Genomic DNA, 72,089 nt, shown 5'->3' with positions numbered 1-72,089 from the left:
TTCCACCATGATGTATCCTTACCTAGTGGTGCACCGCCTTTAGACTCACCCAATACCTCCTTAGCTACTTTTCTCATACCACCCGCTATCTTATTCCACATTGATTCTGAATCCTCCTCGAGACACCAATCAACTTCCTTAACTACCTGCTCTACAAACATTCCTTGTTTAGCTCCTTTCAGTGCCCACCACTTAATTCTAGGATCTATCCTATGTCTATCCCTTTTGCAGCATTGTCTAATTCTAAGATCTAAAATTAAGACTCTATGTTGTGTAGCTACACTTTCTCCTGGTATAACCTTACAATCGATGCAACAACCCCTATCTCTCTTTCTAAGTAGGAAAAAATCTATCTGACTCGTATTAACCCCACTTTTAAATGTTACTAGGTGAGACTCCCTCTTCCTAAACCAAGTGTTTGCTAAGATCATATCATAGGACAAACAAAAATCTAAAATCCTTTCTCCACTTTCATTTCTTTCTCCTATACCATAGCCTCCATGGATATTCTCAAATCCATCCCTACTAATGCCTACATGTCCATTAAGGTCACCGCCGATGAAAAGCTTTTCTCCATAAGATGTCTCTTGTACTACTTCATCTAAATCTTCCCAAAATTGATGCTTAATGGAATCATCTAAACCTACTTGAGGTGCATAAACACTAATAATATTAATAATATCCGTACCTAATACTAATTTAATAAGTAAAATTCTATCACCCTTCCTACGGACCTCAACTACATTATCTATAAACTGACGACTCATAACAATCCCTACTCCATTCCTATTCCTATTTATTCCTGTATACCAAATCTTATATCCCCAAGGTTCTATCACTTTAGCTTTCTCACCTACCCATTTGGTCTCTTGAAGACATAAAATATCAATCTTTCTCCTACACATAACATCTACTAACTCTACCAACTTACCAGTTAAAGACCCTATGTTCCAAGTGGCTAACCTAATTTTATGGTCTTGGACTAACTTCTTTACCCCCACCCGTCCAACAAAGTGAGGGAACCCTTGCCTATTTGACACCACACCCGGGCGCCGGTGTGACGCGTCGCTTCTGGGCGACGACCTAGCAACCCTTGCACATTTATCACTGCCTCCGGGCCTAGAGAGTACAGTGCGTCGCTCAGTAGGGAACGCCCCAACGAAATTCTCATATTGGTTCATTTTCATAGGATATGACAGTTTTTATGCTGGCTGTCACAGGCCTACCGCAACCCTCCTCCTTTATCCGAGCTTGGGACCGGCAGTGTATAACTACACATGCGGAGTTTCAAACATGGTCATAATTATTGAGAAAAAATATTTTCTAGTCATTTGTTTACACAAGATAGTAGAAAACCTTTTTTTTTCTGGTGGATCTAACTGTACAAATGTGAGCTTCATTAATTTGTTTAGTTGTTTGGATCATGTGTTTGCAATATGTAAATAGTTTTCCCAAGGGCTCCGAAAATCAAACCATGGACGGAAATTTCATTAATAAAAAATTCATATACCAAAAAAACATGATCCAATGTGTGAACTCTACACAACAAACCATGCCGAACACACCTATAAGGTCAGATTGAATACAACTTGAACCTGACTTTTCAACTAGCTTGTGCTGATTGTAGACGGTAGTAAATATATATCTTTATTTAAAAGAAATATGAATAGAAAAGGTCATTTCTAAACACATCCACACAGGGTTGGGAGATTGATTTTAGATCAACCATATCTATTAATCAGTTTTTTTTTTTGTTCTTTTTTAGCATGGAGAAACTACCACTTTGGTTTGGACATCAGTTACATGCCGAGAGGTGTCACGTTGATGTGAACCTGAGTCAGTGTCCACAGTGTAAAACTTCATGAGTAATTCTCCCTGCCCTCTAGTGATAGTTTTACATTCTGAAAATGACCGTATTGTATGTAAAAAATGACTTGTTTTAAAAAAACTATTTTAAAAAATCCCTCGATGTCCAAAATCTCAAATTTTTGGTTGCAAAAGGACCTTTTTACTCTTCACACATGCAAATTTTCTTCAGATATGTGAACTTTTCTCTCAAATATCTAAACATGCAAATTTTCTCCTTTATGATTTTCCTCCCAAATATGCAACTTTCCTCCCACACATTTGTGAATTTCATCTCAAATATCGGAATATGTGAATGCCCTCCCAAATATGTGAATTTTTTTTTCTCAAAATATGCAAATGGCGTATTGTATTTTATGATTTTCCTCAAATATGTGCTTTTGAAGCAGAGCTAAAAGCATTGCACTTTTGAAGCATCACTAAAGGCCCATTGCACTTTTGAAGCATCACTAAAGGCCCATTACGCTTTTGAAGCATCGCTAAAGGCTTTAGCAATACTTCTAAAGTGTTACTAAAGGCTTTAGTGACACTTTTAAAGTGTCGCTTGTGCTTTTGAAGTGTAATTTTTTTCAACAAACTCTTTTTTATTAAAAATTGTATAAGGTGCACATGCAGGAGGACTTTCGCAAATGTGGAAGCAGGCAGGAGGACATTCACAAATGTGAGAAAAAATTTACATATTTGAGAGGAAATTCACAAATACGAGCAAAAATTCACATATTTGAATATTTGAGAAGGAAGTTCGCATATCTGGAGGAAATTCATATGTGCTAAAGGTGGAAAAGTCCTTTTACAACAAAAAAGTTTCAGTTTTGGACATTAGGCAAAATTTCAAAATTATAGAGTTTTTTCTAAAACATGTCATTTTTGCCCTACAATACAGTGATTTTTTGTTTTATATTTAGCTTAGGTCTTGCGATAAAGGACACAAACCCTGCGTATCCACGGTTTGTGACAAAACATCACTGTATGGACAACATCTATGCCACCAAGATGTCCTAGTGGCATGTAGATGAGCTTGAGGGAGCCCAAAGGGGTTCTCTATCAAGTATTTCCTACCACCATGATGTGTGGTGATTATTGAAAAAGTACCACAAGTGGTGATTTTCAATATCACCTTATCCCAATCGAGGTGTCCACTTATTTGAAGAGAACTTCAAGCACACTTTCTCAGTGAGAGAGAGAGAGATTTGTCATCTTAGATTGACGGTTCTGATCTTGTGTTTGTTCTACCCTTTGATTTGACATGGGTCTTGATGCTAGATCAGAGCCTCGGATCAAAGACAATCAAGCGCATCCTTTAAGATAGAATGAGATCTTATTTGCTTTTTACCCCTAGATCAATGGTCAATCAAAGCAGACAATACAAACCCTAGAGGACATGTTGCGAGTCTATATGCCTGTCTGGAAAGGTGACTGGGATGTACACTTAATTTTGGCAGAATTTGCTTACAACAATAATTATTAAGAGAGCATCATGATGGCTTTGTACGAGGCTTTGTACGGGAGGCCCTGCTAAACACCAACTTATTGGGACAACGTCGACAATTGATCGATTGAATGACTGATGGTACTACAACATTGCACTCAGCCTATACAAATGTTTCCAGAGAGGTTGCATACAACTTAAAGTCGGTAGAAGAGCTATGTAGATCAGAGACACAGGGAATTCACTTTTGCAATTGGAGATCTGGTCTTCGTGAGATTATCACCTACCAAGAGTGTATTCCGGTTCAGGAAGAAAGAAAAGTTAAGTCTGAGATTCATTGGACCATTCAAAATACTAGAGCAAATCGTCGAGGCAGCATATCGTGTAGCACTACCGCCACAATATACACAAATTCATAATATTTTTCACGTATCTATGTTATAGAAGTACGTTCATGATCCTTCACACGCCATCCAACATGAAGATGTGGATGTTCATGAGAACTTGATTGTCGAGAAAAAGCCATTAGAGATTATAGATCGTCGAGACCAAGCGTTGCAATAAAAAATCATTCCTTTGGTTAAGGTGCATTGGAAGCACCATGGAGTCGAAGAATGCACATGAAAACCAGAAGCGAGCATGAGAGAAGTATTATCTACCCACTAATAAAAACATAAACTAACCTACGTTAATCAGCTGAAACAAAATTTTAAGCAAAAGACTTCAGCCGGCTAGAATCCATCTAGTCGGTTTAACGCTAATGAGGGATTGATTAAATCGACACCTAAACTCACGAACTAACCCTAAGAACACAACCAAAGTGCTGGTCTATGCACTAACAAACCTATCTAAGGTTGACAATCACACAGACAACAGAGCAAACATAATTAAAATGTGCAGGCATTCGGTTCTACACTAAAAGGAAGGGGATGCAAAGATTTAACGTGGCCTGCTGGTAGTCCGACGAGTGGGAGGATAAGAAAAGAGGTAGAAATTTGCCTAGGTTGTGCGCCAACACCCTCAATGGTGCTATCTATTTCGCCTTTGTTTCATAATGCTGAAGACAATGGTGGGTGGCTTGAACGGTCGACGGCGCGGATGGTGCAGAGGGCTGTATGGGGATAGAGCCGGCTGGCTATGGAGGGGCAGATGGCACCCCTACCTCAGCTGGTTCACCACCAAGCAGCTGCTACCTGCAAAATACAGCAAGGGAGGTTAGTTTCAGCAAGGAGGAGAAGAGAAGAGAGGTGTGGATGACAATGAAAAATGGAAGAAAGAGGAGACGACGGTCATGAGAGCTTAGCAAAGCCAAGCAACCCAAGGGGAAGAATGTGGGGCGGCTTGTGGCTGAGGAAGAAGGGTGAAGGATCGTGAGTTGGGCTGGAGGGCGCACATCCAAGAGCAAAAGACACCTTAAGCTAGGGTTTTGCCATGTTTTAAAGCCCAAAATCCTCTTTTCTGAAAATTCCAGAAAAAGGATTAAAATAAAATTATTGTCTGGGTGCCTATTCTGGAGGAGGTTTTCTACAAATATTTTTCAAATTCAAATTTGGGGCTGGAGTGGGTTGGATCCTAGAGTTTTTATCCAGATCCAAGGCTCAAATGGCCGTTTTGGATCCGTTTTGACCTGTATCGCCCTGAGGTTCAACTCGTTTCACTAAAAATATGATATCTCTCTCGTTTTAAGTCTGATTCAAACAAAATTTGAACCATAGCTCAATCACATCTAAATGCATCTAAGTGAAAGTTCTAAACCTATAAATGATGCGTTTATGCAATAAAAATATATTATACTTACGAGTAATTTACGCATCATCAATTGCAATGGTATTCTATGGATGAAATCCTTTTAAGGGGGTAAGATATAAAACCCGAAAAATTTCAGGAATTTTAATGAAAATTTATGTAAACAATGCAAACTTTTTTTCTATTCCCCGTGCGATTGATTGTGTTAAACTATTATGTTTTTGGCTTAATTTTGATATAGTGACAATTAGGGGGCTAACTGATAAATAAATTAAAAGAGTTGATTAATTAGAAACTAAATTAAACTATTAATTTATTTTATTGAATTAATTAATTGGATGACTAATTACCTTGATAAATCATAACTAAGTATGCTAGTTAATAAAACCATAGTTAATAGAAAATTTTAGCTAAGTATAAAAAACTAAAAGAATTAATTATTTTTTTGTGTGGCAAATTAAATTAATGTCTAACTAACAATATTGGTGATTTAGTATTTATGCTCACTAATTAGGATTTATTAGCATTTATTTGTTAGATATTAAGCATTTATTCACTAATTATGATTAATTAGTGATTGGTCACTAATTAACAAGCATATGATGTAAATCATGCTTAAGGTATTAAGTGAATTACTAACTTTTGATTTATAAATATAATTTTTTTTTAAAAATTTGACCTCAGATGTAATTGATTAACATATACAAACAAAATGAATATTCTTGTGGGTTTGGACCCACATTGGTTTTTTATTTGGACCAAACCGGTTGGAAATCCAAAGTAAGACTAGGGGAAAATTCAAATTTTTAGAAGATGGAGTGGGGCCTTGTAACGCCCCGGATTTCTAAAACAAAAATTTGGTACAAAATTCATGAATTTCTTTTTTTTCTTTGCAATAGAATTTAGAAAAGGTTTTTAGCAGCGAAAATAGACGATAGTTAGTCATCTATTTTAGAAGATGTCGGGCAAGTCACAGGTATGTGGCCAAACACTCATTGACCATCAAAGTATTTCATTTAAGCAAACCAAAGACAAGTTATTTATTACAGACAATACTGCTTGGTAAAACAGTGCCAAATAAAACTTTGTAAACAAAATATCCAACATAGTCTGAAAAAACCTTAGATCTCGATGTCATTGCATATAACACCATAGGTTTAGTACTTGTATCCTCCATAAAACAGGGTCAGAACCATCGCTGGTCTGGTAGAAAAGCATTCTAATTTTAATAAGTATAAAATTTGAAAACTTGAGAAGCTACTTCAGGTTGTAGTTAAAAACAACGTAGCTCAAGTGTTCATGACTTAGCATATCAGTATCCCACGAATCCAAGCAAAATCTCCTCGAGCTTAGCTTAGCCATATGGACACAACTTAGGTCCTTTGCTCTATCGGTCTAGCAGTGTTTCGATATCAATACCTTTCACAAGATCATGCATGAGTAATACTAACGCACATTCATTAATTTATTCATTGTTGTACCTATAGCCAATGCATTGTTTCGATATTAAACGTTCACCCCCTGGTAAGCGGGAAAAGCATGACTTCGACATCAAAACGACCATCTGAGGGTTTATTATGTTGTGTATTTTGTATATCCCAGAGGCTTGATAACCCTGTCCATAGTGGGGCAAGAGTTTTCTTGCTAAGAGACCCCACCAGGCCGGTTTGGATAATCCTTCTACTGCAGCAGTGGAGTTCAATCCCTAGATCTTAAGAATAACCCAACCTCCTACCCTCTAAGTGACGGGCGACCACCTGAACTCTTTGGTTCATAATATCATACGTGTCACTCGAGGTGGTACCATCATCATCATTCTACGATGAACGTAAGTCCTGAAAGGGTTCAGCGACATAATCTTTCTTATTAGGATGTCGAGTGCTACATAGGCAATCCAATGCATTCTGTACGAAGGAAATATGTACCCAAACCCCAGTCAGCTCTCTGAAGAATGGGCTGATTCTCATGTGGTCAAGGACTACCTTTATGTTTTGTTCATATACATATAGAGCCTCACTCTTGGCATCTACGATCTTTATGAGCGCTTCACTTCTTTAGGGTGGACAAACCAACTTTGGCACAACGGCCCTTACGAGTGTTGTTGTAGTATAGTGTTTCACAGGGGCATGCATAGACAAGGATCACTTTGGATCGACTGCTCGGCATATTTAGCTGCATCGAGCACTGGCCTAATAAGGTGCAACAGCTACTCTGGCACATCGACCCTTACAAGTACAGTGCCATTGAAGGTGAAAGTAGAACGAGCCATCTAGGCAGGGTTCCAACAATGACGACATCATCATGCCATTCATACTAGCTTAGGTAGGTAATTTGCTAAAAAAAATTGCAGCACCTCCTCTGTTTGACGGAGAAAGTGCGACATTCCATTTTTCTATGGAGGGTATCTTGTCAAAATTTTTGTTAGCATCTTCCCTATTTAACGGAAAAATCGCTACACTCTTTTAAGCTCTATGAGCATCTTGTTAGAAATTTTAGTAGCATCTCCACTATTCAGCAAGAAAATCACTGCATTCATTTTGGGATAGATGCCCATTGTTGTGCGTACTTTGCATCTTTCATGGTTTATTAAAAACCCATGATTTAGTTATGCTATACGCTGGTGACTTAGATGTTTACATAAAAGCGATTTTGCATAAATATGAAACCGTTCTAATAGGGGTTTCTTAGCTAAACAACATTTTGAATGAGATAGGGCATTTGAAATTGCTTTAGTGATAGGGAGCAATCACCATTTGTACGTTTATTATAGCGCAACTATATTTAGTAAAAGCAGGAGACTGTGCATATAACAACACAATGATAATGTAAAATGCGTAAGGCCCAATGGATGAAACCACACATCGAGCTAAGTAAATTGCATAAAGTAGTAGCTTGGACACATAAAGCACGATGACAAGACAAAATGTGTAAGCAAGGCTTGGTGGGTGAAACCACACATCGGGTTAAGTAAATTGTGGAAAGAAAGAACTGGGCGTTGTACAACGCGATAATAAGACAAAAGTATCTAGAGATGAACTGGGCGTCGTACAATGGGAAGGGGGCGATTTTGCCTAATGATTAGATTGGATTTTTAAATCCAATCAAATCTCTAAAGTATCTATTAAAAATTCAAAATATCTTCTAAAAAGCTAAAAGGGCCAGCTTGATAGGTTTTCTTAATAGGGTCAAGGGTTATGCTTGAGAGAAAATTGTTGGAAAAGTAATATGATTTAATCTCCACCCTTGGTTCCTTGAAATTCATCTCAACCCTTCATTTAGAAAGTAATTATGACTCTCCCCCTATAAATACCCCATCAAATTGAGAGTTTCAAGCATCCAAGAAATTTTATATTCCTTCTCTCTTTTATTTTGTTTTCTCTTTTCTGTTTTAGTTTTTTTTTAGTTTTTTTTTTAGTTTTAGTTTTCTTCTTTCTTCACTTAAGAATAGTGAAGGGTGCCTCTCTAGGAACTCTTCCCTATTCTCTTAGTGCTTTAAAAGAGTCCAAGCATGAAGAGGTTTAAGCATAGATCCCAAGTCAAGGTAAGTGAAGTTATCCCTTATACATCTTGATATAATTCAATTTTCTATTCTCTCCCCTAATTCTTATTCCCATCCATATAAGCAAGTGTTTTTATAACACATGTTAGAGAATGAGTTGTCATTATATTTTCTATTTTTGTATTGTTTTTATCCCTTTCCAAGATACACGATTTTCCTTATTATGTTCATATGAAAAGAGGAATGGATTTCATGTCCTAATGATAATTCATTGCCATGGGAAGGATAATTGGTATTAAGAAGAATTTTCTTTAATATTCCATTTATGCATTTTTAATTATGCAAGTCATGCTTCATTTAAATTTGAATGATTTCTTTTGAAAGTCCATATGCTAATGAGAAGCGGAAAATTATGCTCTTGAAAATTTGTGTGAAATGATATGTCTTGATCCAACTTGAATTTTCGAATTTGATTCATGTGAATATGAGAATGAATGCTCAAAATTTGTGTGATATGAAAAATTGATTTTTTGAAAAATATGTGCAACCATGATCTCTAGAATCATGCCCAAGGCAAAATAATTTGTATAGTTGTAGTCCACCTAATTAAAAAGGAAATTTTTTAATCTCATCCAATAAAAATCAGATTTTTAGAATGACTATGGGTTTTTGAACTAATATATTCTTGGATTTGGATTTATTGTGATTTTCTAATTGAACCCTCTAATTGAATTCTTTCTAATTAGTTTTCACTAATTGAAATCACTTTAATTGATTTTCTCTAAATCAAATTCTCTCTAATTATTTCAAATTGTTTCTCAAATTGAAGTCTCCCTAAATGATTTTCTCTAAAATGAGCTCTCTCTAAATATTGTTTTTTTCTCTAATTGTATCTTATCAAATTGATTTTGTATTATAATTAGATTCTCAAAAAAATGGGTCTTGGATATTGATCATCCTCAAATGGATTTGGATTTTCTAAATTGGATCTTGGATCCTTCTCAATTGGATTTGGATTTTCTAAATTGGATCTTTGATCCTTCTCAATTGAATTTGGATTTGGATTTGGATTTTCTAAATTGGATCTTGGATCCTTCTTAATTGGATTTGGATTTTTAAATTGGATCTTGGATTTTCTAAATTGAATCTTGGATCCTTCTCAATTGGATTTGGATTTAGATTTTCTAAATTGGATCTTGGATCCTTCTCAATTGGATTTGGATTTAGATTTTCTAAATTGGATCATAGATTCTTCTCAAATGGATTTGGATTTTCTCAATCAGATCTTGGATCATTCTCAAATGGATTTGGATTTTCTCAATTGGATCTTGGATCCTTCTCAATAGATTTGGTTTTGAATCCTCTCAATTGGATCTTGGATTTGGTTCAACTCAAATAAGGATTTGAATTTTCTCAAAAGGATTTGGTTTTACCCAAATGATTTTGGATCTTCCCAATTGGATCTTGAAATTAAATAAAATGAAGTCGAATTCATTTAATAGAAGCTTTGTAAATTGGCATTTATATAAGGAACTTCAAAGAATTTGTATTTCCCCAACCACACCTTTCGAAAACGTCAAAAATATTTTACCAAAGGAATACTTTTCAAAAATGAGTCTTATGCAAATCCTTAGAATGGATTCAATGCGATACCACGCACCTTGAGGGTGCAATACTCAAAGCATTGAGGCTACCAAGAAGCCTACATGAAAGTTATTACGATTTCAATCACCATAGGATTTACGAATATCATTGCCTTGAGAAGGCTAAGACATGTTCGTACTTAGACTATAGCCAAATGTTGAAAGGAGTTCTCATATGAAAAGATACTCTATGAACTCAAGCCTAAAGGCCAATACAACAAGGTTGCATGTGAAACATGCGTACGTGTGCTTATAAATATGATGAATGTGCATTTGCTTAGACATACAACTTATGCTTGAATTACATGCTTGTCTATGCATTAAAGCCAAATATCATGTGACAATGTATGATGCCTACAAACATAAAAGGATTAGGCAAGCAAAGGTGCACATGACACATGAAATGCATAAGTAGCATATGATGCATATAGGCCAGTGATATTGATGTTCATAATTTCATACATGACACTTTTGAAATATTGTTATACTTAACATAGCATGTTAATTATTGTTGTATTGAGGCATGATGAACATCTCATATGTGTGTGAAATGAATTAAATTGCAAATGACAATAGTGCTCTGTTGAGAGCTGGGTGAGTGCACCCCATGAGATAAAGTCTCACTACTTATACAAACTCACACACATTAAATCTGATATTATCATCATCACTGACAATGTGCATTTTTTAAGGGGGCACGTGATTTGGGCTGGGCATAGACCTTATCATGACATACTACCCTGCGAGGAGTATGGGGTTGTTGAGCCTTTAAACCTCGTATGACACAAGAGCATGACTACTAACACCCATAATGAAGATTGAGCAACCCAAGTTACCTATTCACAAACAGGTTCACCAAGAGAGGGTGGATGGTACACCTCCAGTGACAAATGTCGCATGTAGAGTTTTATAATTACATGTCATACCGACTTGAAAAACGAAGAACAAAGCATTCTCAGACCTCCGTCACTCGAGACGTGGAGGTCCGGTCACCTGAGAGTGTACTTTAGATGCTGCAGTAGTAGGGATTGCAATCCAATTTGCTCTCTCTCGGTCTTAGGAGGTCGCAACATAAGAACAGGAATCCAGGCAGCATAAGCTACAAAAAATCCACCCCTTATATAATAAACCCCGTAGTAACTCTCACTGTCGCGATGACCACCTCTGCGTACCTAGAGGAGTAAAACTATCAAAACTTAATACTAACATTACTAACTTACTGACATAGCTAGTTGCAATTTATTTTGATTATATTATTGAGATCATGATGTTCTTATTAATGTTTCGTTATCATCTTGCTATTGTTGTCAATTCATGATCATTACATCTCATATGATTCTAGCATGTTACATACTGCATAATGAATATTGATGCTTTATCATAATGCATGATGTTCAATTTTACTTACTTGCTCGCAAGAGTTTGACCATGTTTGTTATGGGGCGTAGGTAATGAAGAATGGCGTAGTGCAAGAGTTGAATGCACGACGGAACCTTGAATCCAAAACCTCCCTAACTAAGTTTCGATCTTGGAACCAAGTTTTGTTTATCTCGTTCTTATGGGATATTTCGATTAAACCATGATGATGTATAAACTTTATTAACTTGTTTTATTCAATGCATGAAATGGTTTTTGGTATCTAAGGACTTTAGCCAATACTTGACCTTGGTATCTAAGTCACATGCGCATGGCCTAAACTAAGGCCTAAGGTTCTAATGAACCTTGATGTATGTAAAGTACGTACAATGGTACGCATTCATCCTTAAGTTAAGCGTAGCATTCCTTCATCAAAGAGAGGAAGTGCTGCTGAAATTTCTGAAAAAATGCTCATCGAACTTATAAGAAACACACACTTTCTCAGTCAAAGGCAGAAAGTGCTGCCCAAATTTCTGAAGAAGCTCAATAAAAGCTCAGAAAGAGCGTAGCATGTTACTCTGTCATACAAAGGAGGTGCTACTGAAGTTCTATCAAATACGTTCTATAAAATAGAAGGGGTCGTCACACTTCTACCGTCAAAGCAGAGGAAGTGTTGTTAAAATGGTTGGCAAAAGAATTGCCTGAATCAGTTTAATGGTACGAGGATGCCCTATTGTCGGAACATTGCCAAAATGGCTTGTTCCCATGTTTGCCTGTAAGGGTCGAAGAGACTAAGTAGTGGTTGCACCTTGACTAGGTCAAGTGCTTGTTGCGGTTATATACGCCGAGCAGTCGATCTATTCAGATCGTGTCATATGCATGCTCATAAAAAATATTGTTGCACAACTAGACTCGTAAGGGCCAGAGAGCCACAGTTTTATGTCCACCCGAAAGAGAGAAGTGCTGCTCGTGATGGTCATAGATGTTGAAAGCAGAGTCAAGCATGCATATGAATAAAACTTAAAGGTCTTGAAAACCACACAGTTGGACTGTGCTTCAAAATACTGAATGGGGTTGGGGTATATATTTCCTTAGTGCGGGATGCACTAGTTTGACCGAGTGACATTCAAATATCTGATAATTAACGGTTAGGCCACCAGACCCCTTCAAGACTATTGCTCACCATGGCAGACGGTGATGGTATAGCCACGAGTGACATATATTTGATTATAAATCAAAGAGTTCAAGGGACCTCCTGTCACTCAGGAGGTTTGAAGGTCAAGGTTATCCTTAAGATCCGAGAATTGAACCCAACTACTACAATAGAGGATGTATTTGAATCGATCTGATAGAGTTATCCCAATATGAGTTCTATCATCCTATCATGGACAGGGTCAACAGGCCTCTGGGGCATCTAAAATATATAGAATAATAAACCCCCAGAACGCCGCATTGATGCCGAAATTCAAGCTTCTCTCGTATACCAAAGGGTGAACGGTTAATATCAAAATAATGTATTAGTTCTAGGTTTAGCGATGTATGAATATATGAATGTATGTGCATTGTTTTGATAAGTCCTACATAACCTTAAGAAATGTGTCAAGATCGGTATACTACTAAACCGATAGGGCAAAGACTCATGTTATATCTGCACGACTAAGCTAAGCTCGAGTAGCACATGCTTGGATTCGTGAGATATGGATGTGCAAAGTCTTGGAGACTTAAGATTGATGTTCCAATTGAGGCCCAGAAGAGGCTCACGTGATCTATTCTAAGTCTTGGAGACTTGAGCAAAATATTCAACTCGTGGCCCTAAGGAGGCTTTTGCGATATACGCTAAGTCGTGAAGACATAGGCGTCGTTATTGCGAACTATGACCTTGAGTGGTCTGTGTAATTCTATGAGTAAATGCTTGATGTAATTGAATGCATTCTTATCAGACCAGCAATGGTTCTAACCCCGTTTAAATAGGGAATACATGTGTTAAACTTGTGATGCAATATGCAGAGCAAATCAACATCAAATTACAAGGTTTCTCGAGACAGTGTTGCACCACTTCCTTTACAAAACCAGTTTCATAGAATATTGCTTTTCTAAGCAGTGATGTTTGTAATAAACAACTTTTTTTGATAAATAAAACACCTTGTTGGTCAATGAGTGCTTGGACGCATACCTGTGACTTGCCCGATGTTTTTTAAAATCGATGACTCATTATCATCCATTTCCACTGCTAAAACCTTTTCTAAGTTTCGCTCAAAAGAAAAAAGAAGAAGAAATCCATGGCTTTTTCAACTTAGTATTGTTTTGAAAATTCAGGGCGTTATAGCATTTGTATCAAAGCCTGTGTCTGAGAAACCTGGTTCAAGATCAATCATGTTCACGGTATCGCACTGTAAGTATAATTTTATACTTTCCAATCAGGTGCATATTTGTCAAATTATAGATGACAACCCACAATTCACGTGGCTACTACTATCGGTGCAAGCTCATGCACGATGAATGGATTTGTTCTTATGAAATCCAAGATCGTCAGTTTTATGGCGAAGATGGACATTCCGCCAATGAGTGCCAAAGGAAATATACCGACGATATGGGTCAACAGGCATCGTTTGGTCTTAAAGATGAGACCTCGTGCTTCAATGGACCCCATCGCTCAAGTGTAGGGAGTAGCAGTAACCCCATCGACTTCGGTAGGATCACAGAGTCTGGGAAGCAATGATTGGTTATTTCAATCAGAATTCTATCACTCGCCAAGATATCACCCGACATCATGTACGCCTAGCCTGAACGGCCCAAATAAAGGATACAATTCCTTTTATTCGCCCATTATGATTTTGGATTCTCCGAGTCATGATGCTGCTATGCCACAAAATGGACGGGCATCACCAACTTCGCTCGAGAGTACGGAAGTATCGGTTGAGCCAACTTCAATTGCGCCTAAGCCAAGATGATGTGACGATCGACAAGCCTATTTGAGGTTGTTTACGTCGAAAAAGAAACTCAGTTCCTAAAAATTGGTTATGTTTGGAGTCGACATACTCATATGTATAGTTTCTTACCACTAATGTCCACCGGTGTGACATGACAATTGTATTTAAAGGCGATGTATGCTTGTTATGATGCAATGTATATACAAGTAAATAAATTTTTTCTTTCTTATATATATCGAGAAACTGAACCATGTTGTTGTATGTGATTAAATAAGTGACTCCCACGATGAGGAGAACCATGCCGAGCGAAGAGTCCCATACACAGAGGTTCTTGTTGAAAACTCTTAATCAACTTGTGACCGCCATCCATGAAATGAGGCAAGAACCGGCTCTGCCTCACAATGAGAGTTCAGGAGGAATTACTTATAAAAAGTTTCTCAAACTTGACCTATCGGTCTTTGTCGGTAGAGCCGATCCAGAACTTGCAGAAAACTAGATCGAGAAAATAGAATGCGCATTCCAGGTATTGAGAGTACTAGAGGATAAAAAGACTAACTTTGTCACATATAAGTTGAAAGGCAATGCACGAAAGTGGTGGGATACCACTAAGATCATCTAGTTTTCATAGCATGAAGTCATCCCTTGAGATGATTTTTGGAGAACATTCATAAACAAATACTTTCTGTTGCACTTCAGAAATAAGAAAAAGATGAAGTTTCTGAAATTGAAGCAAGATGGTATGAGTCTTATTGACTATACCATTAAATTTCAAAATCTTGAGTCATACTATTTTCGGTTGTTCGAGACATATCAATAGAAGGTCAACAAGTACATCAATAGACTACAAGAAGGACTACAGTCTTGTGTCATAACTAGCATGCCCCAGACTTTCTAAGCTATTGTGGTGGCATCTTCAAAAATTCAAATTGATTGAGAGTGATCCAAAGGGGTCGTAGTAAAGTCAACATAACAGTTATATGCTACGTGACATTCATCCAAAATGCAAATAGGCGGCCATGAGGTTGGCATGAGCAAAAAGCTCATGTTCAGCATGACCTAATCTTCTTCTCTAAAAAAGACACATTTCAGCTATACAACTTTTTTATTATGACATAGATCCTTGTGCATGCCAGGAGATTCATGTATCCTTTTTTTTATCTCCCCCTGGCTTTTTCACACTTGCAGCCCGAGGTTGTCAGGGATGTGAGTTTGGAGTGTATTGGCAAATAGGTGTTGCTCAAGAAAGGACCCCCACCTTTACAATCTACTTGTATATTATTTCTCAAGAAAAACAATCTACTTGTATAAGAAACACAAACATAACTTGAGATTTTTTTGAGAGTGCATAATTTAATATCCCTGTCATCATCGAAGAATTCGGCAGGATCTTAATACTTGTACTAAGGAGGAACAAGATGGATCACACTTTCTAGGACAGGACTGATGGATTTCTTCTGAGTTTTTGGATTATCTCTTACGCGCGCACACACACGCACACACGGACATTGCCTTTTTTATGAACATAGTCATGAACTCTCTCTCTCTCTCTCTCTCTCTCTCTATATATATATATATATATATATATATATATATATATATATATATATATATATATATATATATATCTTTTCTCTCCTTTAACCATAAAGCAATTCCATGTTTGGAGCATCACATGCAGGCATACGTTGAACTTCTTGAGGAAGGTGATATAAGAGTGCCAGCTTGGTTTTCTTTTAATTCTAAAGATGGCATAAATGTAATGAGTGGAGATTCTCTGGTGGAATGTGTTTCCATTGCGGACTGATCATGCAATAAAGTGGTTGCTATTGGAATCAATTGCACGTCTCCTAGATTCATTCATGATTTAATTATCTCAGTTCAGAAGGTATTGCTCTTCATTACTCAAAGTTAAGCGACTATGGTTCCTTGCAAAAGCATTTCTTTCCATCACTTCAGCTAGGGGTGTCAATGGTCGGGTTTGACCTGGACCCGACCGTACCAAACCCTGTAGGGTACGAGTTTGGTGGTAAATAAGAAGGTCCAATTAGAATCCGGGTCAGACACAAATGGTCCAATTAATATATGAAGCCAGGTATGGTTTGTGAAATTTCATAACAGACCCTGGTCCAACCCGAGTTCCGACTAAGATCCGTAATTTTTCAATGTAAAGAAGGTAAACAATATTATTTTACCGGGTATGGTCCGGGGTTTGGTTCATGTAATCCTTATAGGATACAGGTATGGTTTCTCTTATAGTGGGTCCGATTGGACCTGGGTCTGGACCTAATACCATCATCTCAAACCAGGTCTAGATCTGGTTCTACTTGGATCCGAACCAAACCCTACCCATTGACACCCCTAACTTCAGCCAGGAAAGCAAGTGGTAGTATTCTTGTGTTCACCCAGTCGTATCTCGGATTATAATCATATAAGAGGCAATGTCACTTTCCTACATTGCCAGGGCCTACCAAATCATTGAGAACTTGTTTGCTCCTTGAAATGTAAATTCCAAGGCATTGACAAATGGAAGTTAACTTCAGAATCATGTTCATACTCTTTATTACACACGAGCATCATATTCCTAGGTGAAAAATAGTCTCTGTTGTTAGGTTAGGAAGTGTGGTTTTGGGTAACGCCCCCACACAATGAGGAAATACTTTTAGAATCGGTTTCATGTAAACTATGGAGCATGCTAATCTGAAGACGGTTTCGGAGCAGAGTGCTTGAAGCCAAATTTCTCATGAAGACATTTGTTCTTTATATTTTTTGCTCCTACTTCATCTTTCTGAGGTGTAGGATGCACAGTGCAAGTCGAGCAAGGTAGAGCATCATTCATAGGTAAGTTGTCCCTAGGGGTGTCAACGGGTCTGGTTTGGTTCGGACCCAGGTGGTACAAGACTTGGACCCGGTTTTTTAATATGGTATCGGGTCCGGAGCCGGGTCTAATCGGTTCCACTATAAGAAAAACCATACCCAGACCCTATAAGAACTACATGAACCAGACCCGGACCATACCCGGTAAAACCATATTTTTTTATCATTTTTACATAAAAAAATTGCAGGTCTTAATCGGAACTCGGGTCGGGTCCGGGTCTGGTATAAAATTTCACAACCTATACCTGGTTCATGTATTAATCGGATTTTCGGGTCCGGACTCGGCTCTTAATCAAGTCTTATTATTTATCACCATACCCGGACCCTATAGGGTTTGGTTCGGGTCGGGTCCAGGTAAGCCAGGCCCGTTGACACCCCTATGGGTATCATCATAATTCACAGCTTGATATTTGTGTATCATATTTTTATGGGAAAATGTGTTGAATTCCCAAAAAGTGTGATTTTGATTTTCTTAGACTTGCAGAAGCCAAATTAACATCAATCAACTTATGAATTTTTGTCACTACATGGAGCAGTGATTTGCCAATTAATTTAATCATCACATTGAATATGTTAAATGGTTAAAAAATTTAGATCAACTCCATTTTGTTTAAACAATTTTTATGGATCATTGATGAAACAACTGATCTTCTATTTTATTGAAATTGTCAATTCTCCTGAATTCATAGAATAACATAATTGCCCTTCAATAAAAAACAATATAATGCCAATACATCCTTAGAAAATAGCAAATCAGTCTAAATAATTAAGGACAACCAAAGATTATATTCTGACTAGTACTAGGTTTACTTCCACAAGGATCCTATCAATATTAAATTCTCTCACAAGTGGTTTACGGTTCAAGGACAAGAAAGTTGGGCATGAAAGTGGAAGAAATCCTTGTCATCCTAAAATGGTTGATTATAGAAATTGAGTTTCCATTCAGTTTGAATGTGGAATTCCTAATTCTGTCCTTTGCATGCCTGCCTTGAATAGTGGGAGTAGATTTACTGTTTTTGTCCTTGAATGTTATGACTATTTTATTAGTTGGAAGTGACGAAACAGATTATATTAAAAGTTGGCTTAATATTATTTTGAAATATAGAACGTGTAACCGTCATATTCTCTAGTTAATGAAATTACATAAATAGAGTATTTGGAAGGCTAATAATTAAAAATTGTGAATAATAATCAAATCATGTTTCAAAAGACATAAGAAAATGAGATTGTTAGGGCAAAGGCAAAAAATTATATGTCCACTAAGTGAGATAGTTTGCAAGAAGGTTTGCTATAAGTTTAAATTATAAGGCATTGAAGTGAACTTGACAGTAAGGATAATAGTGATTTTAATAAATTTTTTTGGAGGAGCTATTGTTTCTTAGATAAGTAAAAAACAAGGTTTAGTTGCCCATTACATATCTATGACCAAGATACCACCTACAATGTGGCAGCCATAAATGTTGTTTGGGTTAGTGACTTTATAAAGAATTTAAAGCTGTAAGTAGCCAATGGATTGTTCAGATTTATTTTGATTAAAAGACCGATCAGTTTGACTGAAATTCAAATAAAGGCAATGCATTAAGTTAAAAATAATTATTTAAGATATGACTTAATAATAGAATGATTCAAGAGAAACCCAAAAGCATCATGATGGACGCTAGTCTCATGCACGCTATGAAATGAAAATGTGGTCATGATTTGAGCATAATATCATGAAAATATCATGGTAAGTATTTGAGCTATGAATAGTGGGAGCGATGAAATCATGGTGTATGCCTTGACCCGCCCCCCCCCCCCCCCCCTATAGCTAAGTGGGAGGTATTGGCCTACATGCCAGCCATGGCTCACATAGATCATGTGATCCCAAGTGTGTGGGACCCATGATCCACATCGAGTCCTTAATGTTTTTGCATTTAACCTCATTTTCTAGAACTCGTTTCCACAACTGCTAGGAGATTATCCATTGTGAAGAAACTGGTTGAGAGAACTAATGGCAGTTATCTGTTTCGGTGGCGAGATCTCCTTCAAGCAAGAAAAAACCCAATCTTGACCCCCACCAATCGCTAGTGCCACAACACCATAACTGCTTCCTATTTTTTTCCACTCATTCATCCCCGCCATTGTTGATGCTTCATGAGACGAACAGTTCAGGCATACCATAACCATTTATCCAGGTCTTTTACTAAGTGCTTTAACTATAAACACACCTCTCAAGTCTCAACTCTAATAGAAAATATATACAATAAATAGCATGAACGCAAAGATAAGAAAATGTTGATGTAGAATAAGTGGAACTTGTATGGACACTACAAGAAAACAAGCTTTTGCTGGCTCACTAATTGCACCGGTGAAAACCTCTGGCACAAGAATGCGCCAGCAGTAGCACCAGAAAAGGCATCGCTGTTAATGCATTTTCTGCCACAACTTTACACTGCCAGAAAATTCTGTTTTCACTGACGCACTTCTGGTGCATCAGGAAAAAGAATACTGGTGCAGTTCTGCACCAGTAAAGATCTTTTACAGGCGCAGTTTTTCACCCACAAAAATTTAATACTGGCGTAGTTCTGCACCAGTAAAGATCTTTCACAAAATTGAAAGATCTTTTACTGGCGCAGTTCTGCGCCAGCAAAAGTCTAATACTGGAGCAGTTCTGTGCTAGTAAAAAATTCAGTACTGAGGCAGAACTGCACCAGTCAAGCCTTCACAAAACTGAAGGCTTTACTGGCGCAGAGTTGAGTCAGTAAACACTTTTTCTGGTACAGAAACTGCGTCAGTAAAAGGCCTTCAGAGTATCAAAGGTCTTTTTACAGACACATTTGCTGCACCAGCAAAAACTTTTTGCGCAGCTTAAAACTACACCAGTAAAAATGTTTTTTTATTATACATTCCCTGTCAATATATAGCAGATACATAACTACAAATTGTCAGCAACAAGCACAAACCCTTTGAAACATGACTTAGAAGATACCACAGGCACATGAAGGGTCAATGATACATATTCATTGCATCCCTGTTCGATTCCTTACTTCCCCAGTATGTAGTCATTTTGAAGATCATGCCACCTTCGACAATAAGCTTTAAACACCAAAAGTGAAACTCATGTCTTAATTTGCCCACTAAAAAAAGAAACCTGTGCCATTCTATGCCTTAATGACCACTTATGCCAGTGTGAGTTACACAAAAATATGGAAGACGGTGCACAATGGTGCATGTATCATGCTTCTTCTGCACAAGATTTCCAGCTCTTGGTAGATTAACGATCAACAAAAGTTATTACAGCAATCAGTTGAGTAGACATGGCCAAATATCATGAATTCTGACAAATCCTGATTCATGAGTTGGTGAAGAATGAATTAATGTGGATGCCTCTAGTTATGCTGTTCAAAGATCACAGCCTTTACATGTCACCTACGCACAAGCAAACAACAATCATCATCATCATCATCATCTACACTGCTATAAAAGAGTGAGATTTTGGCAGGTAACCTTATTCTTCTGATGTTGAAAAGGAGTGTTCCGCATGCCGCTACAACTACAACTCTTACTGCCTGTAATAGGACAGTACATTATGATTTATGCTCATAGTCGATGCTTTAGTTATTAAAAGTGGACAGAGATAAGGTGAAGACCAAAAGAAGCTGATATGCCATCAAACGTAATTAAAAACAAATGAAGAAAAGGAAACTACCAATCCAAAAGGACAGGAATTGGCAACTGAAGCATGGCCACAGCTGACTACATGCAATGTCACAATGATTCGTGGACTCAACAACATGGGATTTGGATCAACTCGAAAGTTCTTTTTTTTTTCAAAAAATGGGACAAGACAACACCGTTTTTTTTTAATCAATAAAAACTATTTTTTGAATATTTTAACATTTAAAATGGCTCAATTATTAAAATAAAATAAAATATTATTTAAAATTATTAAAATAATGCCGTATGTGTCAGTGTCCAAGCATGTCTTCTCGTGTCACCAGGGACACACAGCTAAAATGGCATGTCCCTATTACATAACAAACGAGAGCCGTCAATGCTGTTATACACAACAGAAGGAAACTAATATCTATGAATCAAGCCTTTCATTTATTAGAGTGCTGGATTCAGATATCGTGCAAATACCTTTTCGTTATATATCCTTTTCTTATAATTTTTAAACATTATGATTTTTGTTTCTTAAGACAAGTTTTTTCCAAGTTTCATTATGTATGATATAATACAATACACTTTTAGATATTCTGTTGAATGCTTCTACATATGTGCTTTTACCCACCAATGAAGTTCCGAATCGTTACACTATCATTTGCCTTTCAGATAGCCATACACCGACTAGTGCAGCCAATGATATTCTTTTAGGGCCTCCCATCAAAGGGTTGTCATGTTCACTTGAGGTCTTCATTTCTTCAGGGGATTACATATAGGAGGTCTATTGCTCTTGGGATTTAATTTGGCAAGCAGCAGCCGTTTCGACTGTTTCCATTACAAAAATCAAATATTGCCACAAACATGCACATGATATTCAATTCTACGTTAATCTTGGACTGAAGTCAATAATAAAAACAATATGCAAATGGAAGCATCAAAGGCCAAAGTTTAATCAATAGAAACAAATTAAGAGGTTGACTAGTTACACCTATTTAGAATATATGAATTTTAATCAACTAGCATTCTATGTCACAGTTACATTTTATTTTTTGCACGTATTTAATATGACACGGTTTGACATGGAACCAGACACAAAATTCATTATGACACGATATTGACACGTTGTAGATCATGTCATTTTTTGAATTGCGTCTTTTGAATTTAAGACAATTGTGTTTTTTGGTTTACTCTTTTAAGTGTCCCAATAATAGCCGCCCTACTACTCTTTATATACTTTTTACTTTTTAAATCATTTGTTTGAGAGTTCCAATGTCCAACTCTCTCTCTCTCTCTCTCTCTCTCTCTCTCTCTCTCTCTCTCTCCCCGTACCACATCTACCCTCACACTTTAAATATCACTAAAATACCATCATATAAAGTGAACTTTTAAAAATTTAGATACACCTACTGTGAAATGAAAACCTACCCAATAGAAAACCTCCCAAACCTATCCAATAAGAAACATTTATCAGATTTTTGGTGTTTTTTCGAAATTCTGACCTTAGAGATGTGTTCAGCATGTTTGATTTACTAGAAATCAACACTTGGACCATGCATTTTGGATGGAAAAAATGGTATTTGGAGACTCAAAATTTTATGAAATTGTAGGTCGTTGATGTTTGAAACCTTATAACAACATATCCATGCATCGTAATCAAATACTCCAAGATTCCTATAAAAACAAGTGCATAGATCACATCTGTAAGGTCAGAATTACAAAAAAAACACCAAAAATCCAATAAATATTTTTTATTGGGTAGGTTTTCATTCCCCCCCCCCCAACCACCACACACACACACATATATATATAGATAGAGAGAGAGAGAGAGATGGGAGCCCATGTTTCTGCTGTGGAAGGGAAAACATGTCAAAGTCAAGGTACCACTAGCATTTATGTGAGCTATAAAATGCCTATCAAACGGTGCAAATTAATAATTTTTGTTATATGTGAAATATAATTTCTCTAAAATTGTTTAACTTTTGAAATGAAACACCCCCTTATATATTCCACTATGGATTCTCGGCACAAGAAAGATGATCAATATATACATCTTAATGAGACCAAAACATGAATAGCCAAACCTGTTTGAGGAATCCATCCAATAAATCTAGCACATCCATCAAATTATCAAGCCTTGGTTTTCTTTGACTGCAAGAATCCTTGTCATCCTGGTTCGGCAAAACTTGTGATCCATCAATTGCCACATCCTGCAGTCATCATGATTCATAAGAAATAATAACCATTGATCAATAATGACATCAAAAAATATTTGACAAAAAGTAGAACCAATCTTGACAAGTTTACAAGATACCAAAATATAATTGTACATCCATATAATGTAAAAATTTGAACAGCACCTAATCATACAGTTGTAATAACAAAGGAATTTAGATTTTGGGGTGATTTTATGTTTATTTCCTGGTTCCAAAATGCTAAATCTGATTTTTGAAAACTTCAAATTAATAAGTCATACTAGCATGAAAGTGGTTCCAAAAGAGCAGATAATGCATATCTTACAGTGCAATATATGTAGGATAGAAAAATTACTATCCTAGTTCCAAAGTCCAGCCGATCATCCAAAAGTTTGGAAGTGCCCATGAATACTTGCCTAGTGTTTGGATATGTCCACCATAACCAACATTCATGACTTTCCATTAACACATGGATTTAATTAGTTCAAGAAAATGTACCGTGGTGTATGTTGTTTGCTGATGATATTGTTTTGATTGATGAGTCTAGAGCTGGGGTTAATGCTAAGTTAGAATTATGGAAGCAAGAGGTTTTAAGTTGAGTAAGAGTAAGACAAAATATATGAAATGTCGGTTTAGTACGCAACGAAGTAGTGATGGGAGTGTAGTGAAGCTTGGTGAGCAAGAAATACCGGTGGATGACTCTTTCAAATATTTGTGATCTATCATTCAAAAGTATGGAGAAATTGATGGAGATGTAAATCATAGGATAAAGGTTGGGTGGATGAAATGGAAGAGTGCAACTGGAGTGTTGTGCGATCGTAGAATGCCATTGCGGTTGAAGGGAAAGTATTATAGGACCACTATTAGGCCCGCTTTACAATATGGTACGGAATGTTGGGCTGCCAAAAGACATCATATTCAAAAAATGAGTGTAGCTGAGATGCGTATGCTTAGATGGATGTGTGGAAATACAATAAAAGATAAGATTCGAAACGAGGAGATACGTAAGAAGGTAGGCATTGCATCCATTGAAAATAAGATGAGAGTGAATCGTTTACGGTGGTTTGGACATATTCGGCGAAGGCCTAATGATGCTCCAGTTAGAAGGATGAAGAAATGGGAAAATATATTAGTTAAAAGAGGTCGAGGTAGGCCTAAGAAGACTTGGATGGAGATGATAGGAAAGGATATGAATGCTTTGAACCTCACCGAGGAAATGGCATTGGATAGAAATGATTGGAGGAGAAGGATTCATGTGGAAGACCCAGAATGATTTTCTTTTTTGGTTCATATCGCCGACCCCAATTGTTTTGGGATGAAGGCGTAGTTGTTGTTGTTGTTTGTTGTAATAAACTATACAATTTTCCCACATTTTCAAATTTAGAGATTGAATAATTTATTTTGTAAATCTGTAAAACCCGAGATTTTTCTGACGATTAAAATGAATATATGATGGAGTATTGATGTGATTATGACTATAATTGTGCATTCTTGATTTTCTTGATCTTCTTAAAATTCTTGATTTTGTGATATTCTTGATTTGATTGAATTTCTCGATTTTCTTGATTTCGATTAATTATGAATCTTTGTCTCAAGTTATGAATGATATTTCAAGAATAATCGAAAAAGATAAATTATGAAAACTTTATGAGTTTGGTGTGGTTTGGATCTTGAACTTCGATTCTGGATCCAAAATTGCCATTTGGATCCAAGTTGGATCTGGGGTGCAGTTCAGTTTGGATCTAATTTAAAATGTTATTTAGATCCAATGGATACATTTTGGACCCTCATAGGGGACGTCCAATGTGGACCCCCATTTAGATCCAAGAGTCCATGTGGATTAAATTATCCTCTAGTTTTACATTTATAAAAATAATTAAAAAAAAAGATAATTAAGACTTTTAATTTAAATATTTTTAAAGCAATAAATAAAGGAGGATGTCCCACACTTCTAGAAGAGTCCACACAAGTTGGATGGGATGGAGTTAGTTGTTAAAAAGTCAAGCCTAATTATCTCACTAAAATAATATTAGAAAAAAAATTGATATGGCTAAAGAATTAGGAGTCTAGAAGCTAGGATTTTTCTAGTAAGGGCTCCTCTTCCCCTCCACACGATTTTAGAGAGGGAGGGTCCAAATTAGATCAGCCTATGGTTGGGAAGGGGATATAAATACCCCCCTCCCACACGCCCCATACATCTTTTGAGAAAATTTTCTTTTCTCTCTCTCTCTTCTTCTTTCTCTCCTTTTTCTCCTTTGTATTTTTATTTTCTCTCTCCTCCAAAACGTCTAGAAGGTCAGGAGAAGTCTTGTGCAGCCATTAAACCTGCACTTACCTCATTGGTGGTGGTGGAGTAAAAGTCGGATTACTCGATTCCCTCATTCTACCCTAAAGATCTATCATTTTATGGGTAAGATTTACGTAGTCGATGCTCCTTACGTACATGAAGCATGCATGTCTAGATTATTTTAGTTTTCAATAACATACGAACATGTTTTGATCTGTTCTACATGTTTTCTTGGTTGAAGAAATCGTTTCTTAGGTTCGAAAAAGATAAATAGTAAGTTTTTCATAAAAATGATTTTGAGAAACATGCATAATTAGGGTTTTGTTGTTATTTCGTATTAGATTCAATCATAACATGATTTTGATAGTGTTATTCATGTGTTAATTTATATCATGTCAGATCAAATCTAAACTAATAAGATTTTAAAGGTTTTATGATCTTAAAAAGGGTTTTTACAAAAACATTTTCTGAGAAACCAAAATCGGTGATGTCTGATATATTATTCCCGACCAGTTTCGAAAATAAATCGATATCTTCTTGAATATCGGTTCGAAAAATCTAAATAAAATTACTATGATGATCTCATCTTGATCTTGAATTTAGAACCTTGTTTTATCTTTTTTGAATTTGTATTGATAAAAATACACCCATTTTAACAGAGCCCCATATTCTGGCTCTAGTTACAGGATGGTTTTGACCCATCTCTGGTAGAAGATGTAAACGCCTTTGAAAAATAACTCCAAATATTTTATAAAAATTTTGGGTGAATCTTAATACATAATAACAGACTCTGTAAAAAGAGTTTTGTCAAAAATGTTGTATATAAATTCCAAGAAATACATTAATCTGGTAAAAATCTTGCAGACTACAGATTCTAGATCGAAACTCTGTTAGAACATGGTTCCATAAAAGTTGGTAACCACAGTAAAAATACTGTGATTTTATATAAGTCTTGTTATACCAGACAAATTTTATAAAAACAGGTCAATAGGGATCCAAGTTTCCCAGAAGACTTATGCTTATGTTTAAGTAGTAACATGTTAGGGACTTATGGTTTCAATATATTTCTGATATACATTACATATTATCAGTGTTTATTAACTCTATTGCATAAAAAATAATGTGTTAGACATGTAAAAATATTTGAATGAAGGTTTATGTGAATTGTATGTGTAAGACCTGACTCAATTTGTATTATATTCAGCATGTTAATTTATTAGATCTCTGGATTCATACTTGATTTAATGTATATCTGATGACTTCTTCGTAATAGAATTAAGACTCCAATTTCTCAAAAATCGATTTAGGGTTTTGGATTTTTTTAATTGATTTGGATGTTTCAAAGGCATATTTAAATGAGATATGAATATTTACAAGTTTGTACAACATAAATTGAGTTAAGTAATGTGTATTCATCTTGTTTAAGTATGATTACAACTGAACGTAATTAAAAATATGTGAGCCTTTTCGGTTTGGGCTTATGGAGGCCTAAATCGGGGAAAAAGATTTATGTGTTTTTAGTTACGAGCCAGTTGTAGTGAGTTCTTTAATGTGTATGCTATCATAAATATTTCATTTAGATTTGATATGATTTGAGAACTGAAAGGCCAAGATATTAATTGGAGTCATATCGATTTGCTCGGTAAGGGTTTATGAGAGCTCTTATCAGGAAAGTCGGGTTTATAACTTTAATTATGTTTTGATGTTTTCTTTAAACTTTTCATAAATTCAGTTTTGAATTATATTAGATCTGATACTATGATAGAGATAAATGTGAGTTTGATTGCTTTTGGTAAGTTATGATTATGGTGTAGGGATGCCCTGTTTTCGAGGAAAGAGGCTCCTACACGTATTGTGATTGAGATTTGTAAAATTGTTCCATTATGGCAGTTTAATTATGTTATTTCATAATAAACTGATTATGAGCATGTTTATAAATGCAAAACATGTAAAAAATGAATATGAACATGTTAATTTTGTTGTATATTGGTCATATGTGCGGATGTAGAATGATGTATATGTGATATTACTGCATGTTTGTTCCTAAATATTTGAAATGTTGTGATACTACATAATTGAATTCCTAAACAGCATGTTGACATGATTCCTTATTGTGAGAACGCATGTTATGCTTTGAGAGGTCGTATTTGAAAATGCAGGTAGGATTGATAGAAATCTCCCAAAGTTGTATGGGCACTTGGTGTACTTGATGAAATTAAAATAATTTAAGGTTCCATAAGAGGAAACAGTGAGATGGCAATGCACTAGCCTAAATGTTAGTTGCATTTACCTATGATCTAATTCATAAAGATAACAATGTGATATATTTTCGAGTATACCTTTATTAAGGTATTCTGAACCGAAAAGACTAGTTTGGTCTACTTTAGAGAGGGTAGACAGTATGAACTCTTTGGGCCCTTATTTATTTTGAGCTGCGAGGGGCAATACCTCGATGGTCCTCCAGCCCAAAGAATTTAGGGGGACCAAGACTGCTACTTTTATCCTAAGTGGGCATGTCCTTATGAACTTCTGCAAAAGTGACTGATCATGATTATCATTGTGACCTGAAGCCATACCCCCAGGTAGAATTCTCTTGGAGCATGCCGCTACCTCTCACGGTCTGACTCTGAAAGGAGGATACGACTCAGGGGCTACTCGAAAAAATTAAAGTACATAACATAATAAACACCTGGGTAGTCTGGTTGTTTCGGGTTGGTCCTATGTCATACCTAGGTAGGTCATGGTAATCAAGTGGAATATAAATTACTTGCTCACTTTAGTTTACTGTATTTTATTCCTGTTCCAGAAAGTTTATAAATCCATTCTCATTGATACATATCTTGATTTCATTTGAAATTAATGTTATAAATGCTTGAGATTGTTATTTCATATTTGTTTATGAATCATAGATGCATGAATACCTTGTGGAAATCTTGTATCTGCTTTCTGATAGTTGATGTAGTTCTTAGTTATTTATATCATACAAACTTTATGTGTTGTATCTTGCATTAGCTCTGTGAATTTTACTGAGATTTTCCAAAGTCTCATGCTTTCAAAATAAAATGTTTTTCAAGTAATCTATGATAGTTCGAGTGAGTGCAGGATGCTGGAGGGGGTTGTGCATGTTGATGTTTTCGATGATCCCAAGGGCTCCTTATTTCTTTTATATTTGATAATTATCGATTTTATGAATGACTATTTAATTGAACAATTGCTTTAATGGTTCAATACTGAAATGCGATTATTTAATATTTAGTGATTTTTATTCATGGTATGTGATGGCAGTAATTTTTAAAATGTAATGTGTCTGGGAGATTTAACCAAGAAACCAGTTAATGAAATTGATTTCCAAAATCAATATCTTTCCGCTATGTTTACTCACATAAGTAATAACTTAAAGTTTTTGTCATTTAGATGCTTTAATCTTGAACTTTGTTCTACGGAGCTATTAAACGTCGGTGCATGCGCAGGCTGACTCCCTAGAGCTTAATTCGGTTAAGGTGATGCCAATGATGAAAGACTTGGTTTAACAATTTCTTTTATGTAATGATTCAATCGGATTCGTTGACGGTGGTTCCGTACTGGATTTGGTACTAGGAGGCTAAGACATGCTCGTGCTTGCGTTCAGGCGGGTCGTCTAGTACTTGTACGGTTGGAACGGGTTCATTAATAAGACCATTACATTATTACATTTTAGAAAAGAAAAGAATAGAATCGACCTTTTGTTAACTTGAAAAAAAAAATCTTGGTATTTTTTGGTTGAAATGTGTTGAGCCACAAAATTTGTCTCAAACTTCTAATATTTGATGATGGTAAAAGAGAAAAGACGTCGTCATTCATGACTGGGTCTGCATCCAGACCCAATACGTTTTATTTTATTTAAACACATGCTCATTAATGACATGTTGTAATTTTAATATTTTATGTAATGGGTATTTTCGTACCCTAATTTTTGTACATGAGTATACTTAATGAAATGTAAGAACTACAGGCCCTATTGGGTTTTCCTCAGCAGCCATCAGAGCCTCTCTCTCCTCCCTCATTGTTTTCTGACATGGTATCAGAGTAGTGATCCTCTCCAAGGTCTGCGGTTCCAAGGTATTTTTCTTACTCTTCCTTTTCTTGAATCTCTAAGCCATCTAAGCCAACGTATTCTGCAAAATATCCCTTTCCTGTCAACATATTCTCTTTCTCTTTCTTTTCTGCATATTTTTCTCATCTCTAAAATCTGCATCTTGGTTTCTAAAATATGCATCTACCCTTTCTCTTTTAAAATCTGCATCTATTTCTAAATCTGAATATGCGTATTCATCACCCTCCTCTTGTTCTAATCTCATATTGTTTGACGTGATTCCATTTTCTTTTCACATCACGTCTATTGTAATGAAATAAGCGGAAGAAACCAAGAATGCTAAAGCATTCGCAATGTCCCACACGGACAAGTGCAACAACGCACAAGAGAGAAAATCCACTAAGGGATATACAAAGGGCCTTATAAAAAGGCTACACACATGAAAAATAATATCACTATTATTGAAGAGGAGCTCTCAAGAGCAATACAACATACATGGGGGGTTCCCCCTATTTATAAGAAAAGGAGACCAAAGGGGCTCCCAATAGAGTCGTTGGGAGCTCCCAACGGTCACATATGTGACCGTTGGGGGCCCCAACGACTCCATTGTGGGGCCCCTTTTCGGTATCCAAAAAATACAATTTTAAAAATAAAAAGAAAAATAAAAAATAGTAAAATGAGAGAAACAAAATAAGTACCCCTATGGGGTACTTTGTGAAATGACCATAATACCCCTATCGGGTATTATGGTATTATTACATATGTTTTAACACCCCCCTCAAACTTTACGGGGGAATGACCGAAAGTTTGCCAAGAAGGAACAAGAAGCGAGGAGCAGGCAGGGCTTTGGTAAAGAAATCTGCAAGTTGATATTCTGAAGTGACATATGGCAGTGTAACTGTCCCACGAAGATATTCATCACGTACATAATGACAGTCCATCTCAATATGTTTAGTCCTTTCATGAAAGGTGTGGTTGCTGGCAATATAGATGGCACTTTTGTTGTCGCAACAAAGCTTCGAAGCACCGGTAATTTCGACTCCCATATCTTGAAGAAGACTTCGAAGCCACACAAGCTCCATTGTAGTGGTTGCCATAGCCCTGTATTCTGCTTCAGTAGAAGACAATGAGACTTTCTGTTGTTTCTTGCACCTCCAAGCAATTAACGAATCTCCTAGAAACACACAAAAGCCAGTAGTTGAGATTCGATCATTTGGGTTTCCTCCCCAGTCAGCATCAGTATAAGCTAGTAAATCTAAGGAAGAGATTGAGGATAGGAATAGCCCTTTAGTCAAAGTATTTTTAATATATCGAATGATCCGGAGCACAGCACTCATATGCACAGATGTAGGAGCATGCTGAAATTGGCTTGCAGAGTGCACAGCATGAGCGATATCGGGCCTGGTGATAGTCAGATAGGTGAGGGAGCCTATGAGTTGCCTGTAGGGCGTAGGATCATCCAGCAGAACTCCATCCTCCAGTCGTAGTTTAGCATTGATAACTTCGGGAGTCTCCACCTTTTTATCATCTGAAATCCCAGATTTGGAACATATGTCTGCAGCAAGCTTCATCTGTGACAATATATACCCGCGAGGAGAGTATGCAACTTCTATACCAAGAAAGTACCTGAGAAAACCCAGATCAGACATATCAAAATTATGTTTTAACATATTTTTAACTTTAAGAATACCACTTTCATCATTGCCAGAGATGATCATATCATCAACATAAAGCAGAAGGATGATGATACTATTACCTGCATGTTTAACAAAAAGAGCAGTGTCAGTATAACATGAGCGAAATCCCAATTGTAACATGATAGCACTAAATCTATCATACCAAGCCTTAGGGGCTTGTTTAAGACCATATAAGGCTTTTAATAACCGAAGGGTTTGACCTTGGTTAACACTGATTCCCGGCGGAGGGTCCATATATACTTCTTCATTCAACTGACCATTAAGAAAGGCATTTTTAACATCTAATTGGAATATAGGTCATTTCTTAGATGATGCTACCGCAATTAAAGTTCTAACACTTGTCATGCGAGCCACGGGAGCAAAAGTCTCTTCATAATCGATGCCATATTCTTGTGAGTATCCCTTAGCAACTAATCTAGCTTTATAACGCTCTAGGGAACCATCACTTTTTGTTTTGACTTTGTAGACCCATCGACATCCTATAGCTTTCTTATTTGGAGGAAGGTGAACTATTTCCCAAGTTTTAGCTTCATTTAAAGCATCTAGTTCAACTTTCATTGCTTCAACCCAATGAGGTATACTTTTTGCTTGATTATAATGGGAGGGTTCATAGTAAGAATGCAAGGCTATTAGACAAGCTCTATATTTAGGTGAAAGAGTTGCATATGAGACAAACCTATTAGGTGGAATTGATTCTCTAGAAGAACGCCTAAGGGAGGTTTCTTCTAGGGGTTCATTAAGCCGCAAGAATTTTTCTAAAGCACTAATAGGTTGGGCTTCCTCACGCCGAGTGTATACTTGGAGATTGTCACCATTAGTTGGTGATACATCATTATCATGAGAATCATGAGTATTTTCTAAAACTTCCGGATGACTCAAAGAGTCATCATTTGAATCTTCTAAAAGATCATTGATAAACATATAATTAATTTCATTTGATTTTTCCAATATGTCAAATCCATTTTCATCTTCTAAAAAGGTTACATCTTTGAAGACAAATAACTTATTGTTTTTATGATCAAAGCATCTATAGCCTTTTTGATTTTCACCATATCCTAAAAATACGCATTCTATTGCTTTAGGTGACAATTTATCTCTTTTATGCAAAAGAACAAAGCATTTACACCCGAAAATACGAAGACGATTGTAGTCGGGTGTCATATTAAAAAGTTTTTCATAAGGGGAGATGTTATGCAATTTTGAAGATGGCATCCTATTGATTAAATAGGTGGAGGTCAACACGGCTTCGGCCCAAAACTTTTTAGGAATATTTTTAGAAATGAGTAAGGATCTAGTGGTTTCTAAAATATGTCTATGTTTTCTCTCCGCTAGACCGTTTTGTTGAGGAGTCCTTGGGCAAGATTTTTGATGACAAATGCCATGTTGTTTTAGATATGATTGAAAATCATTTGATAAATACTCTCCACCCGAATCGGATCTAAGAATGGATATTTGACTTTGAAATTGATTTTGAACTTTTGCATGAAATTCTTTGAAGAAGTTAAAAACTTCCGATTTAGCATTAAGAAAATAAATCCATACATATCTAGTATAATCATCAATAAACGTAACATAATACGAATAACCACCTTTGGATAAAACCGGAGATGGTCCCCATACATCGGAATGCACCAATTCAAAAGGTCTTGTTGTCACAAAGGTTCTAATAGGAAAAGGAGTAGACTTCATTTTTCCAAAAATGCAATCTTTGCAATTGATATCTTTTTCTTTACAAAACTTGCTTCCAAAAGGAAAAAGATACATTTTTGAGTAACTTGGATGTCCAAGTCTTTTATGCCAAGTTTCAATATTTTTGTCTTGGACATAAGTACAAAATGAGGTATTTGGAAGTGTTAAGTCATCCATAAAATAAAGGTCTCCCTTCCTATGGCCTTGCCCAATCCGCTTCCCGGACCGGAGATCCTGCACAAAGCACCCTTGGGATGAGAAAGATATTTCACATCCATGGTCGGCTATTTGAGAAACGGAAAAGAGGTTAAGATTTAATTTAGGAACTATTCTAACTTTTGGAACAAGAAAATTTTGAGTATTTTTAGAATCAAGAGTTCCAATACCATTTATTTTGAGAAAAGTTCCATCGGCCGTAGAGACACAAGATAATTTTGAATTGGCGTGCACATTGGTCAATGCATTTTCATGAGGAGTCATGTGAAAAGAGGCTCCGGAATCTAAAATCCAAGAGTACGTACCGGGAGGTGATGATGAGGCAATGGCGGCACCGGAGGTGGAAGAAGTGACCTTTAGAATTTGTTGAAGAGCCAAGGAGATTTGTCCAAGAGTATCTTTGAGATCCCCGTTCTTGCCGTCATCTTCTTTGGTGGTGGATTCTTCAACGGAAGCCACCTTTGGCTTAAATGCCCCATTTAGCTTTGGGCAAACGGGTTTAATATGTCCCGGCTCATAACAATGGTGACATATAATCATTTTTCTTCCACCACTCCCTTGCTTACCAAAATGAGGTGGTTTGTATGTTTTAACATGATTGCCGGGTTTAGATACGGCAAGAACTTGCTCTATGCTTTTACCCATGCTATGCCTAGTCTCTTCTTGAGTAATCTCGGCAATAGCCTCTTCTAAGGGAGGAAACTTGGATCTATGGAGAAGTGAGGATCTCACTTGTTCAAATTCGGGACGAAGCCCAAATAAAAATTGAAACAATCTATCTTGTTCCATTTGTTTTTGTCTTAGAACCACATCCTCCATAGATACCCATTTAGGCTCTAAAAGAGCCAATTCATCCCACAAAGGATTTAGAGCACTATAGTAATCTTGTATGCTCATGTCACCTTGTTTTGTGGTTCTAACTTTTTCTTGCAAGAAATAGGCTCTTGCAAGATCCTTTTGGGTAAACATACCCTTCATAAAAAACCAAGCTTCATTTGCCCGGCGAAATTTTGCAATATTTGCACATACCTTGAGTTCGACATTATTCATAAACCATGCTAGGATTTTTGCATGGTTGCTCTCCCAATCTTCCATTTGATGATTATAGTCTTCAATGGCCTTGAGACGAGCATCGCCTTCAAGTGCTTTCTCTTGATCTCCTTCCATCTTTGTGAGCTTAAGTTGGGGTTCCGGAACGGTTCCCATGACATAACCTCAAAGCTTCTTGCCTTTGAGATTATTCTCCATTGCGGATGCCCACATCATGTAATTTTTTCCATTGAGTTTGAATGATAGATCGATCTTGACTTCCATTGCTACACAATGAAGATGTGAGAAAGAAAGGAAGTAGAGAGAGACAAGATTTTACCTTTAGAAGATCGTATGGCTCTGATACCATGTAATGAAATAAGCGGAAGAAACCAAGAATGCTAAAGCATTCGCAATGTCCCACACGGACAAGTGCAACAAGCACAAGAGAGAAAATCCACTAAGGGATATACAAAGGGCCTTATAAAAAGGCTACACACATGAAAAATAATATCACTATTATTGAAGAGGAGCTCTCAAGAGCAGTACAACATACATGGGGGGTTCCCCCTATTTATAAGAAAAGGAGACCAAAGGGGCTCCCAATAGAGTCGTTGAGAGCCCCCAACGGTCACATATGTGACCGTTGGGGGCCCCAACGACTCCATTGTGGGGGCCCTTTTCGGTATCCAAAAAATACAATTTTAAAAATAAAAAGAAAAATAAAAAATAGTAAAATGAGAGAAACAAAATAAGTACCCCTATGGGGTACTTTGTGAAATGACCATAATACCCCTATCGGGTATTATGGTATTATTACATATGTTTTAACAGTCTATATCGTTCCTCAATTTCTTCAAAAAAATAAGGTCAGTTTTAGATGAGTAAAATATCAAATTTCTTTTCCTTTTTGGGTTTCCCTTTCTTTTATTCCTCTTTGCATTTTTCGAAAAGAAAAACACGTTACATTCAAATAATGTGTTTCTATTTTCCTTTTCATTGACTGATCTTTATTCAGATCAGTTTGCTGCATAAACTCAACTTTTGTCTTAGGTTGATCTGCAAAAAAAAAAAAAGGCAGCCGAGTTCTCTGAAACTGCGTCTTGGTTCTGACTTTTATTTGTTGTTCTTTCAAAGTCTTGTTTTCGCCTTCAATCGCCTATGGATTCATTTTCTGCTTTTCAATCTGGCCTTTCTTTCAACTTTCTTAGAACAACTCCAATTTTCTCACCTGGAAAAGACAAATCATCCCATTCATAACAACTCCAATTTTCTGGACATCTAGATGGCTCTGTTTCTGTTACTCCAGAGTTTATTTCACAAGATGGCAAGACTGGGGAGGGTAACACTTCCATCACTTTTTCATAAATCCAGAATATATATCCTGGATGAAGCGAGATCAAGCTTTGGTTGCTTACATCACTTCCACCCTGTCACAGGAGGTACTTGTAGCAATCCCAGATGACTGCACAACTATGCAGTTATGGCATCGTCTTGTTCAGACGTATTCTCAAGTTTCTCAGGCTAGAATTCTATTTTTAAAGAGAGAGTTTCAAATGCTGAGAAAGGACTTCATGACTGTCATGGAGTATTTAAACAAAATGAAAACCATCACAGATCAGTTGGCTATTGTGGGTTGCGCGGTTAGTGATAAAGATATGGTGCAACAAACTTTGAGCGGGCTGAGACCCGATTAACATATGATGGTTACTTCCTTGCTGTGTTTACCAGACTTACCTACTTTTGAAGATCTTCGTGCTAAGCTCTTACAATATGAGATGACTTTGAAAGGATTCTCTGAAGGTAATCACAATCCCATTGGAGCACACGATGTTCTTGCCACAGAAGTTAACTATGGTCGAGGACGTGGCAGGTATGAATCTCAAGAAAGGGGAGGTCAAGAGAGAAATGGACAAGGAGCTCGTGGAATATTACCTACTCCCAGTATGTCTCCTAATCTGCAAAGGCAAAGAACAATACCCACTTGCTTTCTCTGCAACAAAAGAGGGCACATAAAGGCAAATTGTTGGTTTAACTCGCAAAATAGAGGAAAGCAATTGGAGACAAGAAAGGAAACAAATACATTGAAGAATAGTGGAGAAGTCAAAAAATTGTTATTATCTGCCTTGGCTGAATTGAACATCAAACAGAATGATCAAGGCACTTGGTATGTTGATTCCGGTGCAGCCACTCATGATGTTGGTAAGCTCCTAAATCTTGTTCCTTGTATTGGTAGAAATAGTATAGTCACTGGAGATGGGTCTCACCACCATATTTCGCACATTGGAAATTCTGTAATTCCTATGTCCAACTCTTCTCTTGCTCTTTCAAATGTCGTTCATGCTCCTAATATCAAGAAAAATATTATTTCGGTCTCTAAGCTTGTAGATGACATTAATGCTTCAGTTGAGTTTACTCCTTTTTTTGTTTGTGTTAAGGACCTTCACATGAGGAAAACGCTCGCTGAAGGAAAACGTCAAGGGAATATGTATGTGTTTCAAGAGAATCCTTCCTCTCGTGTTCAGCCCGTTGACTCCATCTTGAAGCTCACATCATCATCTTCAGTTCCTTCTAATAGTGTTTTTAATCTTTCTGAATGTATTGAGCCAAATCTTTGGCATGGTCGTCTGGGTCATTATAGTAGTCGCTTTATTGATAAGTTTGTTTCAAGTAGTCTTATTCCCAAGTCAAGTCTGAGTTTAAGCGTCGATAATAAAAAATGTTCTAGTTGTCTTCAGTGTAAGAGTCATGTTCTTCCATTTCATTCCATTAATAAAAGAGGTTCAAGACCATTTGAAATTATATGTTCCGATGTTTGGGGTCCGGCTCCAGTTCCTTTAATGTCTGGCACTAGATATTATCTCATTTTTATTGACAGTTATTCTCGATATACATGGATCTTCTTTATGAAAAGTAAATCTGAAACCTTCAAGTTATTTTGGAATTTTCATTCCTTTGTTCAAAATCAATTATCTGAGAATATCATTTGTTTCCAATGTGATGGGTGGGGGGGTGAATTCTCTTCAAATGACTTTATTAGTTTCCTCCAGACAAATGGAATAAGTAGGCAGATGTCTTGCCCTCATACACCTCAATAAAATGGGATTGCTGAACAGAAGCATCGCCATATTGTCGAGAGTGCAATGAGCATGATGCATGATAGTAATCTTCCAGTTACCTTCTAGACAGAGGCTTTTCATACAACAATCTATGTCATAAATCGATTGCCCATGAACATCTTGGAAAACAAATCACCCTATTTCTCTTTTCATGGTGTGCATCCAAACTATCATGATTTGTGTGTATTCAGGTGTGTATGTTATGTTCATGTTGACAGTTCCATACGAAACAAGTTTCAGGATAAGGCCTTAAAGTGCCGATTTGTTGGGTACGCTGATGATTACAAAGGCTACAGATGCTATGATCCTGTGAACAAGCGCATCAAAATATCTAGAAATGTTGTGTTTGACGAATCAAAATTTGGCCATAGTGCTAACACTCCTCCATAAATTGAAGTCTATCATCCTTGCTTGAACTCAGATCTCTTTTCTAATATTGATGATGTTTGTTCTTCTGAATGTAATCAAAGAGATAAGGGAAACGTACCTACTGCTGCCTAAAGAACTCAAGAAAATGTGATTTCTGAACCACTGTCGGCCCCCGAAAGGTATAAAGGCATTATTTACTCTAGACGTGAGAAGGAGATACCTCTCAGCTCTAATCAGGAGCAAAATTCTCCTTTTGTTTTCATTCAGTCACTTGTTCACAGAAGGTCTACCCGATCTCGACATCCAATTGATAGGTGGGTTAGTTATGAGAACTTCACGATGGTTTTTCAACTCTTCTTAGCCTCTTTGGGCAAGAAAGATCAACCCACAACATTTTATCAAGCAATAAATTCTAAGCGATAGATTTAAGCCATGAACAAAGAAATGGAGACTCTTCATGAATGTGGCACTTGGGATATTGTTCCCAAACCACACAATCGAAATATGGTTGGGTCAAAGTGGGTGTATAAGATAAAGTATAAGCCAGACGACACTATTGAGTGATACAAAGCTAGGCTGGTTGCCAAAGGCTTCACACAGGAGCAAGGACAAGACTATGATGAGACCTTCAATACAGTCGTGAAAATGGGCACTATCTGCATCATACTATCATTGGTTGTTGAGCATCAGTGGACTCTCAGCCAACAGGATGTGAAAAATGTGTTTCTACATGAAACTCTAAAGGAAGAAGTATACATGGAGCAACCCACTGGGTATGCAGAAGGGAACTCTAAAGAATATTGTGCAGGTTAAAGAGAGCTATATATGGACTGAAGTAGGCATCTCGATCTTGGTTTGACAATTTTTTACTTGAAGTTGAAAAATATGGCTTTAGTCGGTCTCTTCCTGACCATTCTCTTTTCATATTCAAATGCAAAGATATAGTTACCCTGTTATTGATATATATTGATGACATTATCATTACAGGTAACTCTAACGAACATATTGAATAGGTTAAAGAACTTTTAAACCATAGATTCAAGATGAAGGATCTTGGTAAGCTGTGATACTTTCTTGGAGTAGAAGTTTATAGGACTCCTGAAGGCATGACACTTACTTAACATAAGTATACCATTGATGTTCTTAGAAAGACAGGTATGACAAATTGCAAGCCTCTAAGCACACCCAGTGTACTTCATCAGAAACTCAGTTCCCAAGATGGAGATTTGTATGAGGACCCTACAGGATATCGCAGGATAGTAGGAATGCTTCAGTATCTTACCTTCACTCGGCCTAACATTATCTATTTTGTCAATCAGGTATCTCAGTTCATGCATGAACCACATATTGAGCATATGGAAGCTGTTAAACGCATTCTTCGATATTTGAAGGGAACTATTGGAGATGGTCTTTTGTACAGAAAGAGTATGCATGGCCATCACATGCATGAACTTCTTACACAGATTCAGATTGGGCAGGAGATCCAGATGAGCGTAGGTCAGTCTCAAGATACTGTATTTTCATTGGCTTAAATCTTGTCTCCTGAAGCAGTAGGAAACAAAAAGCCATAGCCAGGTCGAGCACAGAAGCTGAATATAGATCAATGACAGCTGCTACAGCCGAAGTATCATGGATCAGACACCTGCTGACAGAAGTAGGAGAATTGATTTCTAAAAGTGTTCTCTTGTGTGAGAATCAAAGTGTTATCAACATGTCATTCAATCCTATCTACCACAGTCGTGCTAAGCATATTGAAATTGACCAACATTTTGTAAGACAGAAGGTTGAAGAAAAGAAAATTGAACCAGAATACGTTCAGACTGTTGATCAAGTTGCTGACTTGTTTACAAAAGGACTTATCAAGGATAGATTTTGGATGTTAAAGGGCAAGTTGTTCATGGTTTAAAACCATGTACAAATTGACGGAGGGTGAAAGATGTCGTCATTCACGACTGGGTCTGGATCCTGAGATCCAGACCCAATACATTTTATTTTATTTAAACACATGCTCATTAATGGCATGTTGTAATTTTAATATTTTATGTAATGGGTATTTTTGTACCCTAATTTATGTACATGTGTACTTAATGAAATGTAAAAACCGCAGGCCCTATTGGGTTTTCCTCTATAGCCATCAGAGCCTCTCTCTCCTCCCTCATCGTTTTCTGACAAAAAGAACAATTCTGAAGATTTATTTACCGATGTGGAACCTAATAGCACACCCCAAACCCATCCTTCCACAGAAAAAAAATGCAGCGGTTGAGAGGAAGAAGGGGCATAGCATTCAGAGTTCAGACACCTCTATATCTTGGTCAGGACTTAGAGCAGTTCCCATCTTTTCAATATGAAGAAGCTTTCACCAATGGTTTATTTGGTTTAATAGAATTGACCATGTTTGAGAACTAAAGCTTAATTATTTCACTTTCTTTAATGTATGATGCAGTGTTTCCATGATATTTGTTCTTACGGTCTTGCATCAGAGAAGATACAATTATGCCATATCCTCGATTCCGTGATTTCATGTCATGTGGAATATGTCGAAAAGGAGACCTACCCACATATTTGCATTTGCAAACACCTAACACTGCATAACAATAGCAATAAATTATTGAGTACCTCATTTGGTTCACTATTTGACAAAAAATTCTCTTGATTAGAATTGCCCACAAGTGCATCAGAAAATTATTCCCCTTCTTTTATTATTGGGATCTAGACAGTAGCAAGTTCTCTAGTAACCAAAACTAGAAAAAATGTAATGCCCCAAAAATTTTAACCTTAATTATAGTTCAAATATTAAAATTTCGAGACTATATTTTTTTTATAAGTATAAGTAAATCAGATCTTATAATGCATAAATGATTTTTAAAAACGATTAAGACTTTAGGCGCGGTTATACTAAAGATAACAATCAAATCAAAATGTACGGGATATACACATTTCAAACCACGTACAATATAAGACTGAAATATGAAGAGTTTTAATTTCATTTCAAATCAGAGTATGAAAACAATACTTCAGTCTCTACATGATCAAGTACTTAAAATGAAAAGATCATGAATACCAAGATCGCAAGATAAGAGTGAACCCTCGAGGATGCAGCTCGACCAACCCTTCGCTCCAACTACTCATCATACTTTACCTGCATTACATGTCCTCCATAAAACGGAGTCAGACTCGCTAAAGTCTGATAAAGCAACCTAAACTCAAACTTAAAGAAAACATATCAAGCATTTAAAGGTAAAGATATATTATTCATCCATCGTCAAGTGATAGACAAGGGAACAACGTCCTATGAGTTATTTATTTCAAGCATTCGAATATAAAGCATTTAAAATCATTTCATCACTTAATATTCTATTCAACCTTTAACTCACGTAATAAAGTATAATCTATATGCATACAAGTCATCGCATAAATATATATGCATCTAAGACATTTAGATCATTGCATTATTTTTATATGCATTCATAATTCTTATAAACAATAAGTCAAATCACATTTGACCATTTCAACATGAAACACATGCACATGCCTTATAAGTAATTTAGTTAGATATTCATGATGTGATATATTTACTCAGACAATCATAATGCAATCATTTGCAATGAAACTATGTAGGCGTGATGTATCATTCACCTAATAAGTCAAAACTAGTCATTTGTAAGCGTGATGTGTCATTCACTTATACGCTAACATAAGCGTCACAATCATAACCTAATATCAAGATCTAAAATCAATAAGGATCTAATTATCATATCTGAGTTCAATATATAATCATGTTATAATAGAAAAGTCAAATCTATAAATTCATAACTGGTTATCTCAATCAACTCAAAAGATCATCATTATTCATCATAACATTTCATTTATTCATAATAAAGATTTACAAAATCCACGTCGGATCACCTGGTCTGGGAAATGTACAACCTCACAAGGAGTTACCACCCTAAACGGATGGTCTGCCTGGTCTTAGACAATGCACTTCCTCACAGGAATATACCGTCTTCGCGGGCTATCCGCTTTTGGACAATGTACTTCCTCACGGAGACTTATCGCTCTAGTCGGATTACCTGATCTGGTCATGCACACCTTCATAGAGAATCCTTTGGGAACAGTTCCTCAACGGGTATCATATCCAGCGAAAACTATTGTGATACATGCATCAATACAATTGACCACTCTCATGGTCGATAGTCATCAACACAGGCATAAGCATGTATACAATCAAAGCATCACATTATATATCACTTCATATGGCATTAAAATTATAAAATCACACATTTAACCAATAAGGCTTCATGAACCAAAGTTCACTATTGAACTTAAACATTTATCACATGCATTCATAATTTCATTTCACGTGGCATTTAAATCATATCATACATAAGCATATCATCCTACGCATCATATCATCGCCACAAAGAACATTGCACTTCATAAATTGAACCTTGAAGCATGCGTAAACAAAACATGAGTTCTATGCATGCATACGTGAACATGCACATTTCATAATACGAAGCAACTAAACCTCAACATACATAACTCCTACGTAGTTCGAGATTTGCACACACGATAAAAGTCATATGCATTTTTCACCACATGAATCGATATATCACCTTAGATATAATTGTGTAAGGGTTGGTCAAAATCTCATTGACCATCCTACCGTACATCATACGCATATATTTCTCAAGCAAACAAGACATACAAGTTCAAAACAATTTATAACATTCGTATGCATTCTTCTTTACAAGAATAAATGAGTCTATCATATGACAAGACAATATATATAACATTCACAGTATGCATCGAAAACGACTTATACATATCCATAGTAGTTATATGTGCACCATGTATCAAATTCATATAAACACCCAAAGCAACATAGTATGCGCAAACCAAAGTATGATGATACACATTGCGTACATATTATACATTCATAAGTACATAGGCATTCAAACTCACACACAGGTGTACCTGCAACAAACATACTCCATATTCCACTAACAACAATCATGACAAGCATGATCTCCGAACTACAATCACAAGATTCCTAGATATCCACAACTAAGTGAAGTATGTGAGCATAACTTGTATTTGCAATTCATTTAGATATTCAACGCAACATCATGCTTACACAATTAGTGCCTAAAGATGCTCTTTATAAGTTCAGTTAAGGTATTTTACTTTAATAATGTGAAGAACAATGAATCGAAACTCAAAAGATCGAGGAGTTTCAAAGTCTGCAAAGACAAAAGACCGCTACCCAAGCAATACAACGAACCCTTTGTGTGCGATCGCAAATGCCAAAAACTCAAAAAATGTCAATTATAACAAGATTAGCCAAAAATAGCAAATTACCTTATAAATCATTACCAAGAGCCAAATAACACACAAATACACTCCAATAATTTACAAACTCCATCAAAAATATATTTAAATATAATATATATATATATATAAATAGTGATTTATAGCCCAAAATAGTTCTATAAATGCAAAGTATACCTTGATTGGCTTGAATGAACAAATGAATATATAATAAATAAATGAAATTCAAAAACTAGAAACACATTTCTAATTTGGAGATAAAAAAAATGAGTCCTTTATTTATTAATAATCCTAAAAAATTATGGGTTTTACAAAAAAGCTTTTGCAACATCATTTCATCATTTATGCTTCACCTCCGCATGGCTGTATGAGAAGTCAATCATATCAAAAATGCACTATTTTTGTTAAAGGTCTGGCAAAAGATAGAAAAACATGTCCCCTTTGGAAAAATTGATGACTCATAACTGAGACCTAAAGTTTAACTATACAAGTTTATTTACATACCTATTTTCTCTAAAAAGTTATACTGTAAGGAAAATGGAAAATATATAAATCTTTTCCCTTAACATTTTGCATTCAGTAACAAAGCAGTACAATTTACCATGAAAATGGTTCTTTATAGAAAACACAACTTTTCTGTGGAATTCTAAAAACTAGATGATATGGTGACCCAGACAAACCAAAACCTTCATGCTGCAGATTGTACAAAATTCAATGGTACTTTTGATATTAACAAAAATTTCAAAGTATTCTGTTAGAAACATTATTACATTGCATATCTGCAGCCAACTGTCAAAATTTATTTTTGGAATGAACAGCTGGGGTCAAGAAACCACCATCTATTCAGAATTATTCCGACATTACTCAGATTTTAAATAAAATTTAACACCAGAAAAGGTAAACAGGTTTTTATGGAAAATTTGCATAAACAATCTGATCATACACAAAGAGTTATACCAACATAGATGCGTCCATGCACAATTTCCATACATGTGCATGTGCATATGAGATTGGAGAAAGAGGGTCTCAAATTCAAGTTGTAAGGAGTTCAACTGGAGCATCATATTCTTTCCTAGTTCGTACATTTTCCATATCTCACTCTACCTTGGTGATTATTGAATCTAAGTAAATTGTATACATCTAAATTTGCTTGATGAATATATGCCATACTTATGTAGAAATAGTATTGCATGGTCATATAACAGAGTCTAGTGGCCTCATGTTGGAGGGCCAACAACTTTGAGTATGGTGACATTGCAACAGTAATCCTATTGTTAGTTGATTTTTGTGAATGTTGTGAAGTTCTAATGTAACAAAAAGGTGTTTAAAATGAATGAAATGTGCTGAAACACATATGGACTTGCACAAGTCACTGGAGAAGATGGGAATTAAAGAAGGAAAGCTTCAAAATCAAGTTTGAACAAGTCCGGGACATTTATCTTTGTTGTGACAAGGGAGTCTCAAGCCAAATAATGATTCCCTAATTCTGAGATATACTCACCTGCAGGGGGGGGAAATATATATGTTAATTCAGAAGATGTAGAAACAGAATAACATGAAGTATACTCACCTACAGGGGGAGAAAAATATATATGTTAATTCAGAAAATGCAGCAACAGAATAACATGAACCTCTGATTAAAGAAGGAAAAAAAAAGTGTTTCACCCCAAATTACGAGAAGAAAGAATTAAGCTTATACATGGATGCAATTGAAAAATTAACAAGACACGAGGCACTAACGGAAATTTCATAAGAACATGGAGCAAATACCTTTTCAGCAGCATGAGTTCTGCCCAATTTTTTTTGCAAAGTGTGTGTTTCTAAAACCGTATAGAACTCTGATATGTTCTTTACTTGTTTATTCCCCATTGTTATGCATAAGTATCTCATCTCATCACACATTATGTAAGCAGTGAGACTCTCAAAGGTGTTGCAATCTGGTTGAAAATTTGTTACAAGAGATTTCTGATATTTCTTTGAAGACTCACATGGAGATAAACTCCCCAATCCTTCAAACGATTCCAATTTCTGTTTGGTATCTGTGCATTGACAACTGAAAATATCCAAATGGGCAACTTGTCCAGTTTCATCATCTATCTTGAATGGATGAGTGTCTCCTTCATTTTGTGAAACAATCATACTGCCTGTAGTTTCAACATTGCTTAAATCACTTAATTGAAACAAACTGACAGCAACACCGTCATCCTCTTTGTAATTCCTATTACCATTGATGGGATGTTGTGGAAGGTCGTGGATAATTGAAGGCAAAAACTTTTTATTTGAATCTTCACTTTCAGCATCATCAATTGTGGAACGTTTCTCCTCCATAAATACATCAACCGGATGCTTTTTTTCAGCAGAACTGCCTCCTATAGCATTAACCTGCATATCCACTTTATGTGCCTCGTACACCTTGGCTGATTTTGATCTGGGCAACAGACTATATTCTTTAATAGAGTTCTGCTGCATGGATGATGCTTCAATTGAACTAACTGACTTACTTAGTTTGGTATGTTCCTTTTCAATCTCTTCTTGATTTGACACCACAGTTCTAGATTTGTTCTGTTTGTCTAACACATAATGTTTTGTCACATTTAGGATGTCAGATAGGGGCTTGCTTTGAGGCTCTCTATCTAAGCATAGTGGAGCCTTGACTCTATGTCCAATGAGCTGAGTGCCACAATCCTCTATTATCCTACCAGTGGAAGGAAGAAGAGTGAGCTTTTCTGACTGATTTGCAACAAAACTAACGCTCTTCAAGTGTGATTGCAAAGCCTCCTCATTGGGAATTTCTACAGATGAAACTTCTGAAGCTCCTGAAACCTTCTGGATCATGCTTGATGCCCCTCTGCCAGCTTCTACTTTACATGGATATTGTGCATCAGCTTCTACCTCAAATATGTGAAATTGTGTTTCCCTTGTGGAAACATTTGCACGTTTTGGTTCCTGCATTTTATTTTGTGTAAAATAAAATCCATATCTAATCCAGTACAAGAAATTATCAGATGATGGACTTACCTGAACTGCACTGCTCTCAAAAGCCTGTATCATTTCTTTGACCTTTCTAAGGTTTGGATTTGGATCATCCTCAGATTTAGCAAATTGAGGTTTATCCACCCTAGGTATGGCGCGAACTGATTCAGCATGAACAGATACATTGCCCGCTAAGTTATCTTTGGTTTTCCTATTATCCAAAGATGATGGAATTGTGGAGCTCATTGGCTGCAATTTAAGAACAAATGATACAGTTACAGTTTCTGAGAAATAATTAGCACACAAAGGGGTAGTTGATAACAAAAAACTGAAGCAATGTGTAGTAGGCTACTTAGTTTTTGATGCTTGATTCATTGAAGCAAGTTTTATAGAAATCTGCACAATATTCCCAAAGAATTTGTAGAGAGTTCGATGCTAATGGAAATACCCACAAAATGAGGAGAACCTGTTGAAAATGACATTGATATGAAAAGGTTTTGGGGAAATTATATGCAGAGCAATGCTGACCATGTTATTCAGCTTCAAAAATCTCAAAAAGTTGTGTAAATTATCATCACCGATGAGATTAATTCTGTTGAAGATGGTTAAAACTGTAGTTATTCTGAATATCTCTGGAGGCAGAATTTGATGAGCTCTCCATTCTATGAAGACTTAGTTCATTTGAAGAGACCCTCCAGAGTCCAGACACTAACATACATGAAGAAGCTGCAAAATCACAAGTTCATACCTCTCTAAATGGCAAGGGAGCTTCAGAAACTAATTGCTGGGACATTGACGTCATACCCAGTTCTGACTGGGAAGTTTCATTGCCATTACTTGGAAACTTCTCGGCACACCCTTCAGGAACACTTTTCTTAAGGGGCTCCTCTTCTTTCTTCTTCAATGCAGCTTCTCTCTGCCACATATACAAGCAAGCGAGGAAGAAGAAAAACATATTAGGTAATTGTTAAGAGACCATATCGCAATTCAGGTTGTAGTATACGTTCCATGGCCTGAATCTTCTGTCGCTCCGCATAGGATAAGATGAATTGCAGCTTGAGGTGAACAGACCCACCACTTTTGAGTGGGAAAATGTCATCCCACACACCTTTTTCTATTATAGAATGGCTTTCAATATCTGAAAAACAGATGGAACCAATTCAAACACCAATCTGTTGCATACCAATTCAAGACAATAAATAACCATAGCAGCAAAAACAAGTTACCAGCACGATCGATTTCATTCTCATCACAATCAAGAATTGAAATAGTCAAATTGTCGCGAAGATTAACCAATGGACTGAAAATAGAAACACCCAATGCGTTGGAGTAAGATGCAGAATTCTAATTTCACCAAAAAATTAGAGATTGGTAAGGAGGAAACTTCCCTGATTCACTTCATATTATTTCTTTCTCCTATATATATTTTTCAAAGTACTACTTACAATGTGAAGTCAGATGATTTCCAGACTATGACACCCTTGTTGCCTTCTACTAGTTGAGGCTCTGTTCTGTATGCTCTCTTCCCGTGAGCAACTACAAGTTCACCAACAAAGTACATCAAAACCCCACAAAACTCATGCACCATGAAGCCAAAACGAGAGGAAAAGATACCCAATTTAGAAAAGAAAGCGGAAGAAGCAAAAGAGAAACAATAAATGGAAAAGTGAAGCAACAGAAGAAAATTTACCCTTCACCAACACCATGTTTCTTCCTCCAGGTGATGATGACGCTACACATACAAGAAAAAGGGAAGGATAAAAGACCGCCAACAAAAGATTATACTCATACATAGAAAAAAAAAAGTGCGGAAAAGAGAGAAGGAAACAATTTCAGACTTACAACTTGATGCAGATGGAGCGTGCAGCTCCACCAACTCCAGAACTTCGTAACAGAAACAAAAAGAAAGAATTAGTTCAGCCGAACGTAGAGAATGCAATGAATGGGAGAGAGAGAGAGTCTTGTACCTGTAACTAAGATGGTTCCTGGCATTCAGGAAGCAATTGAGGGAGACCTCTCTGACTAAGCTGCTTCAGAGCTTGGGGGGCTTCTTTTGCCTCTTCTATTCATTGAAATGTGGTTGGGTAACGACGGCAGAATGAAAGCTGCTATAACCACCACAAATAATGAAAGGAAATTTTTCATGCAAGGACTTATTTTTACATATAATTTCTAAAAGACAATCAATTTTTTAAAAATTTCGAAAAGAACCTCACCTTTCTTAACATTTGATGAATAATGGTTTGTTACAATAATAGGGCTGAACAACGAGACGAGCACTTTGCCCGTTGGCTCGACCAATGAAAAGTTCAACTCAACTTGGGAATTGAGCTTGGTGAGCTGAGCTACGAGCCAATTTATTTAGGTATCGAAGTCGAGCATGGAAAGGGTAACTTGGTCGGTCTAGGCTCATTAATATATATTATATATTATTTATTTTACACATATATTATATAAAATGATCATATTGTATAACAAAAATGACACATTTTTTGAAAACCCTATAATTTTTAAAAATTTGCCCGATGTTCAAAACCGCAAATGTTTGCCATTAAAAAAACCATTTTAACCTTTGCATAACAGGCCTCTTGAGGTTCGCGCAATATATTGGTATACTTTTTGGGTATCGCACCCTATCACTTAAAAGTAGTTTCATACGATTTTTTTTTGTGAACCTCACAAAGTTCGCATAACCAAATTTGTGAACTTATGTTACTCAAACTTGTCAAAGTTCACAAATATTACACTAAATTTGCATATATTGTATGAAGTTTGCATGATCAAACATGTAAACTTTCAATAACTAAAATCTTAGAAACTTCGCAAATATTTCACTAAATTTGCATATATAGTATGAAGTTCACATAGGGTTGTGCATATCTCATTTAAGTAATTGATAAGATCTGCAAATAAGTGGTGATCTGCACATATAATATGTTGCAAAGTTTTGTGAAATCTACATGCTCATTGAATATGAAGCAATTTTTGTTAATTTTGTTTTTTTTCTCGCTTATTTCTATAAAGAACCATAACTCTTTTTCCTCCAGAACCCTTGGCATTTTTCCTCTTCCTTGCTATGACTCTCGTAAAACTTTTTTGTTGTATTTCAATGAGGTTGCAGTATCATTCATGCAAGACCTACAATTTTTTAGCAACAAAATTCTAAATAAATTCGTAAGGCATTTTCATGTGAAAATAGCATAGGAACACGAAATGAATCAATTTCAATGAACTAGCTATACTTAGGATATATGTATCATCACGAATATATGCTCAAACAGTTAGAGAGTCATAACTTCCTCCCTGAGTAAAATAAAAAAATTGTACAAGTCAACTTTCTTAGTTTCATCGATACGAAGAGAATGTTGTACTCAAAAAATTTTAAAAAAATAAATTGCCGAAATCTCAAAATTTTTATGGGACCCATAAAAATATTGGCGGGCCACACAAAAATATTTCTCAAAAAATATCTTGTGGGACCCACATAATGTTTCAAAAAATATTCTATGTATACCCCATACAAAAGGAACCTCTAGTCTTTATATGAAATGAGAGGAGCAAAAAGAAAAATGGGACATTCTAGAAATTTCAAGAAACTTGGCTTATAAATAGGAGAGGCCTTCCCTTCTTGAAAAATCATGAACTCCTCTCTCTCTCTCTCTCTAAAACCTACCCTACCTAGCCTAGTCTCCTTGAGCTTGGTCTAAGCCTATCTAACTTAGTTTGAACCTACTTGACTTGGCTTGAGCCCAACTGGGTCTAGTCAAACTTGATCAAGTCAAACCCCATTTTGGTCATAAACTAGATTTGATTTACCTAACTTAGACCTAGCCTACTTGAGCTAAGTTTGAACCCACCTGACCCAGTTGACTTGGACCGAACTTAGTTTGGTCCAAACTACTTGGTTTTAGCAGCTTGACTTGCTCTTCCTTTTTCTCGACTAGGCCGAACTCATTTGACCTAGTTTAGCTTCTCGAAGGAAGGTTCAAATTCAATTCAAAACAGTTGAAGCCTTTCATTATCGGTCGAAGGGTAAGTTTGATTCGCCGATCACTCTCTCTCAAGTATTTGCTAGTTTTGTGTTATTATATATATCATATATGTTTCTGAAAGTATTTGATCATGCATATATTTTTTATCTTATACATATGTTTCTATGCATGATCCATCAAAAAATTACATTAAAAAACTCATTCTTATCAGTGTTTTTGAGAAACTGCTTTGAAATTCAAAATAAAGTTAAAATCGCATATTTAAACCCTTCCCCATATTTTTTAATGTTTTGAGTAGTTTAGGACTTTGTCAATTGTAGTTTAATTAGTTTAGGAATTCTAATTAGTATTTTACTTTGTTTAGAATTGTTTTTTTATGAAAACACGTTTTTAAAGGAGTGTAGTTTTTAAAATTTTTAAAATTTAGTTGGACTTTTTAGAAATTCTAGTTTTAACCTAGATTTGTAGCATGAAGCCATCTTTTTCAACAGAGGGGGGTGTCTCCCTCTTGAGAAAAAACATGATCTCCTTCTCCCTCTCTCTCTTCTCTTCATCCTCCTTTTCGTTCCCAACCGGTTCTCCCTTTTGTTCTTCCTTTCTCCCCCTTTCTCTTCTGGCTTCTAATCTCTTCTGACGTCGATTCTTTTTACCCCCATCGATGGAGGCACATGAAACTCAGAGGAAAGGCCGCTTCTTCTTCTCAACTCCTCCATTGAAAATGGATCGCAAGGTATATTTCTTCTCCCCTATCTCGTTGCTTGAATTATACATAGTTTAAATCTATTTTTTTAATATTGTATAGTATATAATTTATTCTTGGTATTATTGCATCATTTAGGATAGTCGATTCATGCTTTCTTGTTTATGCTTAATATTTTAGAAACATAGTATTTCATAGATTTGTTTTTTTTATATACCATTTCATATCAGTTTTGTTTCTTTTTCTTTTGGAAACCGCAACTCATACAAGTCTGCAACCATTATTAAATCTCTAGCATATTTATGTAATGGGTTATGCAACATTGCAAGTAGAGTTATATGTTTTTCATATCATACCTAATTGCAAGTGGCAGGCCAGATTATACTCAACAACTGTAGGTTGGATCTTAGCGAGTTTTAATAAGGGCTGAATCAATCAGTGTGATTTATCAGTTCAGATAGTGTGCATGCTGCTGTGAGCAATCACATTTGAGTCGTGTATTGATCGAGTTCATGTGGCATGGGGCTTTGACATCAAGTGGGTTAAGTGCATGAACTGCAGATCATGATCTGATTGAGTGCATGCTCAACACGTGATTTGATTCACGTAGGTCTACATTTTTAATACTTTACAAAAATCTGCTAGTAAATCGCATGAATTAGATCGTGAAATAATGATCGTCCATGAGCCTACAGAGTTTTAACATTGTTGCATTGCTAAGTAGTGTGTCTCTAATATTTTATTTTGGTAATTAGTTAGGAGTCAATTAATCATAGTTAGTCCTAATTAGAATTCTTTTGTGCATGATTATTTAGTTGTTAGTCTCACATTTTGATTCAATTGGTTTGGTAGTTACTTCTAAGTTAGTCATAATCTTAATTGGTTAGATTAAACTTATATATTTTATAGTTTCATTTAGGTAGTTATAAATTAATGTGTTCTTTAGAATTGCTTTTAGTCTGTCTTAAAATTAGTTAGAACTAATGAGTTAGTTATGATTCAACATTTTCCTTAAAGTAATTAGTTAGTTTGTTTTGGTTTGTTTTAATATTAGTTAGTTAGTTGCTTTCTTGTTTCAAGTTAGTTTGTTTCATAGTTAGTTTGTTATTTAGTATCTTAGTTTATTACATGTTAGTTAATTGTTACAAGTTTGTTATAGTTTGTTAGATTAGTTTTTTGCTTTTCTTGTTTAAAATATTAGATTTTGGTATAGTTTCTTTGCTTTCTTCTACTCGTTTTGTGTTTTTGTTTTGCAGTGAAGCGATTGGAAGTGCAATAGGCCTTCAAAAATGTTCCTAAAGAGCTCTCTGAGGTCCTCAAAAGGTCCTCTGAAAGGCCCTTTGAGCCCCTCAAGAGAGCTCTCATACGCTGCAGTCTATTGCAAAGGTTTCTCCATAAAATCGTGAGAGGGGAGGATCAACCTTCTGTTCTCAAAACTTATTTAACCCACAAAGTTTTGTTGTATCACTTGCCATTCTCTCAGCAAGTATCTTTTACTTGAGATGTTACATTGTTTTACTTGATTACTTAATATCTTTCATGAAATCATAATTGAATCCATAAAAAGGATCCAGCCTCTTATAGGGCAAGGAATGCACTTACGTAGCAGTGAAACATTCATTCATTCTTGCCTTTAAACTTAAACATGTGCATATACATAAATGAATATTTCATATATTTTCATGTTTTGGCAATCACATATGCAAGTACATGGATAATGCAGTAAAGAAACATGTCTTTCATGCATCAACATAATTGTAATATCAACAACATCCTTATCAATAGCATCATCATCATGATAACATGTTCAAGCATGCACCCACACCCAATATTTAAGATTATCCCTTGCACTTTATATGTTGGACCCTTCGGTCCCTTAATTAATGCCTAGTCTCCTTTTAGAAACCATGTTTAATCGTTATAATATTCATTCATATCATAAGGTAGGTACATCATACAATGCATAAACTCAGACTTGTATATGCAAACACATTATGCATGCTAGCCATACAGAAAATCTCACAAAACATAGGTAACTACGCATATATCGGGGTTGGACCCTTAGACCAACTCCCAATTATGAAACTCGCAACTCTGTCTGATTGTTAGAGAGTTCATAAAAAATTTTACATTCAGTGAACAGAGTTGAAATTTTCACAGATTTTGTCAACTTTCTTTAGACGTAAACCATTCATAAAAATCCCTCCGTATGAGGGAGTTACAAATGTTTTACTATAGACATATCATATTCTGTTTCAACTGTCACCCGAATTCATACACCCATATTTGTTGACATGATTTTAATTAAAAACTAAAATAAAGCTACACAATTAAGTCTGATCTACTCTAAATGAAACAAATCATATTTTTTCTTAGCTGTTTGGTCAAAAAAATCAACATGTTTCTCACATGCATTATTTTCTCAGAAATTAAGAGGGCTAAAATACTCATGAGAAAATCTGATGTATCGTGTTTAAAGGTGTTGGAAATCTCTCTCGAATTATCATCTCTCACCCTGTCACTTATGAAAGGTGCTTGGCCAGGTCAAAGCTACCCTTATGTATGAAAATACCACTACGCCATGACCCCGATCTAGTTTTTAAGCATGTGTCATATCATTGGGGCTAAGAAGTAAAACCTAACATGTAAGTTCAATAGTTAGGCATAGCATGCATCATTTAAGAAAAAAAATATAATTAAAGATAAGAAACAATGCATGCATAGAAGGGTTTTTGCATTTGGTAAGTTCATACATATTAACTGTTCATGCATATTAAATGTTCATGCATCTTAATTGCTTTGGATGAATGAATTGGGGCACACTTGTTTAGTTTAGTTAACTGAAATTTTTAATTATGAAAAATCTGATAAAATTTCTACTTCGTATTCTATTTTACAAGTTTAGTATATTTCAGTCTACTGAGACATGTTATGTCTGACCCTATATGATTTAATATTTTTCAGGTAATGAGTAGCGGCTTACATGTGAAGGTGGAAGGTTGCAACAAGGACAGAGCCTACATTTATTTTGCCTTCACAAGAATTTTGGACTCTGATTTTATTTTTAATTAAATTCAATTCAAGGATAATTGTAATTAATTATAGACATTGTGGATATTTGATTTTATTTTTATGCATGGTTAATTATTTGTTAAATTTCAAATTCCATAATTGTATGATTGCAAGTGATTATGTGAAGTAGCATGCTAGATTTTAGACCCGATGAATTTTTTGTTGTATTTGTTAAAGTATTTAAAAGGGTTTTAAAAAAAAGTCTACTATTTTTTGGGTTATAAAAATCAGAGTGTTACAACTTGGTATCAGAGCATAAAGAAAGAATGACTCGAAGCTCGTCCAACCGACCACCATCACTGTAAGTATGTTCTTCTTTTGTTAGTCTTCATGTTATGATTTCTTGAAATTGAATTTATTTTTATTAATTATCATAAATTTAGAATATAGATGCGTAGTAGGGTTATGAGGATGAATCTTTTATTTAAGCACTCCTATGAAAATAATTTTCTTAATTATTTATGATTTGATATTGAATTTCCAGGATGAAATTCCTTTTAGACAAAATAATGTAATACCCATAATTTTTTTAATTATTAAACATATAAATAACAATAATAAATCATCTAGAATCTCGTTGACAAATAACCCTAGTTAAATTTCGAGGACAACATTTTTTAAGGAGGGAAGGATCTAAAACCCGTAATTTTTCAATACCTTACGATAAATAATAGTAAATTAAGGATAAAATATTATTCAAAATTAGGCTATAAATTTAATTATAATTCATGTATTATTTAGGATTTAGAACAAAGTTCGAGTTGAGAATTTATTCTGAATCAGGGTTTCGATTTTTATCGGATATAATCTGAGTTTAAGCTAAACTTAACCAGATCTTAATTTGAGTTTTAATATTAGTGAGGATTCGAACTAAGTATATATTTTAATTTGAGGACTTTTTTAATTTCGATTTCAATTTTTGAAGTTTTACCAATCCGAATTCTGATTTGGAAATTCAAACAGATCAGATTTGAATTTGAATTTGGATATGTCTTGAACATTATAATTAGAGTTGAGTTGAATTAAGACTTAATTGAATGTTAATTCAAGTTTGAAAGCTAATGTACGAAACCAAAATGAAATCAAATAGTCAATCGACAATGGGTCCTGCCGACCCTGGTAGGGGTTCTAAATCCATACTCGTAGGCTAAGACTTGTATGCATGATCATGTTTTAGGTACTCATAGGCTTTTGTATGTGCAACATGCCTAGTGGCACATGAGCACGATCATGTTCAAGTATATGTCTGGTGATACAATTGCTCTCCAATGAATGCATACCATGGCGGGAATGGAAACCATGATTTTTTCTATACAAGACCAGATCATGGATTGTTTAATGGTATTTTAGGCAAGTTGTAATAACTGAGATTTTTTTTTAGACTTTCTCTTGAATTTTCAAATTTTCTTATTATGTGCCAAAATAAAATCTTAAATTTTGGTGAAAAAGAATGCATTGGAGGATTTGTGGGGTTTAAAAAGAAAAAAAATAAAATAAAATAATTAAAAAAGTATTTAACCATATACGGCTAGAGCTTTTGGAAATTTGAGTCATATTTTGGTAAAATCTGAATTTAACCTTGTTAGAATTAATTAAAATAAATAATTTAGATGCTCAAAACTTCAAAAATATATTAATAAAATTTAGTGGCCATGAATTTAATTTAATTAAATGCATTAGTATTTTATGTGAATTTTGAATCAATTTATGATATATTTTAATTTAATTTAGAATGAATTTAACTTGAGTTTCATGAAATGGATTTCAAAAATTGACTAAAATTTATAAATCGGTGGGAGTCCATAGGCGGGCCATCCCATCCTATGTGGCATCTCAATTTAAATTTAATTGGTAAAAAAAAACTTTGAAAATAAGGTAAAAAACAAACTTACTAAAAAACAAAGAAAAGAAGTTGAAAAAGTCAAAGCTTCTATTTTCAAAATAAACCCCATAAGCGGGTGGCGTCAAGTAGAGAACCCTCTAGAATGGTTGGACCATGGAGTGAAGAAAGAAAAGAGAGAAAAGAAAGAAGAAAGAAAAAAATTAATAAGAAAAGAAAAAATAAGAATAAAAGTAAAAAAGGTCAACTTGCTTGCCAGACAAGCAAGTTACCTATTTTATAAAATAGAAAGGGAGGCCACCCAAAGGGGGTCGACCTACCCTCTCTCTCTTTTAGTATAGTTTATATTAAATGGAATATATTAAGTATATATGTATTGCTTAAGCTAACTAAAAAAGAGGGGGGGAAGAGCTTAGAAAAAAAAGACTAAAGTTTTTTTAGATTTGGTAAGTTACCCTTGATTGAAATCAAGGGTTGGGATTTGCTCCAGCCCTTGACCTCAACTCAAGTACTATAAATATAGAGGAGGGTCTCATGACCCCCTCTATTTTGCCTCTTTGGTGTTTTTTTTTCAAGTTCACTCAAAACCCTCTCTCTTTCCCCAAAATCTTTTCTTCTCTTTTTCTTTCCCCTACAAAAGTAGAAAATTTTTCAACTCTCTTTAGTTTACAAGAGGCTTCACGTGATTCAAGGAGGATTGGAAGTCCATTACCAAGCTCATAGTGTGTGTGGATCAGCCAGAGCATGAAGAAAGACCCACCGAATTCGTAGGAGCAAATTTTTTAACAAAAAGGTAGGTGATCTATACTCCTCTTGCAAAATGGAATTCATGGTATAAATTTCATGGGTTTTTCATGAGAATAGACCGTAAACAAACCCTCACACATGTGGGTTTGGCTTAGAGCTATCAAACTATGGAAAAAGAGTGATTTTTTGGTAGAAAACCATCTTGAAAATACGTTTTTTTCCCAAAAACCGGTTTCTCAAAAAGGAAATCTATAAATTTTAAAAATACGTAAATTGTGCCTTAATTTTCCTGCAAGTATTGATCTGGATTAGTGGAGTAGGTTGGCATGAACACTTTATAAAAATTTGGTGAATTTATATTGTCAAAATTTTGAGATATTGCAATTTTAGTCATATCGGGTTTTTCAGAAAAGAAATTGGTAAATTTAGGAAAATCATGAATTTAGTAGTTAGATCCATGAAATTTTTAATTGTAGTTGATAAATTATATTTATGTAGATATTTTGTATTTTTTATAGATTTTTCTAAATTTTATTTGCATATAAATTCCATGATTTATTTCCTTAATTATGTATTTTCCCAAATTATTTTTTGATAAAATAATGCATATGAGAAATGGGTCAATTTTTTTGAACCAACGATTGAGAAAAAAATATGATTTGTCTCATCTAGAGTAGATCAAACTTAATTGTATAGTTTTATTTTAGTTTTTAATTAAAATTATGTCTAAAAAATATGGGTGTACGGATTCGAGTGACCCGGTTTGATCCAACCCGAATACATAGTCTCGAAATTACAGTTTTTCAGCCATACATCTAACCAATAAAATGTGCATAACTCTTTCATCCAGAGAAGTTTTGATAAGCGGTTTATTGCATTGAAAAGCTAACAAATTTTCCTACCTTCTGTAAAATTTTGAGCTATGTTCATGAGTTGAGCATGGTTTTGTGATAGTTGGAACAAAATATGACATATCTATAGTAAAACATTTGTAACTCTCTCATACAGAGGAATTTTTAGGTACGGTTTGTGGATATGAAAAGCTGACAAAATTTCCTATGATCTGTGAAAATTTTAGTTCTGTTCACTAAATGTAAATTTTTTTGAACTATGTAACAATCAGACAGAGTTGTGAGTTTCACAATTGGGAGTTGGTCTAAGAATCCAACCCCGATATATGCGTAGTTGTATTTTATGAAAATTTCTATATGGCTAGCATGCATAATGTGTTTGCACATACAGGTTTGAGTTTATGCATTGTATGATATATCTACCTTATTCTATGAATGAATATTATAACGATTAAACATGGTTCGTAAATGGGGGTCAAGCATTAATTAAGGGACCAAAGGGTCCAACATGTAAAGTGTAAGGGTTAATCTTAAATATTGGGTGTGGCTGCATGCTTGAACTTGTTATAATGATGATGATGTTGTTGATATTATAATTATGTGGATGCATGAAAGACATGTTTCTTTCATAGTGACAAATATCGCGAGATTTATGAAAATCTTGTGATAATATCGCGAGAAATTGCCTGAAAGTTTAAAACAGCAATTTCTCATGAGATTTTCAAAATATCATGAGATTTATAAAAAAACATAAATACCACAATTTTAACACGATATTTACGTTTTAAATGGATATTGATCACGAAAAAAATATGTATTTTTATTAATATTTTCTTATAAAAAATAAATTTATATTTTTTAATTTATTTTTTTATTACTGAGATTTTTCTGAGAAAATGCTAGATTTATGAAAAAATTTCAATTTCTCACGAGTTTTTAAAAAAATGAGAAATTGTCATTTAAAACGTTTGTCACTATGGTTTCTTTACCTCATTACCCATGTACATGCATATGTGATTGTCAAAACATGAAAATGTATGAAATGTTCATTTATGTATATGCACATGTTTAAGTTTAAAAGTAAGAATGAATGAATGTTTCACTACTGCATAAGTGCATCCCTTGCCCTATAAGCGGCTAAATCCTTTTTATGGATTCAATTATGATTTCATGAAAGATATTAAGTAATCAAGTAAAACAATACAACATTTCAAGTAAAAGATACTTGCTGGGAGAGTGGCAAGTGGTACAAAACTTCATGGGTTAAGTAAGTTTCGAGCACGGAAGGTTGTTCCTCCCCTCCCACGATTTTATGGAAAAACCTCTGCAATAGACTGTAGTGTAGAGGGCTAAGATACTCATGAAAAAATTTGATGCATCGAGTTTAAAGGTGTTGGGAATGTCTCTTGAATTATCGTTCCTTACTCTGTTACTCGTGAAAGGTGCCTGGCCAGGTCAAAACTACCCTTATGTATGAAAATACTATTGCGCCATGGATCTGATCAAGTTTTCAAGTTTGTGTCGTACCAACGGGGCTAAGAAGTGAAACCTAATATGTAAGTTCAGTAGTTAGGCATAGCATGCATCATTTAAGAAATAAAATGTAATTAAAGATAAGAAGCAATGCATACATCAAAGGGTTTCTGCATTTAGTAAGTTCATGCATATTAAATATTCATGCATTTTAATTGCTTTTGATGAATGAATTGGGGCACACTTGTTTAGTTTAGTTAACTAAAAATTTTAATTATGAAAAATTTGATGAAATTCCTACTTCGTATTCCATTTTACAAGTTTAGTATATTTCACTCTACTAAGACATGTTATTTCTAACCCTATATGATTTAATGTTTTTTAGGTAATGAGTAGCGGCTTACATGCGAAGGTGAAAGGTTGCGATGAGGATCGAGCCTACCTTTCCTTTGCCTTCACAAGAATTTTGGACTCTGATTTTATTTTTAATTAAATTCAATTCAAGGACAATTGTAATTAATTATGGACATTTTAGACGTTTGATTTTATTTTTATGTATGATTAATTATTTGTTAAATTTCAAATTCCATAATTGTATGATTGCAAGTGATTATGTGAAGTAGCACACCAAATTTTAAACCCAATAAATTTTTTGTTGTATTTATTAAAGTATTTAAAAGGGTTTAAAAAAAAAATCCACCACTTTTCGGGTTATAAAAATTGGGGTGTTACAATGCATGCCTCTGTAATCTATTGTCGCAAGAATAAAACTTGTAAGCGTTATTGTGCTAGAGTTGGTTATCCACTCACAAGCAGTGAAGTGCTCGTGAAGGCCATAGACCCCAAGAGCGATGTTTGCATGCATATAAACAAATATAATGACAGTCCCTGTCCACATAGAAACCAGTCTGTGCTTCAGAAAACTAATTGAAGTTAGGTTTATATTTCCCATGGTGTAGAATGAACTGGATTGCCTATATGGCACTCAACATTCTAATAATAAAGATTATATTATTGAACCTTTTCAGGATTTACGATCATCGAGGCAGACGATGATGGTACCACCTCAAGTGACATACTTTATCTAATGAACCAAAGAGTTCAAGCAGTCTCAAAGTCACTCAGAGGTTAGGTGGTCGGGTTATCCCTTAGACCTAGGGGGTGACTCTGCTATTGTAGTAGTAGGGTATATTCAATCGTGCCTAGCGGGGTTTATCCTGACAAATAATTATCTCCCCGCTACGGACAGGGTCACTCAGGTTTCTGAGCAAACAAAAATACATAGCATAATAAATACCCAAACAACTTTGTTTGACGCTGAAGTTAAGTTCTTTTATGTACCAGGGGTGAACTCATAATTATCGAAACAATGCATTACTTATAAGTACACTAACAAATGAATAAATGAATGAATGCATGTCAGTACTACTCATGCATCACCTTATGTAAGTTACTAATCTCAATACGTTGTTGGACTGGTCGGGTGAAAGACCCAATTTGTATCCATATGACTAAGCTAGGCTCAAGGAGCTCTTGCTTCGGTCCATGGGATACCTATACTCAAAGTCATAGAGACTTGAGCTATGATGTTTTGATCTACTGCTCTGGAGTGGCTTTTATGTCTTTAGACATATTATACTTGTTAGAATTGGAATGCTTTCTACCAGACCAAGAATGAGTCTGACATTGTTTTATGTGTCATACATGTACTGAACTTGCTGTATGATATGTGGAGCTGGGCGACATCAAGATCCAGGGTTTTTCCAGACTTTATTAGACATTTCATTTACAAACCCAGTGTCTTGTATTGCTTTACTAAGAGTACTATTTGTAATAAATAACTCATTTTGGTTTGCTTAAATAAAATATTTTGTTGGGCAATGAGTGATTGGCCATATACCTGTGACTTGCTCGATATCTTCTAAAACTAACGACTAAGTCTATTTTCGCTGCTAAAATCTTTTCTAAATTTTGCTATAAAGAAAAAATAAGAAATCCATGAAATTTGGACAAAGTTTTGTTTTAGAAATTCAGAGTGTTATAACAAATAGTATGAAATGCTACTTTATTGTTGTTTTGCGAATATATGATGCTTATTATGATCGGGTCATTCTAATGTGAAGAATGACTCACTACACAAGAAGGAATCCAGATCCACCTAATGAGCAGGATGGACAACGAGGGCTCATGGAGACCCTCAATTATCTGGCCACTACAATCTGGGACCAAGCCAGGTAGGCTCCAGCTGCATCTGCAAAGGTAGGCCAAAACCCTAGAGTAATTACTTATGAAAAGTATCTAAAATTGGATCCCCCAACCTTTTTAGGGAATATAAATCCCAAGACCATCGAAGCATGGATTTGGGAAATTGAGAAGGTTTTTTGTATACTGGTCATCTCGAAGATATAAAAGTAGATTTTGGGGCCTATCGTCTGCGTGATGATGCAGAACATTGGGGCAACCATCTTAGAAATTAAGTTCAATAATGGACCAATACAATGGGATCAGTTCGTTGTAGTGTTCTATGCCACATATTTTCTTAAGCACGAGAGGAGCCGCAAGATGAAAGAGTTCCTCGAGTTGTAGCAGAGAGGACAAACCCTGGTTGAATATATCACCAAGTTCATGAACCTAGAAAAGTATTGTCTTTTCCCTATGTATTCATCACATAAGAAGATAGGGCAATGAAGTTTGCACATGGTTTAAAACTGGTCCTCCGAACTAAAGTTCTCACTTATGGGCCAGAAACACTGGACAAGGACATTGAAATGGCCACTATACTTTATGATGACTGAGAATAATCACAGAAACACCAATTAAACAGATCAGTACCATCTCAAGGCCAGAAGAGCTGACCCAAGAAGAGATCTAAAGAAAAAAAGGTTGCTCCTCTTGCCAAGAGGCAGAGACAACAAACTAGAACCCAGCCACAACTATAACTCCCTAAGATTTTTAATCTCTTAAACATGCATAAAAAATTAAAACTTTTCTTTTCTTTTCAAATAAACAATAGAAAGCTTTTGTACTTGGATTAAAAACCTCAGGTAGGTTACATTCGTGGGTTAATAGTGTATCATCAGAGTATATGAAAAACCAAAATTTTGTATATGCAGTCTTTTACAAAACATGTACATATTGAGGATTTAAAATAAAATTCTTTAATTAGCCTTGGATCCTGGAAGTTTAAATCCTTGGTGACACTCTTGTCCAGTGTTCCTTACTATTTAAAGTAATTAACATATATACTTGTATTCCCCATAAAATGGGGTCAGACTTATGATAGTCTAGTAAGTAATTACCAATTTCAAGTAATTTAAATGTAAAAATATAATTTTAATAATAGGTTATTTAATAAAGTATTTAACAGGAAAATACATGCTTTAAAAAATAACTATGCAAAAAAAATCATAATTAAATATAGAATTAACAAGGCATATTTTCATATAAATTTATGTGAATAAGGTCTTTGTTTCGATAATTATTGTTCACCCTGGTATGTAGGGGACTACCATCACATCTAGACTAAGCATTTCGAGGATATATTATTCTAATATATTTTACCCTAGTGCTTGACTGAACCAGATCCAAAGCGGACGGTCATTGTCCAAGAATGATCCTCGCTAAGGCTAAATCATTGTAGGATGCATCCAAGACTAGCTATAATAGTTGAGGTCTATTTGTTGATAGACTCAGCCTCCAAACCTGAGTGACTGGAGGCCCCTCAGGATGATTTTGCTACCATAAAACTTTCACAATGTCACTTCTGGTTGTACCATCTACCTCTTCCAAGATAGATACCATCTTAAATGGGTCCAAAGGGTTGTCTTTATTAAAGAAATCATGTGCCTCATAATTGTAGCCAAACCAGGGTTTAATAACCCAAATACCTTTTTGGGTATTATTTATTATAGTCATATGCACTCAAGCCATTCAGTAAATGCTCTTAATTATGAGTCGTTGCCTATGAAGGCAGATAATACTTTATGTGTGTAAGCATGAACCTTTTAACATCTAATGCTCTTTTTGCATCTCATGGGTCTGAAATACCCAGACCCACACAAGTATAACTATACTTCGTAAGAATGAATTTGCATGTAATGCACACATCCAATATACCTTAATGGCACCAGAGGTTACTCGAACCTTGGCCAGAATCTTGTCCAAATATTTCATTGTATAAACCAAAATTCAGGCATAATAATTCCAAGCTTACAGGGTTTTGGTAACCCCTAGCTTTGTTGCTAAACAACAATTCTTACAATAAGTATTTAAGCATGCTAGCATAAGTCAATGTATATGAACACAAATTTCAGCATGCAAACATTATTTTGAATATATAAACATGGATCAAAACACATAAACAATCATTTTTGGCATGCTAACATAAATTAATACTTAGAGTTTTTGATAAAATTATGCATGCCTTCAAAATATTATAAATTTTGAGCTTTTGGTATAATCACTTACCTCAATATTATATAGGGTGATACAAATATGATTGAGGATCGAAGTAGGGCAGAATAACAAATATGTTATGAGGGAAGATATTTAGACAATGTGTCTATAGTACTTCTAGATGCGGTGATTTTTTTGGCAGTACTTCAGCTACACATTATCAAAAACTCTAACATTGAGTGGGGATTTTGGCAAACTAAGAGTGTATCATAAATTAAATGAAAGGATGCACAACTAGGTGCGGGTTGCGCTGGTCTGCCTCATGCAGGGTTGTGCACAGACGTAGAGGTGCATATGCATATATACAACGTGTAGAGAGGCTCACTGGAAAAAGAGGGAAGCTGAAAAGGCCATCTGTGCCAAAGTGAACTGTGAAAGGTGTCAAAATCCCCTTAAGTTTTTTTTTTTTTGAAATTATCTGCCCCCTTAAGAAAATTTCATCCTTGAAATTTGTTACATAATAATCTATTCAAACAATTCAGGGTACGTTTCTTTCATACTAAGTTCAGGTTTCCATGTGCATTTCTTCATTCCATGATGTTGCCATTTCACTTTAACAAGAAGAATGGTCTTCGTTCTTAACATCTAATCCTTTTGATCCATAATTTCTATAGGTTTTTATTTTGTAGTCATATCTTCTTGAATGTCTATGTCTTGGTATTGAATGATATGTGATGGATTATGAACATATTTTCATAAAATTGAGACATGAAATACGTTGTGTATCTATGCATATTGATGAGGTAATGCTACTCAATAAGCTATTTTGCCAATTTGCTCCAAAATTTTGAAAGAGTCGACAAATCTAGAACTTAGTTTTCCCTTCTTTCCAAATCTAAATATACTTTTTTTTTAAGATACTTTAATAAATACCATATCTCCAACCACAAAGATGAGTTCCTTATATTTTTTATCAATATAGCTCTTTTGTCGACTTTAGGCAGTATGCAGTCTCTCTCAAATTATGTGTACTTGTTGAGTATAATGTTGTAATACCATTGCTAAATCCATTTTTTTTCAACAACCTCATCTCAGTAAACTGATGATTGACAAGGCCTTATGTATAAGGCTTCATATGGATCCATCTCAATACTGGTGTGATAGCTATTATTATAAGCAAATTTAACTAGCATTATGTGAACATCCTAGTCTCCTTTCCATTCTAACATACAGACACATAGCATATCCTCTAGAGTATGGTACGCGCAGATTGTCTGTCTATTTAGGGATGAAAAGCAATACTGAATTTTAACTTTGTCTCCAAAGCTTGCTGTAATTGATTCCAAAATTGAGAAGTGAATCTTGGGTCACAAGCAAAAATGATCAAGATTGGTATCCTATGTAATCTAACAATTTCTCAAATATATAAGTCTGCCAAACATTCTAATGACTGATTGGTGCGGATAGGTAGAAAATGTGCAGACTTAGTTAATCGGTCAATAATTACCCAGATAGCACCATGTTGTTTCTGGGTAAACCTACCACAAAATCCATATTAATCTGTTCACATTCCACTATGGGATCTCTATTTGTTGCATCATTCCACCAGGTTTCTGATGTTCAATCTTTATTTGCTGGCAAGTTAAACATTTTGAGACATAACTTGCTATATTTATTTTTATATCATTTCACTAATATTTCTTTTGTAAATCCTTAAACATCTTTGTGCCTCCTGGGTAGATGGTATATCTGCTCTTGTGAGCTTCGTCAAGTATTTCATTTCTTAGTTTAGAGTTACTCGGTACCCATATTCTGGTTTTTATCCAAATACTTTTGTATTCCTTATGAGGGAAGGAATCATCACCTTCTTGTTGGGCTCTTGCTTGAAGCATTTTATATTGAGGGTCTTTATTTTGCTCAGCAACTATTCGAGTGAGGATCTCAAGTTGTACTATTAAATTGGATAATTGAATCTTCCCTTATTCTATCATGAATGGTTTGCAATTAATGAAATCCTCTACGAGTCTCCATTTTCTTTCTACAAGGCTGGCTAAAGTACTTTCAGTCTTGCGGATAAGGGCATCAACTACAATATTTGCCTTTTCTGGGTGATAGGAAAGTGAGCCAACATTGTTGACTCATGTTCAATTCCTTTTGTGAGAATAAATATTTGTGACTTTTATGATCACTCAATACTTTAAATTTTTCTCCATATAAGTAATGTCTCCATATTTTCAATGTGAACGCTACCACTGCTAGCTCTAAATCATAGGTTGGATAAATTTTCTCATAAATTTTTAACTATATAGATGCATAAGAAATGACCTTTCCATTTTGCATTAGTATGCAACCCATACATGTTTCTGAAGCATCAATATAGACCACAAATCCTTCTTGACCCAAAGGTAAGGTCAGCACAGTAGCTGTTATAAGTTTTCTTTTTAGGGATTGAAAACTTTCTTCATATTTGACATCCCATTCAAACTTAACTCTCTTCCTTAAGAGCCTGGTCATTAGTGAAGCTATACAGGAGAAATATTAAATAAATTTTTTATAATACCCAACAAGTCTAAGAAAACTATAAATATCTAAAATATTTTGGGGTTGTTTTCATTCCAACTGTAACACCCTAATTTTTAAATCCTAAAAACCATAGATTTTTTTGTTTGAAATGCTTTTAATCTCTTTATAAAATTGCAGCAAAAAAATCAAATGAGACAAACTTGGCACGTTACTTCTCATTTACATTCACATTCATACATGTATTTAAACTTAGGAATTAAACATTCATAAATAGATTAAAAGTCCATATATATTCAAATTAATAATAAATGTCCATTAATTAAATTTAAATATCAGAGTCTTTGAGCATCTAAAATTGCTCTCAATCCAAAACGTCAGAGGTTGGAAAAGGCATGGCTCGGTCCCCATCGAAACCTCCCACCATCGCATATGAGCTCACTCACTTCTTGAAAAATATTAAAATTCATAAGTTCAGACAACACTTATCTCAGTAGGATAGAACTATACTAAACATGTAAATTAGAATAAGTAAGCAAGAATTGCTATAATTTTTCATGCATTTAACAAAATAAAATACAACAAAATTTAACATGTATTGCAATTATCTCATATAAGCATACAATTGCAAAATTTGACATTTATCAGTCATTCATTCAAACTTAAACAATTAAAAATATATGAACAGTTAAAAATGCATGCACTTACCATTGCAAAAGTCATTCTTATGCATGAACCAATTCTTATCTTTTATTTCTTAGATGATGCATGCCATGACTATCTAATGCACAATCATTTAAATTACAGTTTTCAGAACACTGTGGGTACAAATACAGGCAGAAGTTCTGGGTTAGGGCCATGATACATGCGGTGTTTTCAATCAAAGGATGGCTTTATCCTAGCTGAGGACCATTTGCTAGTGTCGACTGAGGAATATAAAAAGCGAGAGACGTTCTCATACTACCATCCTGATGCATCAGACTTTACTCATAAGATTTTGTACTTCCATGCCGTAGTCTAATATAGAGGATTTCTCTATCTTCATAGTTGGTGAGGAGTAACCTTTCATGCTCAAATCGATACCCAAGAAGCCAAATTAGTACCACTCACCTTCTCTTAGTGAGTATCAGTCATTTAGTATTACATGTTTATCTTTTGATTATTTGTTTTACATGCAAAAACTACTTAATTGTCTCAATCAATAAAGTCATTCACTTCAGGGCCTAAGGTTGCATTTTTGAAACCTTTAGTTTGAGATCATAGCATATGCTTCATTCCTTTTAAAATCGTGCACGAATGCATAAACAAGGAAATGAAATTTCTTTAAATTGTAGATGCATCCATTCATTCACATTATTCATATCATGTACATGGTAATCATATGCAAAGAATTATAGCAAGTTCAATATCGCTTAACATTTGCGCTAATACATACAATGGACACTTTTGTCCATCTATTCGATATAGGCCACAAGGGTATGCTAGTACCCTAGCACATTGATCAGTTTGTGTCTCATAAGTAGACACTATAATTCTCTACAACAAACTCATAATTTTAACAGTCCACAACATCTAAACATTCTTTTGAAACAACATGTACTTATACACATAGATTTCGCAACAAATAGCTAGCTGAGTGCTAAACTGGTTCCAAACTCACGAAAACCCAACTTTGTCGAACTATTATAGAGATTGCAAAATATTTTCTAGTCAATGGTCATATTTGATTTTTTCACAGTTTGTAGGAAATTTTGACAGCTTTCAGATGCAACAAACTGTTTATAAAAAATCATTCATATGAGGGAGTTATGAACATTTTAGTGTAGACCTATACTTTTCTTTTCCAACTATCACAGAATAGTGCTTAGTCTATGAACAGAGCCCAACATTTCACAGCTGATATTAAATTTTTTTATCTTTCCAACACAACTAACCGCTCATCAAAACTCTGAATGAGGGAGATACAAGTGATTTATCGATCGAGTGTCAGGCCAAAAATATGTAATAACGGGTATTTGCATTCGAGTGGGGCCAAAACGGGCCACCCAAATCCATATTTTTTAATCCTTTTACATGAACTCCATAAGAAAAACTATCAAATTTTAACTACACTAATTTAAGCTAAACTACAATGGACAAATATTATTTTCGTAGCCGTTGGGCCAGAAAACAGACCCGTCTAGCCAAAGACTATTTCCTCAGAATTAATTTTGGTAAAATTTTGATAAAGCATGATAGGTTCATAATTTTTTTATAAAATAAAAAAAAAACTGATGTTGTGATTTCAGAGTATTCACATGCACATACATTACCATATCCAATTAAATTTTGCAGGCAAATAATTAAACATATCATGGTTTTTGCTAAAATTACTGATTTTTTTTTTAGAAACTTGACAACACAAAGCACATATTTTCCTATGAAAATGACCATAGAAATCATTCTCATTTTTACAGTACATCCATATAAACATAATCTACTAATCCTAACTGAAATTTGCAGAAAAAAAATTGAGTAACACATGTATTTTAAAAATTTTATGGTTTTTATTTTTGAGGAATCGATTTTTAGTGAAAACAATTTTTAGAGGGGTTTTCTTTTAAAAAACCCTTTCCATCACATACTTCGACATCCCTAAGCTAAACCCACGTGTGGGAAGCATGGTTTAGGGTCTATGCTCATGAGAAATTGAATGACTTTGTGCCCACAAATTCTGTTTTACGTGTAGAGTATAGAACCCCTCACCTTTTTTTACAAAAATGGTTCTTACGCTTGCAAAAACAGACTTCAAGCACGAACCAGCCATCCAACATGAGCAACAGCCTCACCCATGACCTCCTTTCACTCCTAGCACAACCGTGGGTGTCTCTCTTGTTGAGCAAAGGGTGAAAATACCAAGGTTTTGGTATTGAGAAAGGAGAGAAGAAGAGAGGGATTTGGGAGAAAGAGAAAACAAGAGGGCAAAATTCCAAAAAAGGCAAATAGGGGGGATGTGAGTCCCTCCTATGCATTTAGAAAGAAAGGTAGGGGGAGGTGTTCTATCTGAACCAAGGTGGTCGAGGACCACCATTGTCGTCTCCTTTTTCCTTTGACTAAGCTGAGAGGATGGGAACCACCATTCGCCGCTATCTTCTCTCAACAAAGCAGAGTGGCCAGATCCACAATCATCGTTGTCTACACCTTCTCCTATATTTGAGCAGAGTGGTCAGAACGCCACCCCTACTGCGATTATCACAGCCTCTTCACATCGAAAAAAAGGCACCACAATGGGCCGAACCAAGCTCCTTCATCGCCATCTGCCTCATTCTCTTCCTACTTCTGCAAACCCACCATAGGCAGCCTCTCTGTCGCCTCCACTGCCACTGCCCTGTATGCCAACACCTCTGCCTTGCATCCCTGAAGCCAAGGTCGGTGTTCGATGGTGTTTCTCCCTTCCAATTTCCCCTTATTTTCCCCTCTTTTGATCTATGTGTGGTAGGTGATTTCAGAGTTTTTAGGTGACTATACCTTCTTTGATAATTTTAATCCATCCTTCATAAGGTCTATTAGTGGAGAATCTTACATCGTTTATGAATTAGATGTTGGACTCAAATTGGAATTTGAATCATGCTTTATGTTGCAGGATATTTAATTATGTTTTGAGGGAAAAATTTTGCTCTCTTGTTTGCTTCACTAGCTTTTAGCTCCATCATAGTTTCGTTACGACCAAGGCCTTTCCTCTCAAGCCTCAATTGTCTCTTTGATGAATCCTTGGGGAATCATCTTTTGTATTGAATGTAACGCCCCAACTTTTTAAAGTGAAATTTTGGATACTTTTTTTTTAAATAGCGGAAGTGCAAAAACAAGAGTTGGGTGTATTACAGTTAAGACATCGAGACATGCTAAATAATTCCATTAATCCAATAAAATATCCATTACATCAAATTAAAAGCAACTACACTAATCAAAGTCTATATAACCAAAATATTGAATAAAGGAGATCTCTTGACCCATTCCAGAACGATGCCTCAATGCTCCAATTTATTTGCTATCTGAAAAATATTTAAAGTAGAAGGGTCAGACTCCCCTATCTGCGTAAGAAGCATCATATTTATATGTGGTGCTTAGTGTCCCGTGTACAAATATGTGCAACATTTACAGTTATATCTAGCATGTAGTTTACACTTGTCTAAGAAAATGAGCATGTTTTCTAATTCATGATACAGTGCAAGAGCTAACTGGACTATATGTGAGTCTGTCATATTAGCATGATTTTTTTTGTTCTACAAGTATTACAGATTCATAGCAATAATATCACAATGCCTTAAAATTAAGTTTTTAGCCAAATTAATTATGTTAATGTTTATCTTACTCTCACCCTGTGGATATGCACAGGCATAGACCTTGTAGCGGATCGAGACCATACGGGGGTCTGTTATTTAATAACATGTACGACTAGCCGTACGGATATCCAATGGGGATGGTCTGTGACCGAGAGAGAACTCCTCAGTATCTAGAATAAGAATTAAGATGCACCCCTTGACACTTCTGCAGAAGACTTGGATCTACCACCTAAGATGCATTGGTAGTCCTGGCCTCCTAACTTCATGGACTGGGGACCCGATGAGACGCCTAGCTCTCACGAAAACAAGAACATCCATGAAGCTTGTATCACCTACCCTCTCCAAGGTAGACCATGGGTTTGGTAACATATATCGTCTTTCAGGTATGCCCAAAGCCCGGAGAATCTGGTAACATATACAGTCTTTCAAGTATACCCAAAATCTCACATCTTTATGATTTTGCATATATTTTTACTTTGTGTCTATTTTCTGGTGCAAGTCATCGCATATGAGGGGATTTCTAAAATCCTGAACCCGTCTTAGGATTCACACACTTTATATACATTTGAGTCAGAGTGTCATAAGCACCAATTGAGTAGCATTACTCTGGTCATGGCTCAACTCGGAGCCCATATTTTCCAACATTTATTTTCGGCTATGGAGTATGCGTACGTGTCCATGAAACTAGGTGTTCTATGAGGCACAACGACTATTTTTTTCTTTTCAAGATAGCGTGCTTAATTGCTATTCATGCATCAGTACGACCCACTTAGCCATCGATCCGGCATATACTGACCAACTGATCATCGGGTTTCGTGGCCATGAAATGACCCAAACCAGGCTAGGGTCAAGTTCTAAGTATCAAGTTTGGAATAAAAGGAACCACTTTTTGTCATAGTGAAGAACAATGTTCTATCACTTCTTTCCAATAAGGCCAATGTTATTGAATAATAGGCTCACTTTGATAGGTAGCATGTGTATGTGTGTGTATAGACACAGACATGCTATATGGAAAATATTTGCAACTTAGTGACCCTGTTGGGGGTTGTGTTTTCAAGCAGTAACATCACCTTTGCCCATAGGAGAGCAAACTAAATTGAGAAACCAAACACTTAAGGAGCCCTAACACATATTCCAAAGCATTCACACACAACATTGATAAGTCTGTACAAGCAAATTTTGGCAAAGAAGTCAATAATCTCTTTCCAAGAATCTTTCTTACAGATGCACTTTCAACAATTTTTATATTATTGCATGAATAAGGCTAAAAACTTACTCCAATAAGAGACATTAAGCATACCACATTCATAAGATAAAAATGGATCTAAGGAGCCAGATATCTTTCAATCTCAAAATGCTGCAAATTAGACTTAAGCATTGTATAAACACCTGATTGCCTCATATTGATCTATAAAATCAATGGGTCAAACATATTTGAAGGATATTCATATGAACAATTTCAAATATAACTTTCTTTCCCCTTTTCTTTTTACTTGTATCATTTTTTTTAAAGACAACAGGCAATGCAACGGTCAACATATAGTCTTCAATGCCTCAATAAAAAAAAATCCAAAAGGTGAAAAAAACATGTGATAGATAAATTTTTTTATGAGAAAATTCCCTAATCATAATTAATGCATAGAAAAATCCAAGAGTGATTGATACCACTAACCAATTAACAACTAACAAAATCCCAACTATTGTAACATTAGTGGGAATCAACATGATTCTCCTCAACTTAAAGAATCAAGGTGACCGCAAGTCTCAGGAACAACTTTGAAAAAAAAATATGCACAGCATCAAGTTCTTGATAAATTTTCACCGGTCATCAATCCAAGTGATCACAGGTTCCAGAAATTGTGAAGATATGCTCAATATAAATGAAGACAAATGTGAATTAGAAGATGCCAACAAAAGAAAAACCAATACACTATCTTCTTCTCAAAATCAAATCAAGGCATCATATAAATCAATGACCAACATCCCTTTCCGTTGGAAGACTGCATACTTGTTTTCTTAGCAACGATATAAGTATAAAATCTAGTGTCCCAACGTCGGCCAAGAATGCGCCATTGGTTGAACCACCACACCTTGCCCTATTGGCGAGTAAGTGTTTCAGCCTACGCTTCCACAACCTCTAGGTTCTAAACGCACTCACATACCTATAGTGTTTGACGCATAAACCTTTTTGAGGTTGCAGCATAGGTGTGGAATG

General features: G+C 35.4%; 2 protein-coding genes across 3 annotated transcripts; both read right to left on the bottom strand.

Annotated features, from left to right (window-relative positions):
• Positions 1–20,197: 20,197 nt before the first annotated feature.
• Positions 20,198–46,891, bottom strand: LOC149829426 (uncharacterized). 2 transcript variants are annotated; one of them, XM_090015933.1, is made up of 6 exons: positions 46,711–46,891; positions 46,008–46,211; positions 44,760–45,935; positions 23,070–23,195; positions 20,830–20,891; positions 20,198–20,751 (listed from the first exon to the last, which is right to left on the bottom strand). In XM_090015933.1, the coding sequence occupies exons 1-6, from the start codon at positions 46,885–46,887 to the stop codon at positions 20,748–20,750; spliced, it is 1,749 nt and encodes a 582-aa protein (XP_089872059.1). In that variant the 5' UTR covers positions 46,888–46,891; the 3' UTR covers positions 20,198–20,747. The 2 variants fall into 2 exon arrangements, with proteins under 2 accessions (XP_089872059.1, XP_089872058.1); XM_090015932.1 differs by lacking the exons at positions 20,198–20,751; positions 20,830–20,891 and adding an exon at positions 21,618–21,813.
• LOC149829425 (uncharacterized) lies at positions 46,804–48,051 on the bottom strand. The gene is made up of 6 exons (XM_090015934.1): positions 47,930–48,051; positions 47,805–47,846; positions 47,653–47,694; positions 47,408–47,498; positions 47,189–47,262; positions 46,804–47,100 (listed from the first exon to the last, which is right to left on the bottom strand). Exons 1-6 carry the CDS (start codon positions 47,952–47,954, stop codon positions 46,919–46,921), a joined length of 456 nt encoding a protein of 151 aa, XP_089872060.1. The 5' UTR covers positions 47,955–48,051; the 3' UTR covers positions 46,804–46,918.
• Between the last annotated feature and the right edge of the window lie 24,038 nt (positions 48,052–72,089).

The sequence above is a fragment of the Nuphar pumila genome, chromosome 8 (genome assembly GCF_984573655.1).
Source record: "Nuphar pumila chromosome 8, dmNupPumi1.hap1.1, whole genome shotgun sequence".
Lineage (NCBI taxonomy): Eukaryota > Viridiplantae > Streptophyta > Magnoliopsida > Nymphaeales > Nymphaeaceae > Nuphar > Nuphar pumila.
Note: the sequence above shows the minus strand (reverse complement) of the source record. Positions and strands in the feature narration are given on the sequence as shown.

What these genes read in the sequence shown, in the direction of transcription:
- LOC149829426 (XM_090015932.1), bottom strand. Translation starts at nt 46,887, where the DNA reads ATGTGGCAGAGAGAAGCTGCATTGAAGAAGAAAGAAGAGGAGCCCCTT. An exon ending in CTCCCTTGCCATTTAGAGAG is followed by an intron (nt 46,212 to 46,710) that starts GTATGAACTTGT and finishes CTTAAATTGCAG; the next exon opens with CCAATGAGCTCCACAATTCC. An exon ending in TTGAGAGCAGTGCAGTTCAG is followed by an intron (nt 45,936 to 46,007) that starts GTAAGTCCATCA and finishes AATAAAATGCAG; the next exon opens with GAACCAAAACGTGCAAATGT.
- LOC149829425 (XM_090015934.1), bottom strand. Translation starts at nt 47,954, where the DNA reads ATGCCAGGAACCATCTTAGTTACAG. An exon ending in AAACATGGTGTTGGTGAAGG is followed by an intron (nt 47,499 to 47,652) that starts GTAAATTTTCTT and finishes GTGAACTTGTAG; the next exon opens with TTGCTCACGGGAAGAGAGCA. An exon ending in GAATGAAATCGATCGTGCTG is followed by an intron (nt 47,101 to 47,188) that starts GTAACTTGTTTT and finishes TCTGTTTTTCAG; the next exon opens with ATATTGAAAGCCATTCTATA.